Here is a 72089-nt window from a genome sequence, read left to right on the forward strand (position 1 = left end):
TGTTCTTCGCTTATTTACTTTTCCGTTGCTACTATTACAACTACTACAAAAAACACAAAAACTATTATCTTTACTTTTGCCACCGTTACCTTTATTATCATACTACTTTGCTACTAAATACTTTGCTGCAGATACTAAGTTATCCAGGTGTGGTTGAATTGACAACTCAACTGCTAATACTCAAAAATATTCTTTGGCTCCCCTTGTGTCGAATCAATAAATTTGGGTTGTACTTCACCCTCGAAAGCTGTTGCGATCCCCTACACTTGTGGGTTATCAAGACTAATTTCTGGCGCCGTTGCCGGGGAGCATAGCTCTATTCTCTGAGTCACTTGGGATTTATATCTATTGATCTCTATGAAGAATTTTAAAGACGCTAAAACCAAGTTTTGTCCCTCAACTACGAGGGGAGGTAAGGAACTGCCATCTAGCTCTGCACTAGATTCTCCTTCTGTTATGAGTAAGTTTGCGACACCTAAACCTGCTACTGCTATGAATTATGATATGTCGCATGTTATTGATGATGCTACTTCTGCTATGCATGATGAAACTACTTCTGTGCGTGATACTACTTTGCCATTAGGTGAATTTCTTGATGAACAACTTGCTAGAGTTAGGGAGAATGAAATTATTGAAGATGCTATTATTGATGATAGTGATGATGAAAGTTCTCCCAATGATTATGTATTGCCTGTTGTTCCTGAGGGTTATGTTATGAATGAAGAAGCTACTAGAGCTATCTTTGCTTGCAATGATAGATATGATCTTAAGAAATTATTAGCTAAATGGAAGCAGCAGACTCTTGATGCTAGAATGAAACCTGACCCTGCTTTTGCTACTTCACCTATCTGTGTTACTGATAAGGATTATGAATTCTCTGTTGATTCTGAGATTATTACTCTAGTTGAATCTGATCATTTTTATGGCCTTGAATCTGAAACTGTTGTGGCACATCTTACCAAGTTGAATGATATAACTACCCTGTTCACTCATGATGAAAGATCTCGCTATTTTTATATCCTTAAGATTTTTCTGTTCTCGTTAAATGGTGATGCTAAGACTTGGTATAATTCTCTTGCTCCTGGTTGTGTGCGTAGTCCCCAGGATATGATTTATTACTTCTCTGCTAAATATTTCCCTACTCATAAGAAACAAGCTGCCTTGCGGAAAATATATAATTTTGTGCAAATCAAAGAAGAAAGTCTCCCACAAGCTTGGGGGAGGCTTCTCCAGTTACTTAATGCTTTGCCTAATCATCCTCTCAAGAAAAATGAAATACTCGATATCTTTTATAATGGACTAACCGATGCTTCCAAGGACTACTTGGTTAGTTGTGATGGTTGTGTTTTCAGGGAAAGAACAGTCGACGAAGCTGAATTACTATTGAATAATATGTTGACTAATGAAAATAATTGGACTCTTCTGAGCCAATTCCTGAGGCAATTCCTGAACCAATTGAGCCAACTCCTGAGCCTATTCCTAAACCCACTCCAAAGAAGAGAGGTGTTTTATTTCTCAGTCCTGAAGATATGCAAGAGGCAAAGAAATCAATGAAAGAAAAAGGTATTAAAGCTGAAGATGTTAAGAATTTACCACCTATTGAAGAAATACATGGTCTTAATATACCGCCTGTTGAAGAACCACATTGTCTTGATAACCCGACACAGGTAGTAAAGGTAAATTCTCTCTATAGATATGATAAAGTTGAAATCCCCTCTACTAAGTTTCATAGCCCTTGCTTAGAAGAATTTGATGACTTTATGGCTAGACAAGAAAGTTTTAATGCTTAGAGAGTTAAAGAATAATGCTTTTGAGATAGGACACGTAAGCGATAATATGGCTAGAGTTAAAGGTGAACTCCAACTCGTTAGCAAATATGCGTCTATGGTTGCTACTCAAGCTGAGCAAGTACTTAAAGCTCAAAATGATTTGCTTGAGGAATTAAATAATAAAAATGACTTTGTTGTTAGAGTGGCTACTAGAACTGGTAGAATGACTCAGGAACCTTTGTATCCTGAAGGCCACCCTAAGAGAATCGAGCAAGATTCTCAGAGAAATAATTTAGAGGCACCTAGTTCTTCTAAAAAGAAGAAAAAGAAAAACGATAGGATTTTGCATTCTTCTAGTGAACCTACTGTAGACACACCTGAGAATCCCAATGATATTTCTATCTCAGATGCTAAACACAATCAGGTGATGAACATGAACCTAGTGATAATGTTAATGATAATGTTCATGCTGATGCTCAACCTAGCAAAAACAATGAAGTAGAGGTTGAACCTGCTGTTGATCTTGATAACCCGCAATCAAAGAATCAACGTATGATAAGAGAGATTTTGTTGCTAGGAAGCACGGTAGAGAAAGAGAACCATGGGTTCAGAAACCCATGCCCTTTCCTCCTAAACCATCCAAGATAAAGGATGATGAGGATTTTGAGCACTTTGCTGAAATGATTAGACCTATTCTCTTTACGTATGTGCTTAACTGATATGCTTAAAGTAAATCCTTATGCTAAGTATATGAAGGATATCATTACAAACAAAAGAAAGATACCGGAAGCTGAAATTTCCACCATGCTTGCTAATTACACCTTTAAGGATGGAATACCAAAGAAACTTGGAGATCCAGGGGTACCGACTATACCATGCTCCATTAAAGGAAACTATGTTAGAACTGCCTTATGTGATCTTGGAGCCGGTGTTAGTGTTATGCCTCTCTCTTTATATCGTAGACTTGAATTTAATAAGTTGACACCTACTAAAATATCTTTGCAAATGGCTGATAAATCAACCGCTATACCTGTCGGTATTTGTGAGGATGTGCCTGTTGTGGTTGCAAATGTCACTATCTTAACGGACTTTGTTATTCTTGATATTCCTGAGGACGATAGTATGTCTATTATCCTTGGTAGACCTTTTCTTAATACTACAGGGGCTGTTATTGATTGCAACAAAGGCAATGTCACTTTTCATGTTAATGGTAATGAGCATACGGTACACTTTCCGAGGAAACAATCTCAAGTTCATAGCATCAATTCTATTGGAAAAGTTCCAACTATCATTATTGGAGGTTTTGAATTTCCTCTCCCTAATGTCAAGAAAAAGTATGATATTCTTATTGTTGGGGATTTTCATATCCCGGTTGAGGTAACTTAGTGTTATTCGAAATTTCTCCGGTTCTGTGTTATTCGGAATGAGTTTGTTAACAAGACTTGATCAACCTTGTTAGTGGATTCATTTTGATGATCATGAGATGGATGAAACTAGAAGGCACAACCTTCTGTACCCTTTTTTTACTTTCTGTTATTTAAAACAAATAAAGCAAAAATAGTATTATCCGTCTGTTTTCTGAATTTTCCGTGCAATGAAAAATATCCCGAAAATAGAAGTGCTCCAAATGCCCTGCAAATTTAGTATGATTTTTTATGGAATATTTGAGGATTTTAGACACTGAAATCACTGCAGGAGGGGCAAGCACCAGGCCACGAGAGTGGAGGGCGCCCCCCCTATAGGGCGTGCCCCCTGTCTCGTGGGCCCCTGGTGGCCCCCCTCCACTTATGCCAGCACCCACACACTTCATCTTCTATCCAAAAAAATCCCCATCCAACTCAAGCACGAGTTCTATCTCATTTTGCTGCGATTTTCGATCTCCTTGCTCAAAGCTCCATTCACAAAACTGCTTTGGGAGATTGTTGCTTGGTATGTGACTCCTCCATTGGTCTAATTAGTTTTTGTTCTAGTGCTTTATTCATTGCAAATTTTTGCTAGCTTGGTGACCCTGTTCTTGAGCTTGCATGTTAAATTTGTGAGGTCCCAAGTAGTTCTAATGCATGATATAGGCTCTAGGCACTTGTAGGAGTAGTTGCTACCAATCTTGTTTAGTTTTATTCATTTTTATTTTGAAGTTACTAAAATTTCAGAATTTTTCAGAGAATGTTAAGGAAAATTTTGAGGGGCTCTTCTAGCCAAGACTCTCAGGAAAAAGAAGCCAAAGAGAAGGAAAAAAGCCAAGTATAATCTTCCTCGCTTAGCGGAAGTGCGGTCGTTTGTGAATGGCCATGCAATGATTTTTTGAAAGAAGCCGGAATTCATGAGGATTTTTATTCTTTGATTGATATTGCAGGCCTCAACGGTTTCATCAATGACCGGATTGATCAGTATCTCTTACTCACTAATACTTTCATGCAAAACTTTTATTATTATCCTAAGAAGTCACCGCCTGCAGTATCATTTTATTTATATGATGAATTCAGAGAAATGTCTTTACGTAATTTTTGCGCGGTGTGTAGGATACCTTATGAGGGAGAATTAGAGGGACCCCATCGTAAAGATATGGATGGCTTTGTTAATACTATCGTTGTAGAGGAGACAAAGAAGGGTTCCGAGGCAAAAGTCTCTAGCATACACTTTCCTGTTTTACGCTACTTTGCCATATTTGCTAGTAGATGCTTGATTGGTCGTGGAAATAGTGGAAACTTGAGTGTTCCTGATATTATCATTCTTCAACATGCCTTGCTTGGAGACAATACTTTTAATATGGGTGCCGTCGTTGCTAAACGACTAGCCCTGAATCGTACAAAAGGCCCCATATTTGGAGGCATCTATGCTGCACGTCTTTCTAGGCATTTTCAGATACCCATTAGGCACCTTGAGAAAGAGGAGACAATATTGCCTCCTCACATTTTAGATTACAAGAGCATGGTAGCACACAAGTTTATTGTCGACAATAAAGAGAGGATGCTCTTGTATAAACTTATATTCAATAAGAAACACATTGAAATTATTATTTTTCATGCGCCTCTGTTGTTTGATTTGCTTGCAGAAAATTTTCTCGTCACATCAGAAGCGGTGAACAATCATTGAGCTCAAGCTTTTACTCCAGAATCTGAACCTGAGCCGGAACCTGAACTGGACCCTTATCGTACATCATCTGTCCAGTGGGATCCGCAGATGACCAGCTAGCGGTATCCTGATTACACCTCTCATTACACCGGGGAGAGTAGCGGCGGTCCCTGGTATTAGACCAACTTTGGCCAAAAGCCTAAGCTTGGGGAAGTACGTATTTCTCACCGACTTTACATTCATGTTCACACACTAGTTGTCGGTGCTCATACTCTTTCATTATATTATCCATGTTAGTTTAAAATTCCTTTTTCTAGTTTTCTTCTTGTGTGTTTGATAAACCTTGAGAAAAACCAAAAAAAATAGTTAGTTTAATTTCCTTGCTGGTAGTAGAAATTAAAATGAAAACCCAAAAATATTTCTAATTCTTTTTCTTTCTTGTTGGGAGCTTTCCCGTGTAAATAGTTTTATTTTCTTTTCTTTCCTTTGGGGGTCGAGAAGACCATATTGAAAATGTTTAGTGGCTCTCATATGCATGATTATTTATTTAACTTAGAGCCCATATTACTTGTCTTCTCTTTTGAGTTGAATGCTTGCAGATTCCAGCTTAGTCCAATGCACGTGTACTCTTATTATTATACACATCATTCGGTCATGCAAGTGAAAGGCAATAATGACGACATATGATGGACTTATTGGGATGAGAGAAGCTGGTATGAACTCGACCTCTCTTGTTTTTGTAAATATGATGAATTCATGGTTCCCGAGTCAGCTTATTATGAAGTAAACATATTTGCAATGAAATTGAGAGATTATAGTTGCTTGTGCCATGCTTGATTAGCTTTGAGTTATAATGGTTTACCTTGCGTGCCAACATGCTATTAGAATTATTATGATGTGGTATAATGGGGTGGTATCTTCCTTTGAATGAATTGAGTGACTCGACTTGGCACATGTTCACGCATGTAGTTGAATCAAATCAACATAGCCTTCACGATATTTATGTTCATGGTGGATTATATCCTACTCGTGCTTATATTCGGTGTGAATTAATTTTAATGCATGTTTATGAAAGTTGTCGCTCTCTTAGTTGGTCGCTTCCCAGTCTTTTGCTAGCCTTCACCTATACTAAGCAGGAATACTGCTTGTGCATCCAAAATCCTTAAACCCCAAAGTTGTTCCATATGAGTCCACTATACCTTCCTATACGCGGTATTTACCTGCCGTTCCAAATAAATTTGTATGTGCCAAACTCCAAACCTTCAAATGAAATTCTGTTTTGTATGCTCGAGCAGCTCATGTTACAACTAGGGCTGCCTATATCTTCCATGCTAGGTGGGTTATTCTCAAGAGGAGTGGACTCTGCTCCTCATTCACGAGAAAGGGCCGGTAACCGGGATGCCCAGTCCCATGATCCAAAAATATCAAAGCAAATCAAAATAATTAAACAAAACTCCCACAGGGCTGTTGTTAGTTGGAGACACTTGTCGTTTTGAGCAAGCCATAGATTGATGCTTGTTGGTGGTCTGGGAGTATAAACCTTTATCATTCTGTTTGAGAACTGCCTATAATGCATGTAGTATGGAAGATACAGCCATCTCATAGTTGTTGCGTTGACAGCGAAAGTATGCCGCTCAAAATGTTATTCAATCTCTGTTTTAAAATCGAGCTCTGGCACCTCTATAAATCTCTGCTTCCCTCTGCAAAGGGCCTATCTATTTACTTTTATGTTGAGTCATCACCCTTCTTATTAAAAAGCACCCGCTGGAGAGCATATTGTTATTTGCGTGTATTACTATTGGTTCATATTGGGTATGACTTGACTGGATCTCTTTTACCATGAATTACAATGTCTAGCCAGTCCTTGATCTTTAAAGGTGCTCTGCATTTATGTTTTGCGGTCTCAGAAAGTGCTAGCGAGATACCATTTTGTTATATCATGTTATGATTGTTTTGAGAAAGTGTTGTCATCCGAGTTTTATTATTATGGCTCGCTGGCTGATTACGCTATTGATATAAGTAATTGTGAGACCTAAGTGTTATTGTGAGTATGGTTAGTTCATGATATTTGCTGAAACCTGAATGCTGGTTTTTCATGTTTACAACAATAAGAGCAAACAGATTTTGTAAAAGATTTCTTTATCACTTTCAGTTTATCAACTGAATTACTTGAGGACAAGCAAAGGTTTAAGCTTGGGGGAGTTGATACGTCTCCAACGTATCTACTTTTCCAAACACTTTTGTCCTTGTTTTGGACTCTAACTTGCATAATTTGAATGAAACTAACCCGGACTGACGATGTTTTCAGCAGAACTGCCATGATGTTGTTTTATGTGTAGAAAAGAAAAGTTCTCAGAATGTCCTAAAAATCCACGGAGGCACTTTTTAAAATTAATAAGAATTTCTGGGCGAAAGAAATACACCAGGGGGACCACACCCTTTCCACGAGACAAGGGGCGCCCCCCTATAGGGCGCGCCCCCTATCTCGTGGCCCCCCTGGACCTCCACCGACCTCAACTCCAACTCCATATCTTCCGTCTCGGGGAGAAAAAAATCAGAGAGAAAGTTTCATCGCGTTTCATGATACGGAGCCGCCGCCAAGCCCTAATCTCTCTCGGGAGGGCTGATCTGGAGTCCGTTCGGGGCTTCGAGAGGAGGATTCGTCGCTGTCGTCATCATCAACCATCCTCCATCACCAATTTCATGATGCTCACCGCCGTGCGTGAGTAATTCCATCGTAGTCTTGCTGGACGGTGATGGGTTGGATGAGATTTACCATGTAATCAAGTTAGTTTTGTTAGGGTTTGATCCCTAGTATCCACTATGTTCTGAGATTGATGTTGCTATGACTTTGCTATGCTTAATGCTTGTCACTAGGGCCCGAGTGCCATGATTTCAGATCTGAACCTATTATGTTTTCATGAATATATGTGTGTTCTTGATCCTATCTTGCAAGTCTATAGTCACCTATTATGTGTTATGATCCGACAACCCCGAAGTGACAATAATCGGGATACTTCTCGGTGATGACCGTAGTTTGAGGAGTTCATGTATTCACTATGTGTTAATGCTTTGGTTCGGTTCTCTATTAAAAGGAGGCCTTAATATCCCTTAGTTTCCACTAGGACCCCGCTACCACGGGAGGGTAGGATAAAAGATGTCATCCAAGTTCTTTTCATAAGCACGCATGACTATTTATGAAATACATGCCTACATTACATTGATGAACTGGAGCTAGTTCTGTGTCACCCTATGTTATAGCTATTACATGAGGAATCGCATCCGGCATAATTATCCATCACTGATCCATTGCCTACGAGTTTTTCACATATTGTTCTTCACTTATTTACTTTTTCGTTGCTACTGTTACAACTACTACAAAAAACCCAAAAACTATTATCTTTACTTTTGCCACTGTTACCTCTATTATCATACTACTTTGCTACTAAATACTTTGCTGCAGATACTAAGTTATCCAGGTGTGGTTGAATTGACAACTCAATTGCTAATACTCAAGAATATTCTTTGACTTCCCTTGTGTCGAATCAATAAATTTGGGTTGTACTTCACCCTCGAAAGCTGCTGCGATCCCCTACACTTGTGGATTATCACTAATCCGAAGCGAGAGTGAAGGTAAGAAAAGAGGTTTGAGCTTTTGTTTGAATTCCTATGAAATTGGAGGCATAAGAATGGATTCTATAGGTTTTTGGAGACCTATATCCTATATCCAAAGGGCTTCCATAGAAAAAATTATATAGGATTCAAGTACTCCAAAATTCTAGAATACTCCTTCAATCAAAAAAGGCCTTGACTTGTTTAACTTCACACCCCTCCAAATGTACTCCCTCTGTCCCAAAATTCTTGTCTTAAATTTGTCTAAATACAAATGTATCAAGTCACGTTTTAGTATTAGATACATCCGTATCTAGACAAATCTAAGACAAGAATTTTGAGACAGAGAGAGTATTTGTCTTTCTAGAGATTTCAACACGTGACTACATACGGAGCAAAATGAGTGAATCTACACTCTAAAATATGTCTATATACATCCGTATGTGGTAGTCCATTTGAAATCTCTAGAAAGACAAATATTTAGGAACAGAGAGAGTAATAATTAACCTTATCTCTCCCTTTATTAGGATGATTATCCTTAAACCTCCCTGCAATAAGACGTGCACAACTACTCTACAATGTGATTTAGACTAGTCATAGTGGGAGTAACTTTGGTAATAACATAACGCAACCCAAGATATATATGTTTATGTGACATGGAGTTAATGAGGAGAGATGTGATTATGGTAACATAATATGTTACCGTAATATAACACACCCCAATGCAAAATAAGTCTACAATATAATAAATGAAGGCTTGCATGACACTACACTTATATTACTACCCACTATGATGGTAGTAACATAGACTAGTAACATATGCATGTTACTAGTCTAAGTTACTACCCACTATGACTAGCCTTAAACTATACTACATATTACATGAATAAATCAATAATCTCGTAAATAGGTCCCAACTCGTAAATAGATCCCCACTATGATCACCCCGTGGATGATTTGTCGCATCCACAACATATTAAACCCATTAAGCATCGCCGGAATGGCAGCCAACCAGCTATGCTCAGCTATGCCATGTGACGCAAATTGGTTGGCCGTAGTGAGAAACCTTTTAAGAAAATAGATGAATAGGAATTTTTCTAAATACTTCTTTTTCCTTTTTAGATGGAGGTGAGGACTCCGTACTTTTTCAATGAAGGCCTATGCAAAGTGGCACTCGTTGGTAGGCCGTGGTGGTATTTTTTTTCTTTTTTTTCTTTTTTTTAAGATGGAGGTGAGGATTTTTATTCTGAGATACTTTTTTAAAGGGAGGCGAGAACCTCATATACTTTTTAAATGAAAATGTACGCATAATTTTCTTTTAAGCGGCGCCATAGGGTGGCGCCCCAACCACTAGTTCTTCTTCAATGGTGCACAACTAGTGGTCTAGGATTGCTCTGAATCGTGGCGCTGCCGTCCCCGCCCCGTCGACAATGAGAGCCAGTGGTGCCTGGTCGCCATGGAGGAGGAGGCGCCCTACCCGGTGATCGCCAATGTGCGCGGCCACCTCCTTCACTACCTCGGTCGCGACGGCGACGCCACGTCCTCATGCCGGTGATCACCAACGCGCGCGACCACCTCCTTCACTACTTCGGTCACGGCGGCGAAGCCACATCCTCACGCACCAGGAAGGCTGCCGACAAGGCGGCAACCTCCTTCACTACCTCGGTCGCGGCGGCGAAGCCACGTCCTCACGCACCAGGAAGGCTGCCGACAAAGCGGCAACCGAGGAGGAGCATCGGGAGCGACACAACGCCGCACGCCTTCGCAGCCTTCGCGATGTCCGAATGCGGCACACACAGCGCCGCACGCGGAGCAGCCTTCGCGATGTCGAATATGGCACCGGATTTGGGTCCTCGCCGACCCGGACCTGGCGTAACCGATCAGCGCTGCTGCAACCCCTAGGAGGCACTTGATGTTGCCCCCATGACGATCTTCTCCCATAAGAAGATCTCCAATTTCTGCATACATGAGATGATTTTGCACAATACCTTAGTCGGGTTTTCACAAGCTTGCCTTCATTAGCCATTGTGTTTCTAGTATTACTTTTTCTAGTATTACTACATAGTGCCCGAACAGAGACAGCGGAAATTCAAAGAAAGCCCTTCGGAAAAGAAACTACCTTCAAATATCTTCCTCCAAGTAGCAAGGCTCCCAACCAAGCAACCATTGCGAACATCTTCTGCTGAAGTTCAGTATTTGGTCAGTGCAAATAAAATACTTGCATACAAAAAGCATACATCATCAAACAGATTAAAAAGGGCAAAATAGCGCTATTTGTGCTGATAACAAATTGGAAAGAATGATGCATTGCATTCTAATTAAGGGGACAGAAGATATGTATATATTCCTCCTATTTATGGCCAAACCGCTGCAAAGGTAAACAGAACTGATCTGTTTTCTTTGCCCATCTGTCTGTGTACTCGTGAAAAGAAGTGGAACGGGATATAACAACTGCAGGTTACACACACCAACGGTTAAATAGATAATAGTATTGATTTAGACCCATGTTATCTATATTTTACATGCTTAGAGAGCAGCTATTGCACCATCATGTTTCCATACTCCAACTATATGCCATGTAAATTAATTTAGAGTGATCTTATATTTTACTCCCTCCATTTCTTTTTAGTCTGCATATAAAATTTGGTCAAAGTCAAACTTTGTCAACTTTGACTAAGTTTATAGAAAAAAATATCAAGATTCACAATATGAAATCAATATTATTAGATGAATCATGAAATTAATTTTCATACCATATAGCTTTAATATTGTAGATGTTGATATTTTTTTCTATAAAGTTAGTCAAACTTTATAAAGTTTGACTTTGACCAAATATTATATGCAGACTACAAAGAAACGGAGGAAGTACATGGTTGGAGGACAGCTATTGCGAGAGCCTCTTTTCATAAGCTAACTTTTTTCTTGCATTCATTCTTCAGAAAACTTGAAACATTGGAAGCTTTACTTACGAAGGACATATTTTCATCAGTTGACACCTATTCCAACTTCTAGTATGTCACTTAAGACTCCTAGAGATTCAGTCACATATCTCAACATCTTTAATTGGGTTGCTACTTCTTCCCTTTCGGTGTTTTAACAGAAAGCATAAGTGTCTACTGTAACTCATAGGAGTTAGGGCATTTGTAGTAACATTTCAAATATGAGGGCTCATATCTTGCTGCTGCTTCTTTTATTTTCCCTCGAAAACCACAACACTTAAATTTCACAAATAATACTCATGGGCTTGTGGCATAGCGGTGGGGACGAAGATGCCCACGCCCTACCCAGGTTTGATCCCGAGTGAGCATAGAACATGGTGTGCTGAATTCAGAGTACACATGAACATGGTGTGCTCTTATTCACACACGTGTGCACGCTCAGTGATAAAGTGCGTGCCCGCCGTGTGTGAAGGCTCTCGCGCTTTCGTAATATTTCTAGTGGATGCTTACCCATGCGGCCGTCTGTTTGCATGGTGGCGTAAGTGGAAGTGAGTCTGCAGTACTTAAGTAAAAATGAAGAAGTAACACCCCACGGTGCATATAAAGATATGATTAATAGACCTCAGTGGTGATGTGTCTTCCATTGCGCTCGTCTCTTCTCCAGTCCCACGGCTTCTCAGGGTTATTTAACGCCCAAAAACCTTGGCATGCAGCTCTTGCCTTTCTCTCCCACTGCACAATCAGAGCATAAGCACAGAACTTTCAGCTGATATAAACATATTCTGCGAGTACATTTTTGTGTAGTAGATTTTCTTACTTCAAGAAACTCTCGCCGTGAATCATAATTTTTGAAATACCATGCATGACCATTCTTCAGCATCTGCTCCTGAAGGACCGAGACACACACAATCACTCTAATCAGGATTGAAGCGATATCCAAAGCCTTAAAAAGCATGTGAGGTATTGGATAGCTTCTCTCTCTTTTTACAGGAAAGTTTCTAGTTCACCTGGATGAACACACTGTCGCAATAGATGTCGCCAACATATCGGCCAAATTGGTCCTGCTCATACACATAAATTCTGCTGCTTTTCCCACCAATGAGCTTCACCAAAGCATCCTTTGATTCCTTTCCATACGGCATCTTCAGCTCCGGTGCATCTATTCCCCTTTAACTCGCGAAAGATTGTGCACTTCATGACATTATTTCCCGTTATTACTGAATTTGAAGATGCAAATTAGAGCAGCATTATACCTCATTCTGATTCGGTATTTCCTTGCAAGGATCTCACTGCCTGAACGGATTATTATCCTGCTCACAAAAATTATTAGTAAGTTATGATTCCATGTGATTCCAAATAATATATGATTAAATCAAAGCAAGAACCTAATTCAAACTGATAGGGTCACGCTAATCGCATAAATTTTGTCTTCCGGCGGAAGTCAATGTTTTTTTTTTTGTGGTTTAACGTTATTATCTTGTGTTTCTTATGCTGAGTTTCACATTTGTGAGTCAACATAAACGCAACTTTATTTTCATGACTTATTATCTTGCGTTTCTCAATTGAAAATAGTTCTAAGGAAAAATCACACCACTATTTTTTCAGCTTCTTAAATGGAATTCAAACTTAATGAGCCTACATATAAAATATCAAACATAGACGGTCACACGGGATACATTCAACCAGCTTGGATGGCGGTCCAATAATAGGATATGTGTGTAGATTTCTGTTATATGCCGGTTGTGGCTTTTATCTTTTTCTCCTTCATGGATTTTCTATGTACCAAATGATGTTAGTCATACTCTAAATAATAAATAAATATGGTTGTGTGCATCAAAATAATGCAGAGGCAGGGGGTGTTAACCTCCTTTTCTAAAAAAGGAAACATTCCCTGTTACAGTAAATTATGGTATAATTAAAGACTGGGAATATGGAAAGGTACGGTTTTAATACTTGTATCCAGCTTCGTCAATGGTACTTCGAAGAGTATCAGCCCTGTCGTAATCCCTACGGATACGTGCTTGAGTCCTTTCAGTCACCATCTCATACACTTTTTGTGGTACATTTTCTGACTCCCTGGGATCATCCATTACAGCAACATAAGCAGTAAAGCCATCACCATCTCCAATGCACTTTGCATTAACCTGAGAACCATAGTGATTATGAGAAACAGCATTTGTCCATGCTGATGTAAAGCACTGTTCATATTTTGATGTCAGTGTAAGCATATTTTTCAGTCTATCACATCTGACCGGCAAAGTGTTCAGCACAAACTGCACGCCATCTGGAAGTGCCCTTGGAAGTTGGTTTGAGGATGCTGCAGCGCTTGTTGGGATCGGGAAGTTGTAAAATTCAAGAATACCCTTATGAAAAAACATTGTTAGTGGGGTGAGTATGACATATATATTCACTTGGAACAGAAAAAATATAACGCAAACTGCAGTGAATTTCTAGTTGGAAACTATTCTCATTGATTGATCACAGGTGTTACAGAGTACAACATATATGGAGAGTGTGGAGTTGCCAAACGCCCCTACAATGGTGGCACGCAGGCCAGGCGTGGCTGACTCGGTCACAAAAATACATACAAGAGATGCTACAAAATACATACGCTAACACCCCCCTCAGCCGGAACTCCATTTGGGAGGATGTTCAGGCTGGACCGAAAATCAGAGAACACCTGTGATGGTAACCCCTTGGTGAAAACATCCGCAAACTGAGAGCTCGATGGAACATGAAGAACGCGAGCCTCTCCAAGAGCCAATGTGTCACGAACGAAGTGCAAGTCTATCTTGATATGCTTGGTGCGCTGATGCTGAACGGGGTTACAAGCGAGATAAGAAGCACTTATGTTGTCACAGTATACAATGGTGGCTCGGGTGGGCGGGTGTTGAAGCTCAAAGAGAAGCTGGCGCAGCCAACAGGACTCGGCAACACAATTTGCAACGCCGCGATATTCCGCTTCGGCACTGGAGCGGGAGATAGTGGCTTGCCTCTTGGAAGACCATGAGACGAGGTTGGATCCGAGGAACACACAAAAACCAGAAGTGGACTTCCGTGTGTCCGGGCACCCCGCCCAATCAGCGTCAGTGTAAGCGATGAGATCCGTGGTGGAGGACTTGTATAACTGAAGTCCGTAGTGAGAGGTACCCCGGAGGTAGCGAAGGATCCACTTCACGAGCTGCATATGAGTGTCGAGAGGGTCATGCATGAAGAGGCAGGCCTGTTGAACGGCATAGGCAATATCTGGACGTGTGAGGGTGAGATATTGTAGGGCTCCGGCAAGGCTGCGGTATAGTGTGGGGTTAGAGAGAGGCTGGCCAGCATGAGAGGATAGCTTGGAGCTGGTGTCAACAGGCGTTGAAACGGACTTGCAGTTAAGCATCTTGGCTCGTTCCAAAATCTCTAGAGTGTACCGTTGTTGGCACAAGAAGATACCGGACGTGTTGGGGGTGACATTGATGCCCAAAAAATGATGGAGAGCACCGAGATCGGTCATGGAGAACTCGCGTTTGAGCGAGTTTATGACGGAATGTAGTGTGGTGGGAGTGTTTGCCATGAGAATGATATCATCTACGTAGACCAACAAATATGCAATAGAGGCGCCATGGTGAAGAACAAAGAGTGAGGAATCACTCTTTGTGGCGCGAAACCCGAGGGAGAGAAGATATGCTTGGAACCGAAGGAACCAAGTGCGGGGGGCCTGTTTGAGGCCGTAGAGAGACTTGCGTAGATGGCAAACGTGGTCCGGCCGAGAGGAGTCGACAAACCCCGCAGGTTGAGAACAGTACCCCGTCTCATGAAGATCGCCATGAAGGAAGGCGTTCTTCACATCGAGCTGATGGATGGGCCATGAGTGAGAAGTAGCAAGGCTCAAAACCACGCGAATGGTTGCCGGTTTGACAACCGGGCTGAATGTCTCGCCATAATCAACGCCCTCTTGCTGAGTGAAACCGCGAACGACCCATCGTGCCTTGTATCGAGCCAAAGAACCGTCCGAGTGGAACTTATGGCGAAAAATCCACTTGCCCGTGACCACGTTGACACCTGCAGGCTTAGGCACCAAAGACCAAGTAAAGTTGTTCATTAAAGCATTGTACTCTTCTAGCATGGCTTGTCGCCAATGGGGGTCTTTGAGTGCAGATTTGTATGTGGATGGGATGGGTGAGATGGAAGGAGTAGTGGTGTCCGCGAGGAAAAGGCGTTTGGGCATAAGAAAACCGGTTTTGGCTCGAGTGGACATGCGGTGTGCATTGTGGGGTGGTTGTACTGGAATGGCATGGCGGGGCAGACGTGGCTGGTTGGGTGTGGTTGGCGCGGATTCGGAGGTGGATTCGTTGGGCCCTGGCGCAGTGCAGGGCGTTGGATCCAAGGCGGATTCGGGGGCAACAGAGGAGGCAGACGCGGTCATGCGGGAGACAGGCGCGGGAGGCGAGGCGGGTCCACCGGACGAGGTGTGGGGCGAGTGCGAGCGAGCCGCGTGGTTGGGTGGTGCGGGAGACGAGCCTGGGCCCGGAGAAAGCGACGGGCTGGTAGCTGCGAGTGAATCGGCTGGGCCCGGGGAAAGCGACGGGCTGGTGGGGGTGGGCGAATCGGGTGGAGGCGCAGAGCCAGTGGGGGTAGGTGGGATACAGTGGGGCCCGGTGAGTGGGATCGCGTGCGGATCAGGAGGCGGGGGAGGATTGGCTGGTGGGATCGGCGCGGGATCCAGGGAGGGCAGCGGGTTGGAGTTATCTACATGGGGATGTTCTGTGGAGAGGGGCTTCTCGTGCCAAGATGTGGCAGGCTGATACGGAAACGTGGTTTCGTCAAAAACGACGTGGCGAGAGACGATGACGCGGCGTGATGCAAGGTCGTAGCACCTGTATCCTTTGTGTTTTAGGGGATAACCTAAGAAGATGCACCGAGTGGAGCGGGGAGCAAGCTTGTGAGCAGAGGTGGCATACAAATTGGGGTAGCATAAGCACCCAAAACCCGGAGATGATCGTAGTTCGGGTGGACGCCGTGGAGAAGGAAGTAGGGAGTGTGGGAGTGAATGGCACGAGAAGGGCGCCGGTTGAGCAAGTAGGTGGCCGTGTGGAGGGCTTCTACCCAAAAGGGTGGGGTGAGGTTTGCTTGGATAAGTAGTGTGCGGATGATGTCGTTCGTCGTGCGAATGAGGCGCTCGGCCTTGCCGTTTTGTGGAGAGGTATGAGGGCAGGAGAGGCGGTAAGCAATGCCATGTGAGGAGAAAAATGAACGGAGGGATGTGTTGATGAACTCACCACCATTATCGCATTGCATGCTTTTAATGAGCACGTGAAATTGTGTTTGCACGAAGGCAAAGAAGCGTTGTAGGATGGTGGAGGTGTCGGATTTATTGCGTAGGGGAAAAGTCCAGGAGAAATGTGTGTAATCATCCAACACGACAAGATAATATTGATAGCCTGAAAAGCTTACAACCGGTGATGTCCATAGATCACAATGAATTAAGTCGAAAGGAGAAAAAGTTCTACTAGTAGACGAAGGAAAGGGAAGACATGGCTGGCGACCTAATTGACAAGCACTACATGGAGTATGTGGCTCTTTATTACAACCAGCAAGAAAATCATGATGTAGGGAGGAAAAGCTATGTGCGCCGGGGTGACCAAGGCGGCGATGCCACACGTCCGATGAGGTGGTGAGGAGAGCCGCCGTCCTGGATGCAGTGGTGCCGGTGAAGGGGTAGAGATCGCCGGTGCTAGCGGAGATCATGAGAGTTCTCCGAGTGCGTAGATCCTTCACAAAAAAACCACAGGGAAAAAATTTAACAGAGCATGAGTTGTCAGTAGTGAATTTGCGAACTGAAATTAGGCTAGTGACGACGGTAGGGGAAACGAGGATGTCATGAGGCGAAAATCGTGAGGGGTGAGGGTGGTGGAGCCAGTGGCTGTGAACGGAAGCTGTTGTCCATTGCCGACAAGAATAGAAGAAGGGACACGCTTTAATGAAGAACGAGACATGGTCAAGTTACCTTGGGTGTCGGTCACGTGCGAGGAGGCGCCGCTGTCCATGTACCACTCGGGGGCAGGGCTGTGGGGGAAGCCGGAGTTGCTGTAGGCGGCGTTCAGCATGGCGAGGTGCTCCCACGATGGCTGCGGAGGTGGGTAGTACGGCGATGGAGGCGTCGGCGGGTACATGTTGTAGGCCTGAGCATGGGCACCCAGACTGGGGCCGAGAACACCAGCGGTGTTGGGAGGAACCCAGCCGTTGCGCGACGACAGGAGCGCCATGCCATACGGGGCGAAGTACCCGGTGAAGGGCGCCGGCTGGGGCGCCTGGTGACCGCGCGCAGAGTAGTCGTCGCGTCCACGGCCGCGTCCTCGGCCACGTCCGCGGCCACGATCACTGCGACCGCGATCATAGTGCGGCTGTGCGGGAGGGGCCGGGGCACGGTCAGAGTGAGGCCGGTCGGAGGAGGAACCGCTCGGGGGGCGATCACCTGAGCCGCGCGAGCCGGAGCCAGAGCCGCTGGCCGGGCCGCGGTCACCGCCAGAAAGGGCGAAGGCCGAAGCGCTTTCTTCGGCGGCGCGCTGCGCCTGAGACTCCTCGGCCAGAACCACCCGTGAAAGGACGGTGTCGAACGGGAGGCCCTGGTCACCGAGGACGACGCGGATGGTGTCGAGGCTGTGGAGAAACCGAGTGGAGAGATCGGTCTCGGTGACGGCGTGGTCGATGTCCGCCAGGCCATCGGTGAGGAGCTTCATACGGCGCGCATATTCGGCCACAGGGAGATCGCCTTGCTTGAGATTGCGATATTGCCGGTTGAGAATCATGTACCCAGCAGCGCGATTGGCGAGGAAGAATTCGCGGATCTTTTTCCAGAGGGCATAGGTGGTGGTGGCGCCGACGACGTGGTCGACCATGGGGTCCGCGAGAGTGGCGTAGATCCAGAGAGCGACGTGGGCATCAAGCTAGTGGTAGGAGGCGTCGGCGTTGGGGGGGAGCGGGTGCTCAATGAGAAAATGGACGCCGTAACAGATCAGCACCATGAGGAAGAAGGACTTCCACTTGTGGTAGTTGTGGTCGGCCGGGTTGAGGAGAAATTTGATGTGGTACGTGATGTGGTCGGAGAAGATGGGGTGGCGAGATGCCGCCGGTGGCGCAGGAGCCGACGGAGCGGAGGTGAAAAGAGGGGCGAATTGAGATCCGGAAGAACCGGTGGTGCCCAGAGAGGGAGATGGGCTGGTCCCGAAGATGAACGGCGGCGAGGAAGCCGCGGAGGTGGCCGAGGCGGTGTGGGCGACGGGCGCCGTGAAGGAGAGCGCGGGCGGGGAGGTGCCGGAGCGGGGAGCCGCGGAGGAGGAGGAGTCGGGCTCGGCCATGGGACTGGATATCTGATACCAAGTTGAAAACTATTCTCATTGATTAATCGCAGGTGTTACAGAGTACAACATATATGAAGAGTGTGGAGTTGCCAAACGCCCCTACAATGGTGGCACGCAGGCCAGGCGTGGCTGACTCGGTCACAAAAATACATACAAGAGATGCTACAAAATACATACGCTAACATTTCTTGGGTTTATCGTTTTGGATTATACACACAAAATTGATACTAGTGTGAAAAAAATATTTTTAACAAAGTTTGCAAACTTGTAGCTATATATGCCAGATCCCACGCACACAAATAAGACAATTGATCCTTGCATCATTCCCTTACACACTCCCGCTGAACTATTTTTGGATCCAAGAGAGACGAATTACCTCCAAATCAACTCTTGGGATCCAGTTTAGGGCTGTCGCAACTAGCTGGGCAGCCTCTGCTGGTGTTCTCGGTGGGGTTGCATTCCTGTATGCTTCCAAAATACACTTGTACCTGTTCTCGTGTAAATTAAAAGATCAAAGTGCTTAAGTCAAAATAAGTGTATCATATACCAATTGTTGCTAGTAGGATGTACTTTTGAAAAAAAAAGTTGCCAGTACGATCTATCAAGTACTATCCCTCTTGTTCTTTACCTTACTGATACAAATAAATCAAATAAACAACAAGATGAAGTCAGCATGTGTGCACTGTGGACTTGGAATCCAGTCTCAATCTTGTGAAGAATGTCACAGAATTAAACCCAGTAAACAATCAAAGCATCATTGATCAATATAAACCGCCAAGTAATCCTACATATTTTTGGCTATACTGCTTGCAAACATTGTTTTTCGTTCCTTTTATCTGTGTCAAGCAAGTTAACAATTTTCAGTTTTTTAATAGGACACCAATTTGCTTGCAAGTTTGTTCTGCTCTTGTTTTACCATTTAAAAGTACGGTGTGTTCTATGTTTACATAAGTATTGAGCACCTTATAATACGAAGAGTAAGAAACATTTGGATGGGAAGAAATTTAAAGTCATTCTGAAACCGAGAACTTATAAAATCTAAGTCAGTACCGGAACTTCCTGTTTTCTAACAACCATAGGTGGCTTTATTAATTCTACTAAACTCAAACAAACTTTTATATCAACAGGCACACCACATGAATAAATATTTATTATTATTTTTCTACAAAAACAGCCTTTTGAAGCTACCCCTTACCAATTAATCTGTGCTTTCTTGGACGAAGTGACGTGCTGTCCGAGCCCTTCCGGAACCTAAAATATGAAACATAAAATTCCATGTGTGCATTTTTAGATAATGAAAGAGAGCCCAGCCTCGGAGCCTCTGCATCCGAAGATGCACGCCACATCATAGGATAAGAGGAGGTAAAACATTGAGCTTGCCTGATGCGTCATCAGAATGTTAAAGAATAAAAATAGGTGAGCGCTCATAGAAATTGCTAGTAGCGGCAATGTGGCATACTGCCTCAAGTCCAGTATATACACATGCACATGCATTGGTCCGAGGGACAGAAGTGGAATCGTGTACTGAAAATAAGTGTTGAGGTCTGAAACTTTTCCCTCACCAAAATGACCAAAGCTTAGTGGAAAATAATGCAATTGCTGCTCTAGCTAGCCTCAGAAACAGTTGATTAGTTCATCCAGGAGGCAAAATTTGCTTGCGGTGTTGGGTCAAAAACCTTTGAATGGTACCAGTAGAAAAGGCAAAGATTGACAGAAGCTACAGTGACACACAACCTCCATGATTTCTTCTATTCTCACCCCCAAACCCCAAATTTACACACGCGCGCGCGCACACAGAGAGAGAGAGAGAGAGAGAGAGAGAGAGAGAGACACGCGCATGTACACATGCACAGGATATCACACGCCAAAGGCCTTCTCCCAGCACACACTACGCAGTGAATAATCCTATGATTTGTGATGGAGTGACCACCATTCATGCATGCATGCTGACAGGGACGAGTGTGTTATCATGGATGAGGATTCAAAGCTGCCGAGGTCGCGCGTCAGGGCGGCAATGGCGGCGGCGTCCGGCGCGAGGCCATGGGGATCCAGAGGTTCCTGCTGCTGCTGCTGCTGGGGCTGAAGGGACCTCAGGATGTTCCCCATGGATCCCTTCTCCTCCGCCTCCGCTGCTCTATGCTACTTCCCCTTTTTCTTCCCACGGTGTGCATATATGCTGCTTCTGTTTGCTCTGCTTGACAAGACAAGACGAGTGGTAGAGTGATGGAGCTGACGGCACGGCAGTCAAGAGAGTGGTGGGGCCTAGTCTAGTTCTAGGCACCGGTGCTGTACTGCTCGTGAGTGGTTTTCCTTTTTTTTTGAACAAGAGAAGGCACCAACAGGTGCCAATTTCATTCAGCTCATTGACAGAGTACATCAAGCATTACATAGACCTGACAAGAAATTGAAAGAAAGAGAAGCAGAATCTAAGGCTGTGAGCTGAAGAACTATCCTGGAAGACAGAGTGGTTTTCCTTTCCGTGGTTGTTATAAGGAAAACAAACACAGGTGTCCCTCCCAAATTACAACTTTGGAAGCATATGTACCACTCCTCCATCCAATTTATACTCCCTCGGTTTCACAATATAGTGCGTCTTTATTTTTTAAAATTTAATTTTGATCATAAATTTAACCAACGAGACAGCACAATATAGTGCGTCGCGTTTTCAGTTCTAAGTTAAGTTTGACCATAAATTTAACCAACAAAACCGACTGCGGCGGCAGCACCAGATCTTGAGAAGCGCGGGCGCACTATATTGTGAAATGGAGTGAGTGCTATCTATTAGTCCTCTCGTATTTAGGTTCATAGTTTGATCATGATTTTAACTAATAAAATATAAGTTATACATAGCAAAAATAATGTCATGGGAAAGTATGTTCGAATACAAAGCCAACGATATAATTTTTAATGACATGCATTAACATTTTGTTAGTAAAATCTGAGGTCAAAATTTGACACGAAATACGAAGGAACCAATAATCAGGACAGAGGTAGTAGTAAATCAACGATGATTAATTTAGATCCAAGGAAGTACCTCTGTTTTTGAATGTAAGACGTTTTGGCAGTTTAAATATTTGGGAAACAAAGAAGTGTATTTATGTAAGCAGGAGCACCAGATTTGGATCATGAGGGTGAAGTTAGTCGTGTCTCAATATTCAAATGCATCTTCTGAATTTACAACGATTATGAAACTTGATATGTCCGGATTCCGTTCGTAGGTTCATCTCAATAGAGAGATTGCCCCAGGTCCCGGGATACTTTTCTTGCAATCTGAATGACGGGGTACTCCGTTCAGTTTTTGGAACAGCAATAAAAGAACCGACCGTGGGTGGCTTCAGACTGCACTTTCTTTCTCCATAAACAATTTAAGAGGTGGATATAATTTTTCATTGACTCAAGGATTTCTGATCTGAGATTGCAAATGAAAACTCATTTTACAACATTAAAAAAAACCACTAGAAAAGAAAAATGTAAAATTAATCTTGGTTTCTCTCATCTAATATGTGAATTATTATTTTGGACCGTTTGTCTCCTAGAGCATTCGGATAGTTAAATTGGCTGCTTGTTTGCCCAAAATAGTCATTCCAACCAGTATCCAACTGGAATGTCATCCAGCCTACCTGTAGTACTGACAGCAGAAAAATGGTATCAGTGAGGGAAAAAAATCGTTTTAGAAAAGAATTACCTGCAGATTTCTTACTGCTAACCAGAACCTGGTTCCTCCAATTTTTCAGGTTCTGGGTAATCAATAGAGCAAACGTAGAGCAAGATCTTCCCCACTGGAGTTTATTTGTGGTTAGTAAAATTTAAAGAATCAGTTTGTATAGAGACGGCAACGTTTCTAGGTGTGTCTTTGTTTGTGTTTTTCCAGCAGCAAAATTTGTTTCTGGCTCATCTGTTTACAGAGATGGTTTGCGGTGGGAAAACAACTTCTCTGAGATAAATGCAGAAACAACATGCTCCTACAATTTCCAACACAACAGCTGATCAAAACATAATTTCTAACTGTCAATCCAACTGCAACCAGGATTTTTCGCAATTCTTCTCTCACGCATCATACCCCTCATTTCAGCTGATTTGGCCCAATCCCCTTTAGCAGCGAGCACGCTGGACAGCTGCACATACAGACTGGAATGTGGTGATCCTGATTCCTCCATCTGCTTCAGTCTCTTTGACATCTTCTTGATCAGAGCCTCATTGCCCTGAGCTCTGCAACCACCAACAACTGTAGTCCAACTTACTGTATCGGCTTTAAAGGGCATATTCTCGATGAACTCAACTGCTTCATCTAGCCGACCTGCCCGGACTAACAGGTCAGTCACACATGCATAATGCTCAGCTGATGGAATCAGACAGAAATCCTCCTGCATTTTCTTAAACCATGTCAGTCCTTCTTCCACAAGTCCAGAGTGGCAGCACGCGGAAAGGACACCAACAAATGTCCGTTCGGTTGGTCTTTCACCGCTAACTCTCATCAGCTCCAAGAGTTCTAGTGCCTTGCGTCCATGCCCGTTGGAAGCATAACCAATTAGCATTGAGTTCCACATGACTTCGTCGGGCTTGTATATTCCATCGAAAATCTTGCAACCATTGGCCAAGTTGCCACATTTGCAATACAGATCGATGACTGAAGAGGCTACAACATGGTCAGACTGCAAGCCAAGAACAGTAGCAAGAGAAAAAATCTGCTCCCCAAAACTTATGGAGCAAATATTACTTGATGCACTCAGAGCACTAGCTATAGCAACCTTGTCGAGCCGCACGCCAAGGCGATGCATCTTGCAGAACAGCTCCATGGCATCAATTGCATGTCCATTCTGGCTCAACCCAACAACCAAAGAGTTCCATGATATGACACTCTTGCTAGTGATCATCGAAAAAACTCTTTTCGCCTCTTCTATCCGCCCACAGTTTGAGTACACGTTGATCATTGAATTGAGCACCACAGTATCGTGAAACCTAAGCTCACTGAAAGCTCGACAAGCATCCTCCCAGAGGGTGCATTTTGAGTAGAAGTCAATGAGAGCGCTTGCTGCTATCATGTCATTGACAGTCCCACTCTTTAGACCACACCCATGTATCTGCTGCCCAGACTTGAGCATTCCTGAAAAACCACAAACATTCAGAACGCTGGCATACGTTGAAGAATCAGGCAACACATCTGACCGCATCATCCTTACAAAAAGAGCAAAAGCATCATCTCCAAGGCAGGCAAATGCACAGCCACTGATGAGAGAATTCCACAAAAGAATGTTGAGGTTCTCCACCCTATCAAAAATATGTAACGCCTTGTTTAGCTGTCCACGGGAAGCATAGCCATAGACCAGGGCAGAAACAGAGAACTCGTCAATCTGTGCTAAACCATCAAAGACACGCCGAGCAGAGTCCACATCCCCACACTTGCAGTACATGTCCACCAATGCGCAACTCAAAACCGAATCCAGTTCAATCTTGGCAGTCACCATTCGACTATGCACTTGTCTCCCAAAATTGTACTTCATCCGGTCAGCACAAGCACCAACAACCGTAGCAAGCACAAAAAGATCATTGCACGGCGAGGAGTCCGCTGCACCACCGCGTGCCGAACCAATCTCTCTGAACAAAGCAAACGCCTCATCCACACGGCCGCACCGGACATACCTATGCATAACAGCGTTGACAGCCACAGCATCCTTGACGGGCATCTCGTCCAGCAGACTGCGGGCGGTGTCCAAATCCCCTGCAGAGACCATGCCTGTGATCACTGCGTTCCACGAAAAGTTGTTCCTTTCCGGCATGGAGTGGAAGAGACTGAGCGCCTCGGCGTGGTCCCGGGAGTTGAGGTGGGCGGTGACGAGGGAGTTGTAGGAGAAGCAGTTCCTGCCGGGCATTTCGTCGAACAATCGCAGTGCGTCGCGGCGGTGGGTCGGAGAGAAACGGGCGTACATGAGGAGGACCGAGTTGGAGGGCGGGAGGGAGGACAGGACGTGGCCGGACTTGAGGAGGACCTGGTGCAGCTGCTGGCCGGCCACGGCGCCGCAGGTGCGGAGGAGCTGGATGGAGCCGCGGACGTCGACGGCGACGGCCATGAGGCTCTGACGTGGGGCATGGGGGTTCAGTTAAACCCCAGAAAGTGCGAAATTTTTGGACTGCTGGACTCACGGGTGTGCTGTACAAATGACCACACATACACTCAGAGCATCTCCAATGGGGAGGTAGAGTACTCGCGCTGCAAAAAGAACAACATTTTAGTATGCGCATGGCCATTTGGCGAGCTCCAATAGACGCGTAAAAAAAAATAAGAACGCGGGCGGAAAAGCGGCATCGCGCCCGGCAGTTTTGGCACGTGTCGTCCAACGTGCTTGATAAAAGCCGCGCGCGGGCGCCCGCAAACCGCCATCTTCTCGCCTCGCCTTCTTCCTCGCTTCTTCCGGTGCCCCGCCGTCGCCGCGCCTCCCCCCTCGCCACCATGCCGGCGCGCCCCCGGAGCACCTCAGGCTACCGCTGCGTCCGTCTCCGCCCCTCCGGCATGTATTACACGGAGATCCGCTCCGGTGGTACATGCATCGGGCTCGGAAAGTTCGAGACCGCACAAGAGGCCGCCCGCACGTACGACGCGGCGGCGTGGCGCCTCAGAAGGCCATAGGCGCATATGAACTTCTCGAACGCGCGAGCAAGCGCAAGAACTCACGCCTCCCCCGCGGCTAATCACCGACGAGGATCGCCGCATCCAGCGGAGGCGGGAGCGCCGCCTCCTCGTTGCCGAGGCGGATGAGCACGCCATGGCGGTGTGGCGCGAGCACTTCCAGCAAGATGTCGTCGCCGAGAACGAGTTCTGGGTGCAGAGGAGGCCGAAGCGAGTCACACGTCGGGCGGACAAGCGTGAGCGAAAGGCACTGGCGGAAGCCCAGTGCGACCTGGGACGTGCGTCGACCTAGGACGAGGACGATCCTTGATGGACCGACACATTTACGTCGTCGGACTACACCACTGAGGAGGATGAGGAGGAGTAGTTTTTATCTAGTTTATTTGCATCGTTTTATCTAGAACCATCGTTTTATCTAGTTTTATTTGCATCGTATGAACTAGCTTGTGGTGTTGGACTTGAATTTATGTCATGTTTCGTATGAATTTGAACTATGTGTTGTTTCATATGTGTTGTTTCAATTTTTGTCCAAGTGCCGACTGGTCGCGTGCTGTATTTTACAATGCCCGGTGAAGCGCTACAGCGGCACGCCAAAATTTACGGTGCCAGGAAAAGCAACCAACCCTTCCTGCGCGCGAAATCGCTATTTCGGCGCCGTAAAAGTTTTTTAGTGCGTCGCGCAACCGCGCGCTTGTTGGAGATGCTCTGACAGAGTGGTTGGCACGGTGACCCCTACATTACCTTCCTGGCAGGCGGTGGTGAAAGCACAAGTGCTCCCTGGGTGATTTTGGTAATTAATGTCAACATATCTCTTGTTAGACTAATACTCTTACCTAGTATATTTCAGATAAGTTCAACAATGGAGTGACATGGACTTGAGGATGTGGAACCCCTTCAAGATGCTAAGGACAAAGGATTGGCTCAAGCTCAAAGCACAAGACTCTACATTTTACTTTTAGTGATCCAAGATCACATTGAGTCCATAGGAAAGCCAATACTATTAAGAGGGGATGAGGTGTTGCTTAATGGCTTGCTTGCTCAAAGTGCTTAGTGATATGCTCCAAAGTCCTCAACCACTTTCTCACACCCACATATGTCCCAAACCAAAAGTCAAACTCGGCCCTACCGAATCTTTCTATCCGGCGCCACCGAGTTCATTTGACATAGCCACTACCAGAAACCCTAGTCTTTTCGGTCTCACCGATAGGGATCTCGGTCTCACCGAGATGGGATTTTAATATCTCTGTTTCCCTTCGTAACATTTTGATCAAACCGAGATAAGCGATTGGTCCCACCGAGATTGGAATACAAACTCTCTGTTTCCCTTTCGTAACTTTTCGGTCCAACCGAGATGAGCGAATCGGTCCCACCGAGTTTGCCTGACCAACTCTCTGTTTGTCTATTACCAAAATCGGTCTCACCGAGTTTGTGTAATCGGTCTCACCGAGATTACGTTATGCCCTAACCCTAACGATATCGGTCCCACCGAGTTGACGTATCGGTCCCACCGAAATGCCTAACAGTCACATATGAACTAAATCAGTCTGACCGAGTTTCACGATTCGGTCCCACCGAGTTTGGTAAATTGTGTGTAACGGTTAGATTTTGTGTGGAGGCTATATATACCCCTCCACCCACTCTTCATTCATGGAGAGAGCCATCAGAACATGCCTACACTTCCAACATACATTTTCTGAGAGAGAACCACCTACACTTGTGTTGAGGTCAAGATATCCCATTCCTACCACATAAATCTTGATCTCTAGCCTTGCCCAAGTTGCTTTCCACTCAAATCATCTTTTCACCAAATCCAAATTCTGTGAGAGAGAATTGAGTGTTGGGGAGACTATCATTTGAAGCACAAGATCAAGGAGTTCATCGTCAACACATCATTTGTTACCTTTTGGAGAGTGGTGTCTCCTAGATTGGTTAGGTGTCACTTGGGAGCCTCCGTCAAGATTGTGGAGTTGAACCAAGGAGTTTGTAAGGGCAAGGAGATCGCCTACTTCGTGAAGATCTACCCGAGTGAGGCAAGTCATTCGTGGGCGACGACCATGGTGGGATAGACAAGGTTGCTTCTTCGTGGACCCTTCGTGGGTGGAGCCCTCCGTGGACTCGCGCAACCGTTACCCTTCATGGGTTGAAGTCTCCATCAACGTGGATGTACGATAGCACCACCTATCGGAACCACGGATAGAAAAATCTCCGTGTCTCCAAATTGCGTTTGCACACTCCAATTCCATCCCTTTACATTCTTGCAATTTGCATGCTTTACTTTCCGCTGCTCATATACTCTTGTCATGCTTGCTTGATATGTATTGTGAATGTTAAAACTTGTGCCAAAACTCCACTTCAACTTAAAGAGATTAAAAACTGCAACTTTTCTTACTTAGAGTCTATTCACCCCCCCCCCCTCTAGCTTCTCGACCCTTTCAATTGGTATCAGAGCTTTGGTCTCCATTGCTTTGGTTTAAACACCATTGGAGGAAGATGGATGAGTCTACGTTGGGGAGTCTTAGACATAGAGTGCCTATACTTGATGGAGAGTATTTTCATGAGTGAAAAAATGAGATGCTTGTGATTTTCAGTGAATATCATTTGAACAAGTACATTACTAGCCCTTGTGCACCTCATGTTGATCCTATGCATCCTACCCTTGATGAGTCAATTGACATGATTCACAATCTTAGAACTGTTGATCTTATCACTAGAGGTTTGCCTAGAAACTTGATAGGTTGCTTGCCTACTCTTAAGTGTGCCTACACCATATGGAAATTTCTTGAGGAACGTTTTGCAAATTATTCTTTGCAAAATCTAGATGAAATTCTCCATAAGTCTATTGCCTTGAGCAAGATGAATTCCAATGATCCTAAGTTTGGTGATTGTCTATTTGAGCTCACAAATCTTATGCGTGCTAAAGGAAATGTTGGAATTATTAACAATATTATTTCCGAAGCTATTAGAATTCATAAAGAAGATCATTCTCAAACTCATTCTAATGAATCACCCTCTCTAGGAATTGATCCATCACATGACGATGTTCAACATGGATACTATGATGAGGATGATGATAGTGACTTTGATCTTGATGATGCAATGAGACACTTTGGTCTTATGGAAAATCTTCGGGGATACATGGCAGGAGGAAAGGAATGGGTTCTTGATAGTGTATGTACCGATCACATGACCGGAGATAAAGATATGTTTCGTGAGCTTGCTAAAAACGACGGCCCTCGAAAGTATGTCACTTTTGGTGATAACTCAAAGGGTAAGGTGGTTGGCCTCGGTAAGGTGGCCATCTCACATGATAGCTCCATACAAAACGTCATGCTCGTTGAATCTCTTGGGTACAATTTACTTTCAGTATCTAGACTTGCTGATTTCGGTTTCAATGTCCTATTTACTGAAGTAGATTGCCAAGTGTTTCGAAGAGACAGTCATAAAATGGTCTTTATCGGTATACGTAGAGGTGATCTTTACATTGTTGATTTCACTAAAAAGGCTCAACCTAGAACTTTCTTAATTGCTAAATCTTCTAAAGGTTGGTTGTGGCATAGATGGTTAGGTCATGTGGGCATGCGAAACCTTGACAAGCTTATTAAAGGTAATCATATCCTCGGCATTAACGATGTCATATTTGATAAGGATAGACTTTGCAGCGCTTGTCAAGCAGGTAAACAGGTTGGAAGAAGGCATCCCGTGAAGAACATCATGACCACAAGGAGGCCGCTCGAGCTACTTCACATGGATCTTTTCGGTCCCAACGCTTACAAAAGTCTCGGTGGAAATTCTTTTGGTCTAGTTATAGTTGATGATTTTTCAATATTTACGTTGGTGTTCTTTCTTGATGATAAATCGCAGGTCCAAAAGATCTTCAAAAACTTCGCTAGGAAGGCCCAAAATCAATTTGAAGTGAAGATCAAGAAGGTTCGCAGCGACAATGGAACGGAGTTCAAGAACGCAAATGTGGACACCTTTCTTGACGAAGAAGGGATTTCACACGAGTTCTCGGCTATGTACACACCTCAACAAAATGGAGTTGTTGAGAGGAAGAACCGGACTCTTATTGAGATGGCGAGAACGATGCTTGATGAGTACAAGACTCCAAAACACTTTTGGGCGGAAGCGGTAGAGACAACTTGTCATGCAGCAAATCGCTTGTATCTTCACAAGCTACTCAACAAAATGGCATACGAGCTCCTCACCAGTAACAAACCCCAAGTTGGATACTTTCGAGTATTCGGCTCAAAGTGCTACATTCTTGATAAGCATTGTTGTTCTAAATTTGCTCCTAAATCTCATGAAGGTTTCCTACTTGGTTATGGCTCAAACTCTCACACTTACCGTGTCTACAATAAATTCACCCGAAAGGTTGAAGAGACGGTAGATGTGAAGTTTGATGAATCTAACGGCTCGCACGTAGAGCAATTGCCAATTGATGTAGGAGACAAAGACCCTTCGGAAGTAGTCCAAGACTTGTCTATTGGCAAGATTCGTCCAACGGAGGTGAAGGAGAGTACCTCGTCCATCCAAGTGGAAGCTTCCACCTCACAACAAGGTGAACCAAGAGTTGATATGGAAGCATACACAAGTAGGACACACCAAGATGAAGAAAACGAGGAAGTACACCAAGATGAACATCAACAACCTCCTTCTCCACCACGACAAGAGAACGACAATGTCAACAATGAAGAAGGCCAAGAAGAAGAACAAGATGAAGAAGATGTTCCACCCAGATCCAAGCAAAAGCTTCCATGAGTTTGAGCAAGAGTCGCCAAAGACCATCTCGTCAAGCAAATCTACAATGATATCCAAACCGGGAGAATCACTCGCTCTAAAACTCATTTGGCTAACTTTTGTGAACATTATTCATTCATCTCTAGCATTGAACCTATGAAGGTTGAAGAAGCATTGGAAGATCCGGATTGGATAAACGCGATGCATGAAGAGCTACACAACTTTGAGAGAAATCAAGTTTGGACATTGGTTGAGAAGCCCGACAACAACCACAACATCATTGGTACCAAATGGGTGTTTCGCAACAAGCAAGATGAAGATGGACAAGTAGTTCGCAACAAAGTACGTCTTGTCGCCCAAGGCTACACTCAAGTCGAAGGTATGGACTATGGTGAGACATATGCCCCCGTTGCTAGACTTGAGTCCATTCGCATCTTACTTGCCTATGCTAATCACCATGATATCACTTTGTACCAAATTGACATTAAAAGTGCTTTTCTAAATGGTGAAATAGAGGAGGAAGTTTATGTTAAGCAACCTCCCAAGTTTGTCAATCCTAAGAAACCTAATCATGTTTACAAACTTCACAAAGCTCTTTATGGTCTTAAACAAGCTCCTAGAGCGTGGTATAAATGCTTGACCAAGTTCCTTATTGAAAAAGGCTTTGAGATTGGAAAAAATGATTCTACTATTTTTACTAAAAGGGTTAATAGAGAACTATTTGTGTGCCAAATCTATGTTGATGATATTATATTTGGTTCGACTAACCCTCACTTTAGTGAGAAGTTTGGAAAGCTAATGTCGGAGAAGTTTGAGATGTCTATGATGAGTGAACTCAAATTCTTTCTCGGTTTGCAAATCAAGCAAACTAAGGAAGGTACCTTTGTCTCTCAAACAAAGTACACCATGGACTTATTCAAGAAGTTCAATATGCAAGAATGCAAAGGTATGACTACACCCATGCCTACTAGTGGACATCTTGATTTGACCAAAGATGGTGAACCGGTTGATCAAAAGGTTTACCGCTCCATGATTGGTTTATTGTTATATCTATGTGCCTCTCGTCTCAATATTATGCTAAGTGTGTGCATGTGTGCACGATATCAAGCGGCCCCTAAAGAATGTCATCTTAAGGATGTGAAAAGGATAGTGAGATACTTAATACACACACCAAATTTTGGCATTTGGTATCCTAAGACGTCTTCCTTCGATCTTGTTGGTTACTCCGATTCGGACTATGCCGGGGACAAGGTTGATAGAAAGTCCACCTCGGGTACTTGTCAATTTCTTGGTAGATCTCTTGTGTCTTGGTCCTCCAAGAAACAAAACTCGGTATCCTTATCCACCGCTGAAGCGGAATACATTGCCGCTGGTTCATGTTGTGCTCAATTACTTTGGATGACCCAAACTCTCAAGGATTATGGGATATATATGAAACATGTTCCATTGCTTTGTGACAATGAAAGTGCTATCAATATTGCTCACAATCCCATGCAACACTCTCGAACTAAGCATATTGAAGTTCGTCATCATTTCCTTCGAGATCACGTTGCCAAAGGGGACATTGATCTTAATCAGATATATTCACCAAACCTCTTGATGAGAAAGTCTTTTTCCGTTTGACAGGTGAATTGAACATCATTCATGCTTCAAACTTGGAGTAGGAACTCCATTTGGATACATGCAAGGCATGAGCCTTTGACTAAAACTTGATATTTCTTTCATGTTGCTATTTATATGTCTTGGATATATTTGCACCCTTGCATGCTATCTAACCCTTGTAGGTACTTGAATGAATCTAAATCTATGAGATTGCAACCCACTCACATCTTGAGCAAATTTCTACATCACCAAGTCTCTACACAATGGTGGTTGAAGACAAGGAAGCACGAAACCCTTCAAACATATCCTTTGACAAATTCTATATTGAGTTTTATGATTGTCATTTTGGATACACAAGTGCTCTTCCTTGCAAGACTAACCCATGTAGGTAGATGAACTCAAATTCCAAGTGGAGCTCCCAACTCTTGATGAGCTACATCAACCTTGAGCAACCCACATAAGTTCAACTACATGATCACGACCAACACCATCACCCAAGGTATGTTATTCCATCTTAGAGAAGCTTTACTCCAAGTCATGAGTCAAAGCAACTCAACAAGATGTGAATACATCAAAATGCTTAAACAAAAAATGGTAACCCCATTTTGAGCTTAAACGATGAGTATGACCTATGATCAAGTGATCTCACTTGACTCCTAAGTCAATATACTCTAACATAGGTGACATTGTCGCCGACCAATTCTAGATGAAGTTATCTTGTGTTCTTTTCTGCGCTCTTGCATTTGTCTCATGCATATTTGTTTCCCCTTTCAAAAAAAAGAAAAAAACTTCATCTAGATTTCTTTTCTGTTTCTTTTTTGTTCTGCATTCCCTGCATCCAATTCTTTGCAAATCTTTCAGTTAATTCCTTGCAAATCCTTGTGAGATCTTACTTGACTAGTGACCTGAGGTGACAAGTGTTTTCTCTGTGATGAACTCGGTCACACCGGTCTGTCGTTTTCGGTCCAACTAAATTCTTTCGGTGCAACCGAAGCACACAACTTGGTGCCATGGATTTCACTGCAGGAAAGACAGCTTGCCACTTGTTCCTGCATTCTTTTTGATCCAGCTCCACTCAATGATTCTTGTCCTCTACCAGCATCACATTCGACTTGATGCTTTGTTCTGTGACTCAAGGACCAAACCCATTTGTAACAAAAATCCAGAAGAACCCTTCTTGGAAATTGATGTCAAAGGGAGAGAGAGAGATCACATTAAAGCTTAATCATTTCTATAGGGGGAGAGAATACTAAGGGGGGGAGTTCTTCTACAATGAGACATGAGTATCACTTCAAAAGACCCCAGATGCTTGGTGTTCAAGAGGAGAGAAGTCACATGTCTTTAAGAGGGGAAAGACATGTTCATATTTGATTGTTTGCATTAGCTCTCTTTCTTTTCTTTGCTCTGATTTTATGTTCCCTATCTTCTCCCAGTATCCCATGCTAGATTCAGGGGGAGAAAGACATCTAAGGGAAGGAAATCCTTGAATTCATTGCACATCTTTACCTTTGGGGACATGTCTATATCCAATGGGGTACTCAGTACTCACTCTCTACATGTCATCCCAGTCTTGGTACTCTTGTCGTTTCTTTTGTTTGCTCTGGCTAGTAGGTGTATCTGTGTTACCTAACCTTGTTTACGCAGGTTCATTCCTTCCCAAGCCAACTCAAGACCACAAGGTAAGTATATGCATCACAGTCATGTGTATGAGGATTTCTTACTGATGTACATACTGTTTGCAAGAAGGACTCATGAGCATGAAGGTACATTTCCTATATTCACATCATTTTCTCTGATGCATATAGCCAAGATACATGTAACACATTGCTTACTCTGTCATGCTTATGCATTCGCATGCTCCTATATTCCATATTTACATGTTTGCATACATCTAGGGGGAGGCTATGCATACATGTGTTTCCAAAGCTTTACTTGTTATTCTCTATATCTTTATCTAAAGCTTTGATGTATGTTATCATCAATTACCAAAAAGGGGGAGATTGAAATCATAAGTGCTCCCTGGGTGATTTTGGTAATTAATGTCAACATATCTCTTGTTGGACTAATACTCTTACCTAGTATGTTTCAGATAAGTTCAACAATGGAGTGGCATGGACTAGAGGATGTGGAACTCCTTCAAGATGCTAAGGACAAAGGATTGGCTCAAGCTCAAAGCACAAGACTCTACATTTTACTTTTAGTGATCCAAGATCACATTGAGTCCATAGGAAATCCAATACTATTAAGAGGGGATGAGGTGTTGCTTAATGGCTTGCTTTCTCAAAGTGCTTAGTGATATGCTCCAAAGCCCTCAACCACTTTCTCACATCCACATATGTCCCAAACCAAAAGTCAAACTCGGCCCTACCGAATCTTTCTATCCGGCGCCACCGAGTTCATTTGACATAGCCACTGCCAGAAACCCTAGTCTTTTCGGTCTCACCGATAGGGATCTCGGTCTCACCGAGATGGGATTGTAGTCTCTCTGTTTCCCTTCGTAACATTTCGGTCAAACCAAGATAAGCGATCGGTCCCACCAAGATTGCAATGCAAACTCTCTGTTTCCCTTTCGTAACGTTTCGGTCCAACTGAGATGAGCGAATCGGTCACACCAAGTTTGCCTGACCAACTCTCTGTCTGTCTATTACCAAAATCGGTCTCACTGAGATTATGTTATGCCCTAACCCTAACGATATCGGTCCCACCGAGTTGATGTATCGGTCCCACCGAAATGCCTAACAGTCACATTATGAACTAAATCGGTATGACCGAGTTTCACGATTCGGTCCCACCGAGTTTGGTAAATTGTGTGTAATGGTTAGATTTTGTATGGAGGCTATATATATCCCTCCACCCACTCTTTGTTCATGGAGAGAGCCATCAGAACATGCCTACACTTCCAACATACATTTTCTGAGAGAGAACCACCTACACTTATGTTGAGGTCAAGATATTCCATTCCTATGACATAAATCTTGATCTCTAGCCTTCCCCAAGTCCTTTCCACTCAAATCATCTTTCCACCAAATCCAAATCCTGTGAGAGAGAGTTGAGTGTTGGGGATACTATCATTTGAAGCACAAGAGCAAGATGTTCATCATCAACACACCATTTGTTACCTTTTGGAGAGTGGTGTCTCCTAGATTGGTTAGGTGTCACTTGGGAGCCTCTGTCAAGATTGTGGAGTTGAACTAAGGAGTTTGTAAGGGCAAGGAGATCGCCTACTTCGTGAAGATCTACCCGAGTGAAGCAAGTCCTTCGTGGGCGACGACCATGGTGGGATAGACAAGGTTGCTTCTTTGTGGACCCTTCATGGGTGGAGCCCTCCATGGACTCGCGCAACCATTACCCTTCATGGGTTGAAGTCTCCATCAACGTGGATGTACGATAGCACCACCAATCGGAACCACGAATAAAAAAAAATCTCCGTGTCTCCAAATTGTGTTTGCACACTCCAATCCCATCCCTTTACATTCTTGCAATTTGCATGCTTTACTTTCCACTGCACATATACTCTTGTCATGCTTGCTTGATATGTATTGTGAATGTTAAAACTTGTGCCAAAACTCCACTTCAACTTAAAGAGATTAAAAACTGCAACTTTTCTTACTTAGAGTCTATTCACCCCCTGTCGTGGAAATATCACGTCAGATGTCCTAACGAAAGGACTTAGTCGTGGAGCCATCGCAACGAGATTAGCTTAAAGGGGTTAAACCGGACAAGGGGCACGAGAGTTTTATACTAGTTCGGCCCCTTACGATGAAGGTAAAAGCCTACGTCTAGTTGTGATGGAATTGCTTGGATTTTGATGACCAGGGAGCGAATATGCTTTGCCTGAGTCTCGTATTGTTGTTGCTTCTCCCTGAACCGCCGCCGGGTCGTCCCTATATATACATAGGATGACGCCCGGCCAGTCTACAGAGTCCCGAGGCCGGCTCATACAAGTGTCTGGCTCGGTCTCTCCCTTTTCCCTAACTTACAATACAAGTTATACAATTATGGCGGTTTACAATTATGGGCCCTAATCCGTCTTTGGGCTCTGGGCCTCTAAGTTCTGCTAATAAAGTGCCATCTTCTTTGTCTTCATGGGCTTCAGTATAGTTGAGTGTGAACCGGCCCCTCCTGGGTGGTTTACACTTAGTAGTTATATCCTCAACATTAGGCCCTAGATTGATTTGAACCTGTTCATGTCAATCTTCAATACTGAGAAAAACTCTGTGACCATTTTCTTACGATCCTCGTAAACCGCCATGATGTCTTCTCCCCGTAAACTTTGGTAAACCGCCATGACGTCATCTTCTGAAATTGCAGTAAATCGTCATGACATCATCTATGTATAAAAATATTATAAAGATTCCCTTTATTAATTAACTTCCGAAGATCGAGGCGACAGCTGCGCCCCCTCTTGCCGCTTCAGGCTCCTCGATTCTCGCTCCTGCCGCTTATCCCCTTGCCTTTATAAATAAGACCCGGGGGTCCTTCCATTTCCCCCCTTACCTCTTCGCATCTTCTTCCTCCTCGCGACCCCGAAGAGCTCAAGCATCGCCGCCGCCGTCGACCCTTAAACCTGCACCGACTAGGCCGCTGCATCAACCTGTTCGTACCAGAGATCTTGCGACACTCCTCCGCCGCACGTGGCCCTGGTAAATATTTCCTTCCTCGACTTATCAAATCTGCATTAGGGTTCCGAAGTTCTTCGGTGTTCATCAGCGTTCATCAGTGCTCATCTGCTTTTTCTTTAGTATCTCACTGAATCTAGCTAGGCCTGACAGTTTCTTCTCATGGCCGAAGCCGTAGTTTTAATCTGTCCTGCCGTAGCATCTCGTTGTTCCTGAATAGATCCCATCTGGACTGTTAACGTCCTTCCGTCGCCATTTTTAGGGCTCAGAAAATTTTCTTTACTAGGCTGCAGTAGATCCAAAATTATAGTACCATCTTTGTGGAACCTGTTTCTTCAGCACTTGGTAAATTTCAGATGTGCTTCTTCCATTTGTAGGTGGTTTAACCTTTAGAAAATGATAATCTGCCAGGTACCATTAGCCCTCACATAAACCGCCACCTAAACTTGAGCATCAATATCCGGTTTATAGTGCATATATGTTTGAAATAAATCCCCCGGTTTAACACCAGTTTGTGCACATCAATCTTGAACCGTGAACCGGCTTTTGCACTTCTTTTACAGTTTGTCTTCCAAAATGGCCAAGCAATTCGCCTCTTGCAACTGGGTTCCTTCCCGGATCACAGGAACACAACTCAATGGATATGTTCTAACTGGTGCTTTGGCCAAGAAGGATGTCCTTCATTGGCGAGTCCCTGGCCCTGAGTGCCCTCCTGAACCTCAAGATGGAGAAGTGGTTGTATTTATGCAGCATCTAGACCGGGGGTTTAGCCCTCCCGGATCAAAGTTTTTCTAGGATGTACTTGCTAGCTTCCAACTCCATCCTCAAGACATTGGACCGAACTCTGTGTCCAACATATGCAATTTCCAAGTGTTCTATGAAGTTTACCTTCAAGAAGAACCAACTGTTGAGCTCTTCCGGGACTTCTTCCACTTAAATCGCCGAACTGAATTCTCTGACGGCCCCAACACTGAACTTGGCGGAGTGTCGATTCAAAAGAGGAAAGAAGTCGACTTTCCTCATGCCAAACATCACAGCCACCCTAAAGACTGGAATCAAACATGGTTCTATTGTCAGAACACCGCTCCTGCTGATGAAAACCCTCTGCCGGGTTACCGTGCTCACCGGCTCAGTAATGGCCATCCACTGCCTCAACGGCTCACTGCCAAAGAACGACAAACTTACGCACCTCAACTTGCTAAGCTCCGGGCTTTCCTAGCAAACGGCTTAACCGACATTGACCTTGTTCATTGCTGGGTTTCATGGAGTATCCTGCCTTTAAGCCGCCGCACCAGGTTGATGCATGAGTATACCGGGGACACCAAGGACCCTCAACGGCACCATGAAATAGAGATAAGTGATGATGAAGTCACTGAGGCTGTCAAGAAGATGCTAGATGAACCGATCGCTGAATGCAGCAAAACTGGGCTGCGTCCCTTTTATGCCTCCAACAAACCGCTAGCGGTAAAAAAATTATCCTTCTGCCTTTTTGATCCGTTTCTGCTTTAACACTGTTATGATAATCCTTTGTTTATTCTTACAGGCCAAAGATCCTTTTTGGAAGAGGAAAACTCAAGACAAACCGGCAAAAGCTCAAGACAAGCCGGCGAGGGCTCTTCGTGCCAAGAGCAAGGTCACAAAGAGGCCAGCCAAGAAGAAAACCGCCGAGTTCTCTGACCCGCCTGGAGATGTCGATGATTTGGAACAAGAGGTAGAACTTGACTCCCTTGGTTCATTTTTCGTACACCTTATTGACAATGACTATTACCAGGATGATGTGGAAGCCAGTCGTGCTGACCATGTAGAGGTAATATCCCTTTCCTCCGATTCAGATCATGTGCTGGTTCAAAAACTTCGCCGTGCAGTTCGGAAAGTAAAATACTCACATCCTCTTACTCATTTGGATCCACAATTTTCTTTGAAGACACAACACCATGAAGGTCGTCGCACAACCCAGCACAGTGGCCAGCATTCCTCCGGTTTACCAGACACCCCAAACCGGAAGCATCGTCCAGAGGACTCTTGCTCTTCTAATAAACCTTATCCCTTGGAGGGGTGTTTTTGATACCCACTTAATCTGTCTGATTCAAATATCAGACGACTTCCAATTCTTCATCTGGTGACTCATCAACCACCCAGATGCCTCCCCTCAAGACCGTGCCTGGGTAAGTATACTGGCTTTTTAACTTTGTCTTCTCGCACCGGTTTACCAACTAACCTTTGTTTAATATTACAGCGCCAAAGCCCGACTGAGCAAGAAAGCAAAAACCAATGCCCCTACTGATGAGGTTGAACCGGAGAGGACCTCCGAAGGTGCTGGTGGAGATGCTGACATCGCTATGGATGACCCTGTCCCACAAGGCCAGAACACTAATGTTGATCCGCCGGAAGCTGACCCGGCTACTCATGTTGATCCATCAAGCCCACAAGCCAATCCTCCAAGTCCAGCTGCTGATCCGCCTAGCCCGGCCAGAACCTCAGATAAACCGGGGAGCCCAAATGCAGCAACTAATGATGTTGTGATTACTGGGTTTAGCCAAACCTCTCCTGGCAACCCTGTTGCTTTGTCCAAGCATAGTGCCAAGGTGGAAGTTGCTGTTGTGGAGAAAGGCAAATGGAAGACTGACTTGACAAGCTATGATCATCTCAGTGCTGAGGAGCTCCATTCCGGATTTCTAAACTGCCTATTTACAAGCCGTGACTATGAGGCCGGTTTAGTCAACAAGATGAAGGAGCGCTATGAGGTAACTTCCAAACACTATAAATTTTCTTGTACTGCATGTCAACTCCATTGTAGCCCCCAAAGGGCCGGTTTGTCTCTTCAAGATGAACCGGGACTTTGAGATAAAAAAGACTTCAACTGTGTAGCCCCCAAGGGCCGATTTATCTTATCAAGATGAACCGGGACTTTTATATTCAAAACTTTGTCCTTGTTGAATTCCTTTGCTTTTGATTTTCTGACCAAATACACATTAGCCCCCAAGTGCCAAGATTAATACTTGTATTGAGCCTTGGGACTTTAAATAATAGTCAGAAAAGAAGCAATCCGCATTAGCCCCCAAGTGCCAAGTGTATAACTGGTTATATGCTTGGGACTTTGAGAAAAATATTAACATCTTCATCATCTGACTTTTGTAGGCTGATATAAGCAACAAAGATTCCCAAATTGCCGATCTTCAAGAAAATATCAAGTCCTAGCAAGCAGAGACCTCTAAGGCCAAAGATGAACTAAAAGGTGCTTTGACAGCCATGGAACAACTAAAGGATGGCTTCAAGAATGAGTGTACCAGCTGGGAAACTGAAAAGGCTGCTTTGTTGAAGCAGGCCGAAGGTGCCGAGGCAGCTCTTAAACCGGTGGCGGAAGAGCTAACTGGGTTAAAGCATCAAATAAATGCTATGACCTCTGCGATATTTGGTAAGTACTCTTTGTAAAAAGCTTGAATAACCATCTTTGAAATTGCGGGTTTAACAGCAAATTCTTAAACCATTACAGGTAGCCGTGTTGCTCATCTGGGGTCGAATATGCGGATGAAGCTGAAGGCAGTTATACATTGATAGAGCAACTGTAGACCGGTGCCCAACGTGTTATCTGTGCGGCCTCGTATAACAAACTGGCACTGATATGTCTCCAACGTATCTATAATTTTTGATTGTTCCATGCTATTTTATTACTTGTTTTGAATGATTATGGGCTTTATCATACACTTTTATATTACTTTTGGGACTAACCTATTAACCGGAGGCCCAACCCATATTGCTGTTTTATTGCCTGTTTCAGTATTTCAAAGAAAAGGAATATCAAACGGAGTCCAAACGGAATGAAACCTTCGGCAGCGTTATTTTTGGGAAGAATATCACCCAGGAGACTTGAAGTTCACGTCAGAAGAGCCACGAGGAGGCCAAGAGATAGGAGGGCACCCCCCTACTGGGCGTGCCCCCCTATCTCGTGGTCCCCTCGAGCACCTCCCGACCGACTTCTTTTGCCTATATAAGCCTACGTACCCTAAAAACATCGAATATCAAGATAGATCTGGAGTTCCGCCACCGCAAGCCTCTGTAGCCACCAGAAACCTCTCAGGAGCCCTTCCCAGCACCCTGTCGGAGGGGGGATCCTTCACCGGTGGCCATCTTCATCATCCCGGCGCTCTCCATGACAAGGAGGGAGTAGTTCACCCTCGAGGCTGAGGGTATGTACCAGTAGCTATGTGTTTAATCTCTCTCTCTCTCTCTCTCTCTCTCTCTCTCGTGTTCTCTCTTGTGTTCCCTCTATGGCACGATCTTGATGTATCCCGAGCTTTGCTATTGTAGTTGGATCTTATGATGATTCTCCCCCTCTACTCTCTTGTGATGAATTGAGTTTTCCCTTTGAAGTTATCTTATCGGATTGAGTCTTTTATGAGAACACTTGATGTATGTCTTGCCGTGCTTATCTGTGGTGACAATGGGATATCATGTGCCACTTGATGTATGTTTTGGTGACCAACTTGCGGGTTCCGCCCATGAACCTATGCATAGGGGTTGGCACACGTTCTTGATTCTCCGGTAGAAACTTTGGGGCACTCTTTGAAGTACTTTGTGTTGGTTGAATAGATGAATCTGAGATTGTGTGATGCTTATCATATAATCATGCCCACGGATACTTGAGGTGACAATGGAGTATCTAGGTGACATTAGGGTTTTGGTTGATTTGTGTCTTAAGGTGTTATTCTAGTACGAACTCTTGAATAGATTGATCCAAAATAATAACTTTGAGGTGGTTTCATACCCTACCATAATCTCTTCGTTTGTTCTCCGCTATTAGTGGCTTTGGAGTGACTCTTTGTTGCATGATGAGGGATTGTTATATGATATATCTATGTTATTATTGTTGAGAGAACTTGCACTAGTGAAAGTATGAACCTTAGGCCTTGTTTCCTATCATTGCAATACCGTTTACGCTCACTTCTATCGCTTGCTACCTTGCTTTTTTTATAGTTTCAGATTACAAATACCTTTATCTACCATCCATATTGCACTTGTATCACCATCTCTTCGCCGAACTAGTGCACCTATACAAATTACCATTGTATTGGGTGTGTTGGGGACACAAGAGACTCTTTGTTATTTGGTTACAGGGTTGTTTGAGAGAGACCATCTTCATCCTACGCCTCCTACGGATTGATAAACCTTAGGTCACCCACTTGAGGGAAATTTGCTACTGTCCTACAAACCTATGCACTTGCAGGCCCAACAACGTCTACAATAAGAAGGTTGTGTAGTAGACATCAAGCTCTTTTCTGGAGCCGTTGCCGGGGAGGCAAGGTAAACGACACTCACACCCCATCAACTAAGCTCTTTTCTAGCATCGTTGCCGGTGAGGTGAGTGCTTGAAGGTATATCTTTAGATCTTGCAATTGAATCTTTTTGTTTCTTGTTTTATCACTAGTTTAGTTTATAAAATAAAACTACCAAAAAAATGGAGTTGAGTTTGTCTCATACGCTTCGTCTTTTTAATATCTTTCGTGAGAATGATGGAAAGGATAATTGTGCTCAAGTGCTAGAAGAAGAATGCATTAGAATGTTTGATACTAAATCTTTGAATGATGAGCATGATTGCAATGTTGTTAGTATGAATTCCTTGAATATCCATGATGCTAATGATATGCAAAGCCACAAGCTTGGGGAAGCTATGTTTGATGAAGATGATATCTTTTGCCCCCCATGTTTTGATGAGAATATTTATTATGATGAAAGCATGCCTCCTATTTATGATGATTATATTGATGAAAGTGGGTTCGGAAGAGTGTCAACTTTAGGAAGTAGTGATCCCACTATTTTGGAGGATGTTGAATCTTATTGTGATGAATATGAAAGTGGATTTGGAAGAGTGTCAACTTTATTTAGTGATGATTCCACTACTTCGGAAGAGGTTCCAATTGATTATGAGAACAAAGTTGCTATCTATGATGATTATTGTGATGACTTGTATGCTATTAAGAATAATGATAACCATGAAACTTGTCATCATGATTTTAGTTTTCAATTGGATTATGCTTCGCACGATAATTATTTTGTTGAGTTTGCTCCCACTATTATTCATGAGAAGAATTTTGCTTATGTGGAGAGTAGTAAATTTTCTATGCTTGTAGATCATGAAAAAAATGTTTTATGTTCTGGTTATATTGTTGAATTCATTCATGATGCTACTGAAAATTATTATGAGAGAGGAACATATGCTTGTAGGAGTTGCAATAATGTCAAGTTTCCTCTCTATGTGTTGAAATTCTTGAAGCTATGCTTGTTTTACTTTCCTATGCTAGTTTATTATTGTTCCCATAAGTTGTTTGCTCACAAAATCCCTATGTATAGTAGGGTTAGACTTAAATGTGCTAGTCATATTCTTCATGATGCTCTCTTTATGTTTCAATTCTTATCTTTTATGTGAGCATCATTGTCATCATCATGCCTAGCTAGAAAGGCATTAAAGAAAAGCGCTTGTTGGGAGAACCCAATATTTATCCTTACTATTTTTGTGTGTTAACATGATTATACTACTGTTGTAATCATGTTTTATATCTTTTGTTTCAATAAAGTGCCAAGTAGAGCCTTTGGGAAGACTTGGGTGAAGTCTATATGATCTTGCTGTAAAAAACAGAAACTTTAGTGCTCACAAGAATAGCTGCCAATTTTTACTGGAGATTGCTTTTTAGGTTGATTCTTTTTGCAGAAGATTAATATATAAATTCCTCAGGTCCACCAATTTATTTCATAATTTTTGGGGTTCAGAAGTATACGTTTGATACAGATTACTACAGACTGTTCTGTTTTTGATAGATTCTTTTTCCATTGCGTTGTTTGCTTATATTGATGAATTTATGGCTAGTATGTAAGGGTATGAACCATAGAGAAGTTAGAATACAGTAGATATTACACCAATATGAATTTATAATGAGTTAATTACAGTACCTAAGTGGTGTTTTATTTTCATATGCTAACGGAGCTTACGAGTTTTGTTTTGAGTTTCGTGTTGTGAAGTTTTCAAGTTTTGGGTAAGGATTCGATGGACTATGGAATAAGGAGTGGCAAGAGACTAAGCTTGGGGATGCCCAAGGCACCCCAAGGTAATATTCAAGGACAATCAAGAGCCTAAGCTTGGGGATGCCCCGGAAGGCATCCTCTCTTTCGTCTTCGTTCATCGGTAACTTTACTTGGAGCTATATTTTTATTTGCCACATGATATGTGTTTTGTTTGGAGCGTCATTTTCTTTTGTTAGTTTTTGCTTTCTGTTTTTTAGAATAATGTTTTGCATCTTTAGTTTCAATAAAAATGTCAAGGATAGCCTTTACCATGCTTATTTTGCTAGTTTACATGTTGCTGGTTGAAAACAGAAAGTTTACCGCTGTTGCAAAAATTCCCTAGAAAATTCAGAGAGTGATATAATGTTTAATATTTTTGCATAATGGGATCTGATAAATCTTTTACAGCGTAGTATTTTTCTTATAATATTTGGAGTCAGGGAAGTATGATGAATCTTGCATTCTTTACAGACTATACTGTTTTGGCAGATTGCTGTTATGGTTGCATTGTTTGCATATGTTTGCTTGTTTAATGATTCTATTTGAGGATAGGAGTATTAAATATGCAGAGACATTTATTATGCAATGTTGAATAATAATTTTAGTGATTTGTTACAGTTAAAAATGATAAGGTTTTGCATTGGTTTATACTAACCTATCTCACGAGTTCTTGTTGAGTTTGTTGTGGATGAAGCTTTTGATAAAAAGAGAAACCATGATATGAGAGGAATTAAGGAGACACAAAAGTTCAAGATTGCACAAAAGTTCAAGATTGGGGATGCCCAAGGCACCCCAAGATAATATTTCAAGAAGTCTCAAGCATCTAAGCTTGGGGATCCCCAGTAGGCATCCCACCTTTCTTCTTCAACAACTATCGGTTAGTATCGGTTGAGCCTAAGTTGTTGCTTCTTCACATGAGTTGTGCTATCCTTGCAATGTCATTTTGTTTCGCTTTGCTTGATGTTTGAATACAATACCAAGATCTGAAATTCTTTAATGAGAGAGAGTCTTCGCATAGTTACACAATTATTTAGCTACTCATTGATCTTCACTTATATCTTTTGGAGTAGTTTGTCGTTTACTCTAGTGCTTCACTTATATCTTTTTAGAGCATGGCAGTGGTTTTATTTTGTAGAAATTAATGAACTCTCATGCTTCACTTATATTATTTTTAGAGTCTTAAACAATATGGTAATTTGAATGAAAACTATCATAGAAGTGAATTGGATGCTATGATCAACTTGGTACTTGATAATTGTTTTGAGATAGGGAGGTAGTGATATTAAAGTCATGCTAGTTGGGTGATTATGAATTTAAAGAATACTTGTGTTGAAGTTAGCAAGTCCCGTAGCATGCACGTATGGTTAAAGTTGTGTAACAAATTTGAAGCATGAAGTGTACATGGCTTGTGCATCCTTATGAGTGGCGGTCAGGGACGAGCGATGGTCTTTTCCGACCAATCTATCCCCCTAGGAGCATGCGTGTAGTGCTTGGTTTTTGATGACTTCTAAATTTTTGCAATAAGTATATGCGTTCTTTTGACTAATATTGAGTCCATGGATTATACTCACTTTTACCTTTCCATCATTGCTAGCCTCTTCGGTACTGTGCATTGCCCTTTCTCACCTTGTGTCGGGGAAACTGATCCACGAACACCTATGGGACCGGCGGACCGAGCCCCTTTCGGTTCGGCGGGGGGCGGAGGTCGCACGAAGAGCGGATCGAGGCGAAGCACACGAGCAGTTTACCCAGCTTCGGAGCTCTCCGGAGAGATAACACTCCTACTGCTACATGTCTGAGTGTATTGAGTTCTTGCTCGGGAGCGCTGAGTGCTACAGTACACACTAGCTGCTAACGAGACCGAGCGTGAGTGTTTTCTGGCTTCGAACCGAACCCAACCCCTTCTACGTTGCGCATGGGCCTCCTTTTATAAGCTAAAGGGGTCACCAACAGGTGGCAACATAGACAAGGGCAAAAATGGAAAAGGAATTGCGGTTGGTACAACCATCTGTATAGTGTATCCTACCTAACCCTGATGGCAGGGGTCAAAGGCATTAAATGCCCGTCTGCGTCGCCCAAATAGTGCAAAAAGGACCGTCAGGGACGCCACCGCTCGCCACGATGGCAATCTTGTCAGCGTCGCTTGCCACCGCGCACCGCTGGCTGCACAGCCTCTTGCCACGCGCGCATGGAAAGGCCCCAGGGCGACACGTTGGTGAATGTGCTGGAGCGCGGGCACAGAGTGGTAGCTTGCCGCGGCAAGCGCCTTGCTGCGGTCGTTGTCTTGTCGCGTCCGGAAGCTTGTCGCTCACCAGGCCTTGCCGGGATGCGTGGCGCGTCGCGGCAAGTTCCTTGAGATGCCTTGGTTGGCCTTCCCGGCAAGCTCCTCTTGCCGGGGCCTTGTCTCCTTGGCCTGAATACTTTGTTCTTGAATGGCTCCAAAGGAACCACAGAGGATCTTGGCGGTCGCCCGACAAGCCTTGCCGCGGGGTGCTGCGACTGCCCGTGCACAAGTATGGGATACTAGGGTACCCCTACTCTAGTACACCGACAGGAGCCCCGGGCCTGGGCCACACACGGTGCCGAGTGCTATTGGGCCAGGCCCAAAACAGGGCACGGACACGCGCGGCCTGGGTTACGCCGTATCTCACTCCGTATCCACCGCGCCCTCCCCGAACGACACGCGTTGAATGCGGCGTCGTGGGAGAGATCGTGGGTGGTTTCTTTATTCGGAAAGGCGGAATATCCGCCCTCCCTCTTTATAAGCAGGGGAAACAGGGGCGGTTCGCCCATCTCGCCTGTTGCTACTCCATTCTCGGAAATCTCCGCTGCTTCCCCCCTTCTTCTCAAAGTCGAAAGAGAGCAGCGCTCCGCCCCCCATCGCCACCGGCACCACCAACGTCGTTGACCTCCCCCACCACCTCCGCCATGGCTCCGAAAGCCGACAAGGTGAAGGGCGTGAAATCGGCCGAGGCGCAGCGGCTCGCGGCGCTGCGAAAGGAGCGGGCCATCTTCCCCCCTCAGCTTGACGCGAAGGAGCTGAGGGAGTACTACTACCTTTTCTGGTCGACTGAGACGTGAGCGCATCCGCGCATGAAGGTACTCTCAGCTGCCGCTTCGGAACTGGCTCCGAACGGATATCCCTTCTTCGCACTGTTCTTCTACTGCGGGCTCTGCCCGCCCTTCTCTGAATTTTTCTGTGATATCATGAACACCTACGGGTTACGCCTCCTTGACTTCACCCCCAACGCCGTTCTGACCATGGCAGTTTTCGCACATCTCTGCGAAAACTTTGTCGGAGTCCACCCAAACGTAGCTCTTTTTCGCCACTTCTTTATGCCCCGAGTTGAGAGAGGGGAGCCTCTATCCGGCGGAATCGCCTGGATCTCGACGACCGGCAAGAAGGACGCTTATCTGGAGGGAGAGCTCCGCAGCAAGTGGGAGGAATGGAGAGCAGAGTGGTGCTGGATTGTCGAGGAGAACCCGCAGCCATTTACCGCCCAGCGCCAAGCCCCAATAGCGCGCGGCAACGATTGGAGCAATGTGGCCCCAGAAGACGATAGGCTGAGGATTGCCGTCACCCGGATCTTACGCCTCAGGCTTGCCGGGCTCATTGTAGGCGCCGTTGGCGCAGATTTTCTTCACCGCCGCATCGCCCCCCTGCAGGAGAGGAGGAGACCTGTCTGGGAGTTCCAGAACGCGGCGGATATCATGAGGCTGCGCCCGGGCCTCAATTTCAACTTCACTGTCCTGGAACTGGACGCGATGCTTCTGGAACTGTTCAAGCGCGATCCTCAACATCCGTTCATGCTGCCGAGGGGCGTCGTTCCATTGTGCAACAATTCCTCGCTCGACCGCATCCGTGCAATGATGCCGCTGTGCGATTCACATGGAATCGTCCCAACTTGGCAAGAGCCTGCTGACGACGTCGTGCAGGAGTTCTTTGACAGCTTGGTAGAAGTGCCGGTCCGCCCCGATGAACAGAAGAGCCTCACCCGCGACACCACTGATGCGGAGATGCAGCGCATCGCCACTAGGCTGGAAGAGGCGGCGGCGGCAGCTGCCGCGGGAGAGTTTCAATTCATTGTGGAGGAGGCAGAGGCAGCAGAGGCGGCAAGCCTTGCTGAGCGAGAGGAGCTTGTCGGCGAGGAAGAGCTAGTCGGGCCTGAATCTGAGTCGAGCGAGCCCGCTGAGGGAGAGCTTGTCGGGCCCGAGCCTTCAGACAGCTTGCCGCAAGAGGAGTCCCCAGCTCCACCAAGAAGGCGTCTCCGCAAGGACGTGGACGTAGCGGGGCGGCAGACGGGTCAACAGCCGCCGCACCGCGCGACGCGCTCGACCGCGGCAAGCACTGTTGCCGCGGGAGCGCCTCATGCCGCTGCAGCAACTGGAGCGGGGTCTTCTCGGTCCACCGCTACTGCTCCTGCCAAGCAGACAAGGGAACCTATTCCTCCGCCTCGTCGCACCGGAGGCGAGCCGGACTTCGATCTCTCCGCGCTCAGCTCTGACGAGGAAGAAGAAGAGTAAGATTCTTTGCTGTACTTGTAGTTCTTCAATTCTTGCTGTTTTGTCTTGTCTCTGATTTGCTTTACTCCGAACTCATTCCTTTTCAGGACTCTGGCCCAGAGAGCGGAGAAGAGAGCCAAGGTCCCGGTGATTGTCATCGAGGACGAACCCACCGCGACAGCAGAGGGCGTGTCCGAGACAACCTTGCCGGACCCAGCAACTTCTCCCCAAAGCAGCCCCCAGCGCAGCCCTCAGCGTAAGTATATGGTTTACTTCTTGCTGCCAGGCGCGCATGGGTGCTCTTTCTTTGCTGATATCTGACTGTTGTTTTGTGTAGGAGCAGAGCAGCCTCACCAGGAGCGCCCGGAAGCCGCTCCCGAAATGCCATCTGCTTCGACTACACCGCCAAGGGAGGATTCCCCGGCAAGGGAGCGTTCTCCGGCAAGGGAGAATTCTCCGGCAAGGGACAGTTCTCCGGCAAGGGATAGCACCAGCGACCCCCAGGTGGCGGAGACCGCGGCCGCAGATCCTAGTACAGGTAATCCTCTTGCTTGAAAACTTCCCTTGGGTTCTTCTTCTTCTGATTTTCTTTTTGAGTATTTGCTTGACTTTTCTCCCCTCTTCGGTCGTCAGATCCATCTGCCGTGGAGCCAATGGAAACCGAGGTCGCCGGTGAGGAGAACGCGCTTGGCAACAACGACGACGCTGCTGCCACCGAAGAAGAGGCCAGCGCTGATGATCCCGCCGGCGAAGAGGCCGCCAAAGCTGCCGCCGCAGAAGCTGGCGAGGGATCCGGCGATCGCACTGACGGCCCCGAGGCCGCAGGAGCGTCAGGCGCTACGCCGACCGCCGATCCCTCCGCCGCTGCTGCAGCGCCAGGCTTCGAAGAGCCCCAGCCTGGCGCCTACTTGAAGGCCGGCGATGGCATCTTCATCAAGCTCCCCTGGGCGTCAAGCTCCAGGGCGCCGGTCGAAGGAGAGATCTTAGATGGAGAGGTGCTCGCCTCTGCCGGGCTGACGCTGGTCGACGCGCCAAGCAGCAGCAGCGACGAGCCTGAGGAGGAGCGGTTGCTGCGAAAGCTGTTGTCGCTCTACCGCGCCCGACAGGCCAAGCTGGCATCCCAAGAAGCGCTTGTCGCGAAGGCGGGAGTGGACATCGAGAAGCGCGCGGAGGAGCTCCGGGGTCTCAGGCAGGAAGCTCTCCGATCCCTAGCAGAGGAGCAGGAGCAACTCGCCGAGGAGCGGAAAGCCTTCCTCCTCGGGAAGGCTGAGGATGAAGAGCAGCAGCGGCTTGCTGCCGAGAAGCTATCTGCGCAGGAAGGCGAGTTGGCGCAGCGCAAGGTCAACCTTGACAGCCACGAGGAGGAGCTTGCCACGCGCAAGCAAGCAATTGGCGGGGCTCTCAAGGAAGCAAAGGATGCTGCCGCAGCTGCTGAGGCCGCCAAGAAGGAGCTGGAGACGAAGATGGCGCAGCTGGAGGCCGATCTTAAGGCGAGCGGCGAGGAGCTTGCTGCGCTCAAGCGTGAGCGCGAGAAGGACACCGCCGCCCACGGCGAGCTGCAGGGTCGTCTCGCTGAGAGGAGCAAAGAGCTTAGCGCCGCCAAGGACTCCAATGCAGATCTTGAGTTGAAGCTGATTACTTTAACTCAGACGCTGGACGGCGCCAGGGAGCAGGAGGTGGCCTTGAAGGAGAAGATCAAGGCCGACGAGGCGCTGCTGGCGAGTGCTGCTGCCGCCCAGGATGCTTTCCGGGAGACCGTAGAGCACTAGACCGAGGGTCTCGTGGATGCTGCCGCAACTATCGACAGGGAGTTGGCGCAGCTGGGGATGGAGGATTTTGGGTATTCCTCCGATGAGCACCTCCAACCCAGCGCCAAGCTCAGCTTGTTCTTCAAAGGCGTGGCGACGGCTCTCCAGCGACTCCGGGAGAAGATCCCAAAGCAGCTGGCCGACGAGTCGCGCAGGATCTGCGCGGGGGTTCTTCAGAAGGTGCTGGTGAAGGTGGCCTTCCACAACCCAGGCCTCAACCTCACCAACGTCCTCAGGTCCTTGCCGCCGGATGCTGATCTGGAAGCGCTCAAGGCCCTTGTCGCACCCATTGTGGACAAGGTGAGCGAGATCAAGAGGGTTGAGGGAGATCGCGTAGATTAGGCCGCCCGTCTTTTCTTTTCCTTTGTCGCTGCTGGTCATGTCATGAGAACAATCTGTTAGAGCTGCGACAAGTTATCTTGTAATATAACTCTATTTTGGGTAGAGATTGCTATGTTATTTCCTCTACTTGATCCCTTCCTTTGTATGTTTTTGCCCTACGCTTTTAGGGAACTTGTCGGTGCAGGCACCTTGAACCGCGAGCGCTGAGAGCGGGACGTCAGCAGCCTGCTGGCGGTGCCGCTACCGACAAGAAACCTTGTCGCAACTAGTCGCAGCTCACTTAAATTGTTGAGCAGACTCGAAACAAAGTAAGGGCGCAACTAGCTACGAGTTGGTTCCTCCGCGCACAGGTTTTCCATACAAAGCACGGTCGTTCGAGGAAGATAACTTCAAAATTTTAAAAACTGATTGCTCAAACTTTGGCAACTTAGCTTTTCTGTCGTTTGCTTCCCGGCAAGGCGAAACTTCCTTGAACGATGCCTGGTCCACACCATTATCTTCTCCTTTCCCCCCGGCAAACTTGTGGGCGAGGGAACCTTCCTTTCCTTTGAGAAAGAGAAAGAAGAGAAAATAAAGATATGGAGCCTTACGGCTCGTTATTGCTTACCGAGGGTAGGCGCTGCACAAAGTGTCAGATAACGCATGCAAATATAAAGTAAAAAGCATGAAATTGACAAGATGTGCGGAGCACATGTGCTTTACTTATGCACGGGGTCTGCGCCCGGCTTTGTACAAAGGATTACATGCAACATCGGCAAGACTTATACAAAAGGTGGTTGCCGGAACGGGTTCCGTCAACCACGCCCTACGGGTAAAACTTACGAAGATGCTCAATGTTCCAGGAGTTGCTCACTGGAATGCCATCTTCGGTCTCAAGGCGGACAGCGCCAGGCCTAGTGACTAGTTTCACCCGGTAAGGGCCTTCCCACTTCGGCGTCAACTTGTTGGAATTCTTGGCGAACTGAACGCGCCGAAGAACAAGGTCGCCTTCCTCGAGACTTCTGGCGTTAACTTTGCGGCTATGGTAGCGGCGCAAAGCTTGCTGGTATCGAGCAGCTCGTACAGCAGCCTGAAGACGGTCCTCCTCAAGGAGCAGTGCGTCGTCTTGTCGCAACTGCTCTTGCTCAAGCTCATCATAAGCGAGCACTCGAGGTGACCCGTATACGAGTTTCGTGGGGAGAACTGCCTATGCTCCATAGACTAGAGCGAAAGGTGTCTGGCCAGTGGCTCGATTTGGCGTCGTCCTGATCGACCAAAGAACCACCGGCAGCTCCTCGATCCAGTTCTTTCTGCACTTGCGCAGCCTGTCGAAAGTTCTGGTCTTGAGCCCGCGCAGCACTTCAGCATTTGCCCTCTCCGCTTGACCGTTACTTCTCGGATGAGAAACAGAAGCGAAGCAGACCTTGGCGCCAAGATCTTGGACGTACTGCATGAAGGTGCGGCTCGTGAACTGCGTGCCGTTGTCGGTGATGATCCTGTTAGGGATCCCGAAGCGGCAAACAATCGACCTGAAGAACTTGACTGCTGACTGTGCTGTCACCTTCCTCACTGCTTCCACTTCTGGCCACTTTGTGAACTTGTCGATTGCAACGTACAAGTACTCAAAGCCTCCGACAGCTCGGGGAAAGGGGCCGAGGATGTCGAGCCCCCAGACCGAAAATGGCCAGGATAAAGGGATCGTCTGGAGAGCTTGAGCTGGCTGGTGTATCTGCTTGGAATGGAACTGGCACGCTTCACACTTGGTTACTTGTGTAGTTGCATCCTAGAGGGCTGTCAGCCAAAAGAAACCTTGCCGGAACGCTTTGCCGGCAAGTGCTCTCGCGCCAATGTGGTGACCACATATGCCTCCATGTATCTCTGCCAACAGCTTTTGTCCGTCTTCCCGGTGAATACAATTCAATTTCACGCCGTTGAGTCTTCTTCTGTACAGTGTGTTGTCGACAAACTGGTACATACTTGACTGCCGGGCTACTCTTTCCGCTTCTTCTTGCTCTTCGGGAAGTTCTTCTGTCTGAAGGAAATAGACAATCTGCTGTGCCCATGCTGGAGCTTGCGGCTCGACAACAAGGACTAAAGGCACATCTGCTGCTATGGGAACATCCGCTTCTACGGCGAGAACCTGCGGCTCAGCCGGAGCTTGACGTTCCCCGGCAAGCTTGCCGGAGCAAAACTTGTCGGGAGCGTCTGCTTCAACGGAACAAACCCTAGGGCTTGCTGGAGCAGACTGCCCCTCAACATCCTCATCTTGAGGACTTTCTTGACGGCGGCTTCGGGGAGCTCTGCCGGAAAATAGTCACCAGAAATCAACTTCCTCTTCTTGCTCTGTCCAGTTGATGGTGTTACGGACGGTTGAGTCAGCTTGAGCACAAAGATCCCTGGTTCCACAGGTAACTTAAGTGCGGCGCACTTTGACAGGCCATCGGCAATGTCGTTCTGAGCTCTTGGAACATGTTCCATCTGCAGGCCGTCAAAGTGCTCTTCTAGCTTCCTCACTTCATCAACGTAAGCTTCCATCAGCGGACTCTGATAATTCTTGTTCACTTGGCGGACGACAAGCTGTGAGTCACCCCTGACAATGAGCTTCTTGATCCCAAGGTCTGCTGCGATCCTGAGACCGACAAGCAAACCTTCATACTCTGCAGTATTATTCGTTGCTTGCTCCTTGGGAAAGTGCATCTGGACTACGTACTTGAGGTGCTCTCCGGTGGGTGCAACAAGTAGCACGCCCGCACCGGCGCCTTGCAGCGAGAAGGCACCATCAAAGTACATTAGCCACTCTTTGCTTGCTTCCTTGACGGGGATGCTCGTTTCTGGAATTTCTTCATCTTGTGTTGGCGTCCACTCTGCTATGAACTCTGCCAATGCTCTGCTTCGGATAGTTGAAGTGCTCTCAAACTTGAGGCCAAAGCTTGACAGTTCCAATGCCCACTCGACAATCCTGCCTGTTGCTTCTGGATTCTGCAAAATCCTTTTCAACGGAAAGCGAGTGACAAGTGTAATCTCATGTGCTTGGAAGTAATGGCGCAGCTTTCTCGAGGCCATGAGAAGGCCGAAAAGCAATTTCTGCACACCAGAGTACCTTGACCTAGCCCCCTGCAGAAGGGAACTAACAAAATAAACTGGGCGCTGCACCATTCTTTTCTGCATCTTCTCACGCGCCTGCGCAGATCCATCTTTGTCGGGACTAGAACTTGCCGGTGAAGCCCCCTGCTTGTCGCTGGATGCATCTGCCGTGGTTGCTAGCTCATCATCCGCCTCCCTCTCCGCTACTAACGCAACACTAACCACTTGATTGGTTGCCGCTATATATAGCAACAACTTCTCTTGTGGCTTAGGTGCGACAAGTGTTGGAGTGGAGGACAGGTATCTCTTTAAGTCCTGCAGCGCAGCCTCCGCTTCCAGAGTCCATTTCATTGGACCTGCCTTTTTCAATATTTTGAAAAATGGCAGGGCGCGCTCAGTAGACCTAGAGATAAACCTGCTGAGAGCAGCTACGCAACCGGCAAGTCTTCGTACATCCTTGACGCGCTTTGGTGCTTCAATCTGCTCAATGGCCTTGATCTTGTCGGGATTGGCTTCAATTCCCCGCTGAGACACGAAGAACCCGAGAAGCTTGCCGAAGAGGACTCCAAACACACACTTCTCGGGGTTAAGCTTGAGGTTGATCTTGCGCAGATTTGCAGATCTTGACCACTATATCATCCATTTAGGCTTCCACATTTCTGTGCATTTGCGGCTCAAAAGCGTCATGGACTACCCTTGCAAATGTTGAACCGGCATTCTTTAAACCGAAAGGCATCCGTACAAAACAGTATATGCCACATGGGGTGATGAATGCGGTCTTCTCCTCATCTTCTTCTACCATGAATATCTAATGGTATCCTGAGTATGCATCAAGAAATGAAAGCAAGTCACATCTGGCCGTGGAGTCAACAATCTGGTCGATGCGCGACAAGGGAAATGGGTCTTTGGGACAAGCTTTATTGACATCAGTAAAGTCGATACAAAGCCTCCATTTCCCGTTTGCCTTGCGCACGACTACAGGATTGGCCAACCACGTAGGATGGAGCACTCCTCTGACAAGGCCTTCTGCTTCCAATTTCTTGATTTCTTCTGCGATGAATTCTTGGCGCTCCATTTCCGGTTTCCTGACTTTCTGCTTGACGGGCCGCGCATGAGGACAGACGGCAAGATGGTGCTCGATTACTTTCCTGGGAACACAGGGGATGTCAGACGGTTGCCATGCAAACACGGCGACGTTCGCCCGCAGGAAAGCAACGAGCGCGCTTTCTTATTTAGGGTCGAGAGTGGCACTGATGGTGAAGGTACCACCAGTGCCGTCCTCCTTGGCGGACACCTTCTTGGTCTCTGGTGGAGCCGCCATTGCCTTCTTACACTTGCCGGTGGAGCTCGATGGTGCATCCTCGATGGTAGCGCAGCACTCCGAAGAGGTGCGCTTGCCGGAGTGGGCATCAGAACTCTTGCGGGACTTGGTCTTTTTCTTCCCCCCGGGAGCTTCAACGGCAAGTGACTTGCGATCTGTTGCGGTTGCTGCTTCCTGGTAGATCTTGTCGGTGCAGATAAGAGCGTCCTTCTTGTCTCCAGGGACAGAGATGACACTTATCGGGCCTGGCATCTTTAGTACGTTGTATGCATAGTGAGAGGCTGCCATGAATTTGGCGAGTGCTGGACGGCCGAGAATCCCATTGTAAGGCGATGGAAACTGTTCCATGAACACCTATGGGACCGGCGGACCGAGCCCCTTTCGGTTCGGCGGGGGGCGGAGGTCGCACGAAGAGCGGATCGAGGCGAAGCGCACGAGCAGTTTACCCAGCTTCGGAGCTCTCCGGAGAGATAACACTCCTACTGCTGCATGTCTGAGTGTATTGAGTTCTTGCTCGGGAGCGCTGAGTGCTACAGTACACACTAGCTGCTAACGAGACCGAGCGTGAGTGTTTTCTGGCTTCGAACCGAACCCAACCCCTTCTACGTTGCGCATGGGCCTCCTTTTATAAGCTAAAGGGGTCACCAACAGGTGGAAACATAGACAAGGGCAAAAATGGAAAAGGAATTGCGGTTGGTACAACCATCTGTACAGTGTATCCTACCTAACCCTGACGGCAGGGGACAAAGGCATTAAATGCCCATCTGCGTCGCCCAAATAGTGCAAAAAGGACCGTCAGGGACGCCACCGCTCGCCACGATGGCAATCTTGTTAGCGTCGCTTGCCACCGCGCACCGCTGGCTGCACAGCCTCTTGCCACGCTCGCCTAGAAAGGCCCCAGGGCGACACATTGGTGAATGTGCTGGAGCGCGGGCATAGAGTGGTAGCTTGCCGCGACAAGTGCCTTGCCGCGGTCGTTGTCTTGTCGCGTCCGGAAGCTTGTCGCTCACCAGGCCTTGCCGGGACGCGTGACGCGTCGCGGCAAGTTCCTTGAGATGCCTTGGTTGGCCTTCCCGGCAAGCTCCTCTTGCCAGGGCCTTGTCTCCTTGGCCTGAATACTTTGTTCTTGAATGGCTCCAAAGGAACCACGGAGGATCTTGGCAGTCGCCCGGCAAGCCTTGCCGCGGGGTGCTGCGACTGCCCGTGCACAAGTTCGGGATACTAGGGTACCCCTACTCTAGTACACCGACACCTTGAGAGTTGTTGCAAACTTCTCTGGTGCATCCAAACCCCGTGATACGATACGCTCTATCACACATAAACCTCATTATATCTTCCTCAAAACAGCCACCATACCTACCTATTTATGGCATTTCCATAGCCATTCCGAGATATATTGCCATGCAACTTTCCACCGTTCCGTTCATCATCATCATGACATACATTACTTTTGTCATATTGCCATAGCGTGATCATGTAGTTGACATCATATTTGTGGCAAAGCCACCATGCATAATTTTTATACATGTCACTGTTGATTCATTGCACCACCCCGATACACCGTCGGAGGCATTCATATAGAGTCATATCTTGTTTTAGTTTCGAGTTGTAATGCATTTGTTGTAATCAATAGAAGTGTGATGATCATCATTATTAGAGCATTGCCCAAAAAGAAAGAAAATGGAAAGGCCAAAAGAAAAAAAAAGAAAGGCCAAAGATAAAAAAAAAGAAAAAAAAGAAAAAAAAGAAAGAAAAAGAAAAAAGAAAATAAATAAATAAAGGGGCAATGCTACTATCTCTTTCTCTACACTTGTGCTTCAAAGTAGCATCATGTTTTCATGTAGAGAGTCTCATGTGTTATCACATTCATATACTAGTGGGAATTTTTCATTATAGAACTTGGCTTGTATATTCCTACGATGGGCTTCCTCATATGCCCTAGGTCTTCGTGAGCAATTGCTACGTCTTGAGCTAGTGTTGGTATTCCCCGAAGAGGAGAGGGTGATGCAGCAAGTGTAGCGTAAGTATTTCCCTCAGTTTTTGAGAACCAAGGTATCAATCCAGTAGGGGGCTCCTCAAAAGTCCCATGCACCTACACAAACAAACTGAGAACTCGCAACCAACGCAATAAAGGGGTTGTCAATCCCTTCACGGCCACTTGCGAAAGTGAGATCTAAAAGAGATAGTATGATAAGATAAATATATTTTTGGTATTTTATGATATAGATGCAAGAAAGTAAAGATGTAAATAAAAGTAGATTGAAAGCAAATATGATAAGAGATAGACCCGGTGGCCATAGGTTTCACTAGAGGCTTCTCTCGAGAGCATAAGTATTACGGTGGGTGAACAAATTACTGTCAAGCAATTGATAGAAAAGCGAATAATTATGACATTATCTAGGCTTGATCATGTATATAGGCATCACATCCATAACAAGTAGACCGACTCGTGCCTGCATCTACTACTATTACTCCACACATCGACCGACTCCTGCCTGCATCTAGAGTATTAAGTTCATAAGAACAAAGTAACGCATTAAGCAAGATGATATGATGTAGAGGGATAAACACATCCAATATGATATAAACCCCATCTTGTTATCCTCGATGGCAACAATACAATACGTGTCTTGCAACCCTTTCTGTCATTGGGTAAGAACACCGCAAGATTGAACCCAAAGCTAAGCACTTCTCCCATGGCAAGAAAGATCAATCTAGTAGGCCAAACCAAACCGATAATTCGAAGAGACTTGCAAAGATAACTCAATCATACATAAAAGAATTCAGAGAAGATTCAATTAATATCCATAGATAAATCTGATCATAAACCCACAATTCATCGGATCTTGACAAACACACCGCAAAAAGAGATTACATCTAACAGATCTCCACAAGAGAGGGGGAGAACACTGTATTGAGATCCAAAAAGAGAGAAGAAGCCATCTAGCTAATAACTATGGACCCATAGGTCTGTGGTAAACTACTCACAACTCATAGGAGGGGCAAGGATGTTGATGTAGAGGCCCTCCATGGTCGATTCCCCCTCCTGCAGAGTGCCGGCGAAGGCTCCAAGATGGGATCTCGTGGATACAAAAGGTTACGGTGGTGGAAATTGCGTTTCGTGGTTCCCCTGGATGTTTTCGGGGTCCGTGGATATATATAGGAAGAAGAAGTACGTCGGTGGACGCCCGTGGGGCCCACGAGACAGTGGGGCGCGTCCTACAGGGGGGCCCCTCCTATCTCGTGGGGCCCTCGGAGCTTTCTTGACTTGCACTACAGGCTCTCCGGATCAGATTTGTTCCAAAAATAATGCTCTCGGAGGTTTCATTCCGTTTGGACTCCGTTTGATATTCCTTTTCTTCGAAATACTGAAATAGGCAAAAAAACAGGAATATGGACTGGGCCTCCGGTTAGTAGGTTAGTCCCAGAAATGATATAAATGTGTAGAATAAAGCCCATAAACATCCAAAACAGGTAATATAATAGCATGGAACAATAAAAAATTATAGATACGTTGGAGACGTATCAAGCATCCCCAAGCTTAATTCATGCTCGTCCTCGAGTAGGTAAATGATAAAAAGAGAATTTTTGATGTGGAATGCTACCTAGCATAATTCATAATGTAATTTTCTTTCATTGTGGCATGAATGTTCATATCCAAATAACACAAAATAAAAGTTCATATTGACATGAGAAATAGTAATACTTCAAGCATACTAAGCAAGTAATCATGTCTTCTAAAAAATAGCATGGCCAAAAGAAAGTTATCCCTACAAAATCATATAGTCTGGCTATGCTTCATCTTCATCACACAAAGTATTTAATCATGCATAACCCCAATGACGAGCCAAGCAATTGTTTCATACTTTAATAATCTCAAACTCTTTCAACTTTCACGCAACACATGAGCGTGAGCCATGGACATAGCACTATATGTGGAATATAATGGTGGTTGTGGAGAAGACAAAAAGGGAGAAGATAGTCTCACATCAACTAGGCGTATCAACGGGCTATGGAGATGCCCATTAATAGATATCAATGTGAGTGAGTAGGGATTGCCATGCAACGGATGCACTAGAGCTATAAAAATATGAAAGCTCAACAAAAGAAAACTAGTGGGGGTGCATCCAACTTGCTTGCTCACGAAGACCTAGGGCTTTTTGAGGAAGCCCATCATTGGAATATACAAGCCAAGTTCTATAATGAAAAATTCCCAATAGTATATGAAAGTGACAACATATGAGACTCTCTATCATGAAGATCATGGTGCTATTTTGAAGCACAAGTGTGGAAAAAGAGATAGTAGAATTGTCCCTTCTCTCTTTTTCTCTCATTCTTTTTTTTTCTTTCTTTTCTTTTCTTTTCTTTTCTTTTTGGCCTTTTTTTGGCCTTCCTTTTTTTCTTTTTGTAAAGTCCGAAGTCTCATCCTGACTTGTGGGGGAATCATAGTCTTCATCATCCTTTCCTCACTGGGACAATGCTCTAATAATGAAGATCATCACACTTTTATGGATTTACAACTCAAAGCTAGAACAATATATGACTCTATGTGAATGCCTCCGGCGGTATACCGGGATATTCAATGAATCAAGAGCGACATGTATGAAGATTATGATGGTGGCTTTGCCACAAATACGATGTCAACTACATGATCATGCAAAGAGCAATATGACAATGATGGAACGTGTCATAATAAATGTAATGGTGGAAAGTTGCATGGCAATATATCTCGGAATGGCTATGGAAATGCCATAATAGGTAGGTATGGTGGCTGTTTTGAGGAAGGTATATGATGGGTGTATGGTACCGGCGAGAGTTGCACGGTACAAGAGAGGCTAGCAATAATGGAGGGGTGAAAGGGTGCGTATAATCCATGGACTCAACATTAGTCAAAAGAACTCATATACTTGTTGTAAAAATTTAGAAGTCATCAAAAACCAAAGCATTACGCGCATGCTCCTAGGGGGATAGATTGGTAGGAAAAGACCATCGCTCGTCCCCGACTGCCACTCATAAGGAAAACATTCAATAAATAAAATTGTGCTCCAACTTCTTCACAAAGCGGTTCACCATACGTGCATGCTACGGGAATCACAAACTTCAACACAAGCATTCTTTAAATCAATAATTACTCAACTAGCATGACTTTAATATTATTACCTCCATATCTCAAAACAATTATCAAGCAACAAATTGATCATAGCATCCAATTCACTTTCTATGATAGTTTTTATTATATCCAACTTGGATGCTCATCATTCTAGGACCAAATTAAAACCATAGCAAATACCATGCTGTTCTAAGATACTCTCAAAATAATATAAGTGAATCATGAGAGACTAGCAATTTCTATAAAATTAATCCACCACCATGCTCTAAAATATATAAGTGAAGCACTAGAGCAAAAACTATCAAACTCAAAAGATATAAGTGAAGCACATAGAGTATTCTAGAAAATTCTAATCAAATAGGCTTCTCCCAAAAGGTGTGTTACAGCAAGGATGATTGTGGTAAACTAACAAGCAAATACCAATATAATACACGACGCTCCAAGCAAAATACATATCATGTGGCGAATAAAAATATAGCTCCAAGTAAAGTTACCAATGAACGAAGACGAAAGAGGGGATGCCTTCTCGGGGCATCCCCAAGCTTAGGATTTTGGCTATTCTTGAATATCTTGGGGTGCCATAAGCATCCCCAAGCTTAGGCTCTTGCTATTCTTTATTCCATAGTCCATAAAAGATTTACCCAAAACTTGAAAACTTCACAACACAAAACTCAACAGGAAATCTTATAAGCTCCGTTAGTGAAAGAAAACAAAACCACCACATAAGGTACTGTAATGAATTCATTCTTTATTTATTTTGGTGTTAAACCTACTATATTCCAACTCCCTTATGGTTTATAAACTAATTTATTAGCCATAGATGCATTGAAATAAGCAAACAACACACGAAAAATAGAATCTGTCAAAAACAGAACAGTCTGTAGCAATCTGTAACTAACGCAAACTTCTGGAACTCTAAAAATCCTACCAAAATAGTACGTACTGGAAAATTTGTTTATTGAACAGAAGCAAAAAGAATCAATGCAAAAGCTCTTTTCTGTGATTTATTGATTTTTTTGTGAGCGCAAAGTTTCTGTTTTTTAGAAGAATCAAATCAACCATCATCATAGTTTATCCTATAGGTTCTACTTGGCACAAACACTAAACAAAAGTAAAAACACAAATAAACAGAAATTAGAAACATTACTAAACAGGAACAAAAACAAATAACATAAAGAAAAATTGGGTTGCCTCCCAACTAGCGCTATCGTTTAACGCCCCTAGATAGGCATAAAAGCAAGGATATATCTAACTAGTGCCATCTTTGGCACTTGATTCATAAGTAGCACGCATGATAGATTCATAAGGTAATTTGACTTTCTTTCTTGGAAAGTGCTCCATGCCTTTCTTTAAAGGAAATTGGAATCTAATGTTCCCTTCCTTCATATCAATAATCGCACCAATCGTTCTAAGGAAAGGTCTACCAAGAATAATAGGGCAAGAACGATTGCAATCTATATCAAGAACGATAAAATCTACGGGCACCAAATTTCTATTTGCAACAATAAGAACATCATTGATCCTTCCCATAGGATTTTTAATGGTGGAATCCGCAAGGTGCAAATTCAAAGAGCAATCATCAAGATCATGAAAATCTAGAATATCACATAAAGTTTTCGGAATCGTGGAAACACTAGCACCCAAATCACACAAAGCAAAACACTCAAAATCTTTAATTCTAATCTTTATAGTAGGTTCCCACTCATCATTGAGTTTTCTAGGTATAGAAACTTCCAAATTCAGTTTTTCATCATAAGATTGCATCAAAGCATCAACAATATGTTTGGTAAAAGCTTTGTTTTGACTATAAGCATGAGGAGAATTAACAACGGATTGCAACAAGGAAATACAACCTTTTAAAGAAAAATTATCATAATCAAATTCCTTGAAATCCGAGATAGTAGGTTCAACATTATTAGAAGTTGAGGACTCTCCAATCTCTCTTTTACCAAATTTAGCATTAAGATCTAAAGGCTCTGAATTCTTGGGACGCCTTCTAGGCAAAGTTAATTCATCATCAGTCCCATAATCATCAAAATTCATATTGAAAAACATAGATCTAATCAAAGACGCATCAATGACTTTAAGATCCTCATCATTATTTTCACGGAAACTAGAAGAACACGCTTTTATAAAGCTTTCTTTCTTAGCACGCAATCTATCGGTTCTTTCCTTGCACTTGTCAACGGAAATTCTCATTATTTTGAGAGACTCATTGATATCATGCTTAGGAGAAGAAGATCCAAGTTTAAGAGAATTAACATCAAGCGAAAGGCTATCAACGTTCCTAGCCAAATCATCAACTTTGAGCAATTTTTCTTCAAGCAAAGCATTAAAATTCTTTTGAGAAATCATAAATTCTTTCACACTATTCTCAAAATCAGAGGGCATCTTATTAAAATTACCAGAAGAATTATTGTAGGAATTTCCATAATTATTAGAGGGATTACTAGGGAACGGTCTAGCATTAAAATTTCCTCTATAAGCATTGTTTCCAAAACTATTCCTACCAACAAAATTCACATCCATAGATTCATTATTATTCTGAATCAAGGAAGACAAAGGCATATCATTAGGATGAAGAGGAGTATTTTTAGTAGCAAACATCTTCATAAGTTCATCCATCTTTCCACTCAAAACATTGATTTCTTCTATAGCATGCACTTTTTTACTAGAAGATCTTTCGGTGTGACATTGAGAATAATTAGCCATAATATTATCAAGCAATTTTGTAGCATCTCCTAACGTAATTTCCATAAACGTGCCTCCCGCGGCCGAATCTAAGAGATTTCTGGAAGCAAAGTTCAAACTGGCATAAATTTTTTGTATGATCATCCATAAATTCAAAGCATGAGTAGGGCAATTGCGAAGCATCAATTTCATTCTTTCCCAAGATTGGGCAACATGCTCATGATCAAGTTGTTTAAAATTCATAATATCGTTCCTAAGAGTGATGATCTTAGCGGGAGGAAAATACTTAGAGATAAAAGCATCTTTGCACTTGTTCCAAGAATCAATACTATTTTTGGGCAAAGACGAAAACCAAACTTTAGCACGATCTCTAAGTGAAAACGGAAATAACTTCAATTTGAAAATATTGTTATCCGTATCTTTATTCTTTTGCATATCACATAAATCAACAAAATTGTTTAGATGGGTAGCGGCATCTTCACTAGGAAGGCCGGGGAATTGATCTTTCATAACAAGATTCAGCAAAGCAGCATTGATTTCACAAGAATCAACATCATTAAGAGGAGCAATCGGAGTACTAAGGAATTCATTATTATTGGTATTCAAGAAGTAACACAACTTGGTATTATCTTGTGCCATGGCAACAAGTAATCCAACACACAAGCAAACAGAAAAAGGCAAGCGGAAAAGAGAGGAGGAGATTGGGAAAGAGAGGGCCAATAAAACGGCAAGGGTGAAGTGGGGGAGAGGAAAACGAGAGGCAAATGGCAAATAATGTAAATGCGAGGGAGATGAGTTTATGATGGGTACTTGGTATGTCTTGACTTGAGCGAAGACCTCCCCGGCAACGGCAGCAGAAATCCTTCTTGCTACGTCTTGAGCTAGCGTTGGTTTTCCCCGAAGAGGAGAGGGTGATGCAGCAAGTGTAGCGTAAGTATTTCCCTCAGTTTTTGAGAACCAAGGTATCAATCCAGTAGGAGGCTCCTCAAAAGCCCCACACACCTACACAAACAAACTGAGAACTCGCAACGAACACAATAAAGGGGTTGTCAATCCCTTCACGGCCACTTGCGAAAGTGAGATCTTAAAGAGATAGTATGATAAGATAAATATATTTTTGGTATTTTATGATATAGATGCAAGAAAGTAAAGATGCAAATAAAAGTAGATTGAAAGAAAATATGATAAGAGATAGACCCGGGGGGCATAGGTTTCACTAGAGGCTTCGAGAGCATAAGTATTACGGTGGGTGAACAAATTACTGTCAAGCAATTGATAGAAAAGCGAATAATTATGACGTTATCTAGGCTTGATCATGTATATAGGAATCACATCCATAACAAGTAGACCGACTCCTGCCTGCATCTACTACTATTACTCCACACATCGACCAACTCCTGCCTGCATCTAGAGTATTAAGTTCATAAGAACAGAGTAACGCATTAAGCAAGATGATATGATGTAGAGGGATAAACACATGCAATATGCTGTAAACCCCATCTTGTTATCCTCGATGGCAGCAATACAATACGTGTCTTGCAACCCTTTCTGTCACTGGGTAAGAACACCGCACGATTGAACCCAAAGCTAAGCACTTCTCCCATGGCAAGAAAGATCAATCTAGTAGGCCAAACCAAACCGATAATTCGAAGAGACTTGCAAAGATAACTCAATCATACATAAAAGAATTCAGAGAAGATTCAATTAATATCCATAGATAAATCTAATCATAAACCCACAATTCATCGGATCTTGACAAACACACCGCAAAAAGAGATTACATCGAATAGATCTCCACAAGAGAGGGGGAGAACACTGTATTGAGATCCAAAAAGATAGAAGAAGCCATCTAGCTAATAACTATGGACCCGTAGGTCTGTGGTAAACTACTCACAACTCATAGGAGGGGCAAGGATGTTGATGTAGAGGCCCTCCGTGGTCGATTCCCCCTCCGGCAGAGTGCCGGCGAAGGCTCCAAGATGGGATCTCGCGGATACAAAAGGTAACGGTGGTGGAAATTGTGTTTCATGGTGCCCCTGGATGTTTTCGGGGTCCGTGGATATATATAGGAAGAAGAAGTATGTCGGTGGACGCCTGAGGGGCCCACGAGACAAGGGGGCGTGCCCTACAGGGGGGGGGCGCCTTCCTATCTCGTGGGGCCCTTGGAGCTTTCTTGACTTGCACTCCAGGCTCTCCGGATCAGATTTGCTCCAAAAATAACGCTCTTGAAGGTTTCATTCCGTTGGACTCCATTTGATATTCCTTTTCTTCAAAATATTGAAATAGGCAAAAAAACAACAATATGGACTGGGCCTCCGGTTAGTAGGTTAGTCCCAAAAATGATATAAATGTGTAGAATATAGCCCATAAACATCCAAAACAGGTAATATAATAGCATGGAACAATCAAAAATTATAGATACATTGGAGATGTATCAGCAAGCAAGTTGGATGCACACCCACCAGTTTTCCTTTGTTGAGCTTTCATTCATTTATAGCTCTAGTGCATCTGCATGGCAATCCCTACTCCTCATGTTGACATCAATTGATGGGCATTCCCATAGCCCGTTGATTATCCTCGTCAACGTGAGACTTTCTCCTTTTTTGTCTTCTCCACACAATCCCCAATCATTATTCTATTCCACCCATGGTGCTATATCCATGGCTCACGCTCATGTATTGCGTGAAGGTTGAAAAAGTTTGAGATTATTTAAGTACGAAACAATTGCTTGGCTTGTCATCGGGGGTATAGAAGTTGGGAACATCTTTGTGTGACGAAAATGAAGCATAGCCTAACTATATGATTTTGTAGGGATGAACTTTCTTTAGCCTTGTTATTTTGAGAAGACATGATTGCTTTTATTAGTATGCTTGAAGTATTACTATTTCTTTTGTCAATATGAACTTTTATTATGAATCACTTGGATCTGAACATTCATGCCACAATAAAGAGAAATTACATTGAGAGTCATGCTAGGTAGCATTCCACATCAAAAATTCTATTTTTATAATTTACCTACTCGAGGACGAGCAGGAATTAAGCTTGGGGATGCTTGATACGTCTCCAACGTATCTATAATTTTTTATTGTTCCATGCTATTTTATTACTTGTTTTGAATGATTATGGGCTTTATCATACACTTTTATATTACTTTTGGGACTAACCTATTAACTGGAGGCCCAGCCCATATTGCTGTTTTATTGCCTGTTTCAGTATTTCGAAGAAAAGGAATATCAAACGAAGTCCAAACGGAATGAAACCTTCGGCAGCATTATTTTTGGGAAGAATATCACCCAAGAGACTTGGAGTTCACGTCAGAAGAGCCTCGAGGAGGCCACGAGATAGGAGGGCGCCCCCCTACTGGGCGCCCCCTATCTCGTGGGCCCCTCGAGCACCTCCCGACCGACTTCTTTCGCCTATATAAGCCTACGTACCCTAAAAACATCGAATATCAAGATAGATCGGGAGTTCCACCGCCGCAAGCCTCTGTAGCCACCAGAAACCTCTCGGGAGCCCTTCCCGGCACCCTGCCGGAGGGGGGATCCTTCATCGGTGGCCATCTTCATCATCCCGGCTCTCTCCATGACGAGGAGGGAGTAGTTCACCCTCGAGGCTGAGGGTATGTACCAGTAGCTATGTGTTTGATCTCTCTCTCTCTCTCGTGTTCTCTCTCTTGTTCCCTCTATGGCACGATCTTGATGTATCCCGAGCTTTTCTATTGTAGTTGGATCTTATGATGATTCTCCCCCTCTACTCTCTTGTGATGAATTGAGTTTTCCCTTTGAAGTTGTCTTATCGGATTGAGTCTTTTATGAGAACACTTGATGTATGTCTTGCCGTGCTTATCTGTGGTGACAATGGGATATCATGTGCCACTTGATGTATGTTTTGGTGACCAACTTGCGGGTTCCGCCCATGAACCTATGCACAGGGGTTGGCACACGTTCTTGACTCTCCGGTAGAAACTTTGGGACACTCTTTGAAGTACTTTGTGTTGGTTGAATAGATGAATCTGAGATTGTGTGATGCTTATCGTATAATCATGCCCACAGATACTTGAGGTGACAATGGAGTATCTAGGTGACATTAGGGTTTTGGTTGATTTGTGTCTTAAGGTGTTATTCTAGTACGAACTCTTGAATAGATTGATCCGAAAGAATAACTTTGAGGTGGTTTCGTACCCTACCATAATCTCTTTGTTTGTTCTTCGCTATTAGTGGCTTTGGAGTGACTCTTTGTTGCATGATGAGGGATTGTTATATGATCTATCTATGTTATTATTGTTGAGAGAACTTGCACTAGTGAAAGTATGAACCTTAGGCCTTGTTTCCTATCATTGCAATACCGTTTACGTTCACTTTTATCGCTTGCTACTTTGATGTTTTTATAATTTCAGATTACAAATACCTTTATCTACCATCCATATTGCACTTGTATCACCATCTCTTCGCCGAACTAGTGCACCTATACAAATTACCATTGTATTGGGTGTGTTGGGGACACAAGAGACTCTTTGTTATTTGGTTGCAGGGTTGTTTGAGAGAGACCATCTTCATCCTACGCCTCCTACGGATTGATAAACCTTAGGTCATCCACTTGAGGGAAATTTGCTACTGTCCTACAAACCTGTGCACTTGCAGGCCGAACAACGTCTACAAGAAGAAGGTTGTGTAGTAGACATCAGGCACCAACTTTGATCAAGGATACACTGGCCAAATTGTTGATCACACCAGCCCAGATAGAAGAAATGAAGCGATCTGCTGCAAGGGCTGGCGCTTTATTAGCACTGACGCGGGCCAAAGCTTGGATAGCTGACCTGGATCCGGTTGATATCGCAAAGGGCTATCCTGGTGAACAAGAAAACGGGTCAGCCTTTGATAATGAAGCCCTCAAAGCCCTGACAAAGGAGATGCATCCGCTGGCAAGCCAATTGGCTGAAGAGGTTAATTTGTCTGTTCATCGGTCCTTCTATGATGCAAACAACCAACGGGTTGATACTGCTGTGAAAGAAGTGTAGAATCTTATCCCGCTAATCCGTAAGCACACTTATGCCCCTAACATTGAACCGTCCAATCTTATAAGTGAAGAGGCTATCTTCCAAGCATTAACCCGGATTGACTGGGCCACCGTTGACTTCCAGCCACTGGGTGGAGAGGAGGAGGTTGAATCGACGCCAGAGGATCCATCAACTTCATGTCAACCTGGCGACGAGTCTTAATCCGACAATCAGTTTGATTTTCACAGACTGTGTTCTGTGTAAAGAACAATCATTATTTTGGGCCTCAAAGTGCCTTGTAATAGGCTAGTTGAAATACTTTGATCTGCTGCCATCGTGCACTGCTACATGACATTGTTTGATCCGCCATGATATTTGTTGTGCTTGCTTATACATTTTGATAATTTTATGCAATCCTTGTGTCTGCATAAAAAAGATCTGTCCTGGCGGTTTACCGCCGGACGGGTCATAATGCCCAATACAAGCCCAATACAACGCCTGGTTGATAACCAAGGCTGAAAAAAATCAAAATATGAAATAGATCATACTTGCGATATTAAATCAAATTGTTGGCTTACCAATTTGATTGTAGTAAGGGTGAAAACCCAAGTCTTTAAGTGTTGATAACTCCCACCATGCAGTGCTGGTGTGTAATAAGTCATACCAGGTTGTGATGAACACCGGATGATCATACTGGCGACATGTTGTCAAAGCCAGACCGGGTTATGAAACACCGGTTTAATAAGGAATATGGTCTGACAGCTTGTAGCTGAAAGCCAAGCTGGGTTAACAAACACCGGGTTATTATGATGACTGAAAACCATGCCGGGTCAATAGACACCGGTTCAACATAAAATGTTATCAAAGGATAAAAAACTTGACAAAAGCAAATAAAACCATGTAGTCGAGGCTTTTCAAGGGCTGCCAGGCCCAAATTCGAGACTTTTCATGGGGCTGCCAGGCCACTGAGTTAAACCATTTTGCAAAGCCTTTCAAGATGGGCCTCCAACTAACCAATCGTCGTTTTAACTTTGACAAGTTCAGGGTATGTAAAAGATTGACTTGTCAAACGTTCGGCGGGTCATGCCAGGATTACCTGGATAGGAGTGGCTTACTTGATAAAGGCAGGTTAACCCGGGGTTTGAGGTGAATACACCAGGCTTCCAAGCCGTGCTTGATAGCATATTACAAGGGTCCTTTCAAACTCTTTGTTGTAGTGCACAAAGAGCCCCCAAGTAACTTTGTGAGCTGTGATCAATGGGTGCCTATGTTTGAGCTATGCATAGCATCCAGAATCTCTTTGGCCCCTTGTGTGTGAAGCTCCCAAGCTATATTGTGGCGTGATAGCCGGTTTAACAGGCAGAACTCCGCTTTATCAGCCGAAGCCCCCATGTAAACAAAAGATATTGGAAAAAACGGCAGAGGCCCCGCTTATAGCAAGGATGCCAGTTTATTATATTGATCATAATATATACATTGTCGAAATATGTATATAAGAGAAGCCTATAGCTTAGGTGTAGTAAGGCTGAAGGAGAGCTATGTTCCACGGCCTCCGGGTCTCCTCCTTAGAATTGCGTGAGTCTTTGTGCTCTCGAACGTCAATGAGGTAGTATGAGCCGTTGTGCAGATTCTTGCTGACCACAAAGGGCCCTTCCCAAGGTGGGGATAACTTGTGCATATCGGTCTGATCCTGGATGAGCCGGAGCACTAAGTCGCCTTCTTGAAAGGTTCTTGTTTTAACCTGGCGGCTGTGATAAGTCCGCAAGTCTTGCTGATAAACCGTCGAATGAGCCAAAGCCATGTCCCGTCTCTCATCTAACAGGTCCAGTGCCTCCTGGCGTGCTTGCTCATTGTCCGCTTCAACATAATTGGCAACCTGGGGCGAGTCATGACGAATATCACGTGGGAGTACTGCCTCTGCCCCGTAAACCATGAAGAAAGGTGTATAACCCGTAGATCGGTTTGGCGTGGTGTTTATGCTCCATAACACAGATGGTAATTCTTCCACCCAACAACCCGACGTCCGTTTCAAAGGAACCATAAGCCGGGGCTTGATACCCTTGAAGATTTCTTGATTAGCTCTCTCAGCTTGACCATTAGACTAGGGGGTGAGCCACGGATGCTACATCAAGCCGGATGTGCTCTCGTTGACAAAATTCCTCCATCTCACCTTTGGAAAGGTTCGTGCCATTATCTGTGATGATGTTGTGTGGAAAACTAAAACGGAAGATCACCTTCTTGACCGCTTAAAAGGACCCACCATATCAAGCCCCCAAGTAGCAAACGGCCAAGTGATTGGAATCATCCGTAGCTCTTGAGCCGGAACATGAGCTCGGCGTGAAAACTTCTAACAAGCATCGCACCGCTTTACCAGGTCCTCGGCATCGACATGAGCCGTCAACTAGTAAAAACCATGACCAAAAGCTTTAGCAACCAGGGATTTTGAACCAGTGTGGTGACCACAATCGCCTTCATGGATTTCACGCAAAATTTCTTGGCCCTCCTCAGGAGAAACACAATGTTGGAATACGCCTGAGACACTGCAGCGGTGTAACTTGCCATTGTGAATAACCATGGACTTTGACCGTCATACTATCGGCCTGGCCAGAACTTCATCTTCTGGTAACTCGCCTCGGTTCATATACGCCAGATATGGAACCGTCCAATCCAGAATTACATGTAAAGCGGCAACCAATTGTGCCTCCGGATCAGGAATAGCCAAATCCTCCTTTGTAGGCAACTTTACTGATGGGTTATGCAGGATATCCAGAAAGGTATTGGGCGGCACCGGTTTACGCTGAGACCCCAGCGGCTTAAAGAATCTGCTGCTTCATTTTTGCACTGATCAATGTGCTCAACCTGATAACCCTTGAAGTGACCAGCCACAACATCCACCTCTCATCTGTAAGCCGCCATGAGGGGATCCTTAGAATCCCAAGTGCTAGAAACTTGCTGAGCCACCAGATCAGAATCCCCAAAGCATCGAACCCGGCTTAAGTTCATTTCCTTGGCCACACAGAGACCATGGAGTAAGGCCTCGTACTCAGCTGCATTGTTAGTACAAGGAAACATTAAGCGGAGAACATAATAGATTTTATCACCTTGAGGGGAAGTAAGAACAACTCCAGCCCCCGAGCCCTCCAATTGTCGGGACCCGTCAAAGTGGATAGTCCAGTATGTGTTGTCCGGTTTGTCTTCCGGTGCCTGCAACTCTGTCCAATCATTGATGAAATCCACAAGAGCCTGAGACTTGATGGTTGTGCGAGGCATGTATTTCAAACCGTGTGGTCCAAGCTCAATAGCCCACTTAGCAACCCGGCCAGTTGCCTCCCTGTTCTGGATTATATCCCCCAAAGGAGCGGAACTGACCACTGTGATGGGATGGCCCTGAAAGTACTGTTTAAGCTTCCGACTTGCCATAAAACCCCCATACACTAGCTTCTGCCAATGCAGATATCTTTGCTTTGATTCAATTAACACCTCACTGATGTAATACACCGACCTTTGAACCAGATATTCCTTCCCAGCCTCCTTGCGTTCCACCACAATGGCTACGCTGACAGCCCGAGCATTAGCAGCCACATATAATAATAGCGGCTCCTTACCAACCGGAGCAGCAAGAAGCGGCGGTTCAACCAACTGTCTCTTCAAATCGTCAAACGCCGCATTAGCTGCGTCACTCCAGACAAAAGTGTCTGTTTTCTTCAACATCTGATACAGAGGGATCGCCTTTTCTCCCAAGCGGCTGATAAACTGGCTTAGGGCTGCAATTCGACCCGCTAGACGCTGGACATCATTGATACACACTGGTTTAGCCAAAGATGTAATTGCTTTGATCTTTTCTGGATTAGTCTCAATGCCTCTGTTTGACACCAGAAAGCCTAAGAGCTTGCCTGCCGGAACACCAAAAACACACTTGTCCGGATTGAGCATCATCTTATAAACCCGAAGATTGTCAAAGGTCTCTTTGAGATCATCTATCAATGTCTCCTTCTTCCTGGATTTTACTACAATGCCATCCACATAGGCATGAACATTGCGCCCAATCTGAGTATGAAGGCAATTCTGCACACATCGCTGATAAGTCGCCTGGGCACTCTTGAGCCCAAAGGGCATAGAAACATAGCAGAAGGCTCCAAAGGGAGTGATGAAGGCCGTTTTCTCCTGGTCCTTAACTGCCATTTTGATCTGATGATAACCAGAATAAGCATCCAAGAAACTCAAACGCTCGCAACCCGCCGTCGCATCAATGATCTGATCAATACACGGGAGAGCAAAAGGATCTGCTGGACAAGCTTTGTTCAAGTCTGTGTAGTCCACACACATGCGCCAAGTGCCATTTTTCTGAAGAACCAACACCGGATTGGCCAACCATTCAGGGTGAAATACTTCGACGATGAACCCAGCAGCCAATAGCCGGGCTACCTCCTCTCCAATGGCCTTGCGTCTTTCCTCGTTGAAGCAGCGAAGAAACTGCTTGACCGGTTTAAACTTGGGATCAATATTGAGAGTGTGCTCAGCGAGTTCCCTCGGTACACCTGGCATGTCAGAAGGCTTCCATGCAAAAATGTCCCGGTTCTCACGGATGAACTCGATGAGCGCGCTTTCCTATTTCGGTTCCAGATTAGTGCTGATACTATACTATTTGGATGAATCACCAGGAACGAAATCAACAAGTTTAGTCTCATCATCCGGTTTGAACTTCAGGGTCGGGTCATGCTCAGTGGTGGGCTTCTTCAGAGGGGTCATGTCTGCTGGATCAACATTGTCTTTGTAGAACTTCAACTCCTCTGTTGCACAAACCGACTCAGCATAAGCCGCATCACCCTCCTCACAGTCCAAAGCAATCTTACGACTCCCGTGCATCGTGATAGTCCC

General features: G+C 44.9%; 2 protein-coding genes across 2 annotated transcripts; both read right to left on the bottom strand.

The window, feature by feature from the left end:
• Positions 1-12004: 12004 nt before the first annotated feature.
• LOC119306313 (probable staphylococcal-like nuclease CAN3) lies at positions 12005-20844 on the bottom strand. The gene is made up of 8 exons (XM_037582564.1): positions 20708-20844; positions 19934-19990; positions 19115-19226; positions 13346-13590; positions 12646-12702; positions 12400-12559; positions 12210-12278; positions 12005-12124 (listed from the first exon to the last, which is right to left on the bottom strand). Exons 1-8 carry the CDS (start codon positions 20842-20844, stop codon positions 12005-12007), a joined length of 957 nt encoding a protein of 318 aa, XP_037438461.1.
• A 1323-nt stretch (positions 20845-22167) lies between these two features.
• On the bottom strand, positions 22168-24857 carry LOC119308499 (putative pentatricopeptide repeat-containing protein At1g77010, mitochondrial). The gene has a single exon (XM_037584628.1). It carries the CDS (start codon positions 24804-24806, stop codon positions 22740-22742), a length of 2067 nt encoding a protein of 688 aa, XP_037440525.1. The 5' UTR covers positions 24807-24857; the 3' UTR covers positions 22168-22739.
• Positions 24858-72089: the final 47232 nt, after the last annotated feature.

This window comes from Triticum dicoccoides, chromosome 5B (assembly GCF_002162155.2).
Source record: "Triticum dicoccoides isolate Atlit2015 ecotype Zavitan chromosome 5B, WEW_v2.0, whole genome shotgun sequence".
NCBI lineage: Eukaryota > Viridiplantae > Streptophyta > Magnoliopsida > Poales > Poaceae > Triticum > Triticum dicoccoides.

Bases quoted from the DNA above. Each gene is read 5' to 3' on its own strand.
- LOC119306313 (XM_037582564.1), bottom strand. From the start codon at position 20,844: ATGGGGAACATCCTGAGGTCCCTTCAGCCCCAGCAGCAGCAGCAGCAG. The intron at 19,991-20,707 runs GATAACACACTC...TTTCATATTTTA, and splicing joins AGCTTTGAATCCTCATCCAT to GGTTCCGGAAGGGCTCGGAC. The intron at 19,227-19,933 runs GTAAGGGGTAGC...ACACGAGAACAG, and splicing joins AAGAAAGCACAGATTAATTG to GTACAAGTGTATTTTGGAAG.
- LOC119308499 (XM_037584628.1), bottom strand. From the start codon at position 24,806: ATGGCCGTCGCCGTCGACGTCCGCGGCTCCATCCAGCTCCTCCGCACC.